The 61,973-nt window shown below is 47.1% G+C and overlaps 25 protein-coding genes across 25 annotated transcripts in view; 12 read left to right on the top strand and 13 right to left on the bottom strand.

Moving 5' to 3' along the window:
• The window catches only part of AGABI2DRAFT_146509 (hypothetical protein), a gene marked incomplete at both ends in the record, with an annotated part of 1,497 nt that extends 1,273 nt beyond the window's left edge, over positions 1-224 (bottom strand). The window contains 2 exons of the mRNA XM_006456720.1: positions 1-75; positions 127-224. The exon at positions 1-75 is cut by the window's left edge and continues 1,273 nt beyond it. Of these exons, the coding sequence (XP_006456783.1) occupies positions 1-75; positions 127-224 (173 nt within the window). The remainder of the gene's footprint in view (positions 76-126) is intronic.
• Positions 225-2,496: 2,272 nt separating this feature from the next.
• Positions 2,497-3,555, top strand: AGABI2DRAFT_122674 (hypothetical protein; the record flags this gene model as incomplete). Its single annotated transcript, XM_006456719.1, has 1 exon — positions 2,497-3,555. One exon carries the CDS (start codon positions 2,497-2,499, stop codon positions 3,553-3,555), a length of 1,059 nt encoding a protein of 352 aa, XP_006456782.1.
• Positions 3,556-3,673: 118 nt separating this feature from the next.
• On the top strand, positions 3,674-5,175 carry AGABI2DRAFT_195784 (hypothetical protein). Its single transcript, XM_006456718.1, has 3 exons — positions 3,674-3,743; positions 3,802-4,145; positions 4,275-5,175. Exons 2-3 carry the CDS (start codon positions 3,930-3,932, stop codon positions 5,106-5,108), a joined length of 1,050 nt encoding a protein of 349 aa, XP_006456781.1. The 5' UTR covers positions 3,674-3,743; positions 3,802-3,929; the 3' UTR covers positions 5,109-5,175.
• Positions 5,158-6,442, bottom strand: AGABI2DRAFT_195783 (hypothetical protein). The gene is made up of 5 exons (XM_006456717.1): positions 6,378-6,442; positions 6,232-6,327; positions 5,850-6,184; positions 5,564-5,793; positions 5,158-5,507 (listed from the first exon to the last, which is right to left on the bottom strand). Exons 1-5 carry the CDS (start codon positions 6,413-6,415, stop codon positions 5,292-5,294), a joined length of 915 nt encoding a protein of 304 aa, XP_006456780.1. The 5' UTR covers positions 6,416-6,442; the 3' UTR covers positions 5,158-5,291.
• Positions 6,443-6,986: 544 nt separating this feature from the next.
• AGABI2DRAFT_78470 (hypothetical protein) lies at positions 6,987-7,840 on the top strand (the record flags this gene model as incomplete). Its single annotated transcript, XM_006456716.1, has 4 exons — positions 6,987-7,206; positions 7,266-7,435; positions 7,489-7,603; positions 7,650-7,840. The coding sequence occupies 4 exons, from the start codon at positions 6,987-6,989 to the stop codon at positions 7,838-7,840; spliced, it is 696 nt and encodes a 231-aa protein (XP_006456779.1).
• A 253-nt stretch (positions 7,841-8,093) lies between these two features.
• On the bottom strand, positions 8,094-9,155 carry AGABI2DRAFT_78680 (hypothetical protein; the record flags this gene model as incomplete). Its single annotated transcript, XM_006456715.1, has 4 exons — positions 8,094-8,333; positions 8,382-8,548; positions 8,597-8,712; positions 8,827-9,155. 4 exons carry the CDS (start codon positions 9,153-9,155, stop codon positions 8,094-8,096), a joined length of 852 nt encoding a protein of 283 aa, XP_006456778.1.
• Positions 9,156-12,547: 3,392 nt separating this feature from the next.
• AGABI2DRAFT_122668 (hypothetical protein) lies at positions 12,548-13,781 on the top strand (the record flags this gene model as incomplete). The annotated part of the gene is made up of 2 exons (XM_006456714.1): positions 12,548-12,678; positions 12,734-13,781. The coding sequence occupies 2 exons, from the start codon at positions 12,548-12,550 to the stop codon at positions 13,779-13,781; spliced, it is 1,179 nt and encodes a 392-aa protein (XP_006456777.1).
• A 1,506-nt stretch (positions 13,782-15,287) lies between these two features.
• Positions 15,288-16,044, top strand: AGABI2DRAFT_122667 (hypothetical protein; the record flags this gene model as incomplete). Its single annotated transcript, XM_006456713.1, has 2 exons — positions 15,288-15,299; positions 15,355-16,044. 2 exons carry the CDS (start codon positions 15,288-15,290, stop codon positions 16,042-16,044), a joined length of 702 nt encoding a protein of 233 aa, XP_006456776.1.
• A 172-nt stretch (positions 16,045-16,216) lies between these two features.
• Positions 16,217-17,285, bottom strand: AGABI2DRAFT_78642 (hypothetical protein; the record flags this gene model as incomplete). The annotated part of the gene is made up of 6 exons (XM_006456712.1): positions 16,217-16,255; positions 16,309-16,448; positions 16,503-16,615; positions 16,674-16,886; positions 16,943-17,035; positions 17,095-17,285. 6 exons carry the CDS (start codon positions 17,283-17,285, stop codon positions 16,217-16,219), a joined length of 789 nt encoding a protein of 262 aa, XP_006456775.1.
• A 511-nt stretch (positions 17,286-17,796) lies between these two features.
• On the bottom strand, positions 17,797-19,234 carry AGABI2DRAFT_122665 (hypothetical protein; the record flags this gene model as incomplete). The annotated part of the gene is made up of 4 exons (XM_006456711.1): positions 17,797-18,879; positions 18,934-19,054; positions 19,114-19,164; positions 19,224-19,234. 4 exons carry the CDS (start codon positions 19,232-19,234, stop codon positions 17,797-17,799), a joined length of 1,266 nt encoding a protein of 421 aa, XP_006456774.1.
• Positions 19,235-19,682: 448 nt separating this feature from the next.
• Positions 19,683-20,320, top strand: AGABI2DRAFT_195778 (hypothetical protein). The gene has a single exon (XM_006456710.1). The coding sequence runs from the start codon at positions 20,033-20,035 to the stop codon at positions 20,225-20,227; it is 195 nt and encodes a 64-aa protein (XP_006456773.1). The 5' UTR covers positions 19,683-20,032; the 3' UTR covers positions 20,228-20,320.
• A 1,370-nt stretch (positions 20,321-21,690) lies between these two features.
• On the bottom strand, positions 21,691-23,707 carry AGABI2DRAFT_228899 (hypothetical protein). The gene is made up of 5 exons (XM_006456709.1): positions 23,402-23,707; positions 23,097-23,342; positions 22,758-23,042; positions 22,339-22,706; positions 21,691-22,286 (listed from the first exon to the last, which is right to left on the bottom strand). The coding sequence occupies exons 1-5, from the start codon at positions 23,655-23,657 to the stop codon at positions 21,765-21,767; spliced, it is 1,677 nt and encodes a 558-aa protein (XP_006456772.1). The 5' UTR covers positions 23,658-23,707; the 3' UTR covers positions 21,691-21,764.
• Positions 23,708-25,118: 1,411 nt separating this feature from the next.
• AGABI2DRAFT_195776 (hypothetical protein) lies at positions 25,119-27,782 on the bottom strand. Its single transcript, XM_006456708.1, has 14 exons — positions 27,372-27,782; positions 27,278-27,322; positions 27,177-27,224; positions 26,901-27,122; positions 26,812-26,839; positions 26,702-26,758; positions 26,468-26,652; positions 26,234-26,416; positions 26,154-26,175; positions 26,012-26,098; positions 25,932-25,956; positions 25,817-25,879; positions 25,637-25,763; positions 25,119-25,577 (listed from the first exon to the last, which is right to left on the bottom strand). The coding sequence occupies exons 1-14, from the start codon at positions 27,637-27,639 to the stop codon at positions 25,252-25,254; spliced, it is 1,686 nt and encodes a 561-aa protein (XP_006456771.1). The 5' UTR covers positions 27,640-27,782; the 3' UTR covers positions 25,119-25,251.
• An 828-nt stretch (positions 27,783-28,610) lies between these two features.
• AGABI2DRAFT_181251 (hypothetical protein) lies at positions 28,611-31,716 on the top strand. Its single transcript, XM_006456707.1, has 2 exons — positions 28,611-29,951; positions 30,000-31,716. Exons 1-2 carry the CDS (start codon positions 28,716-28,718, stop codon positions 31,533-31,535), a joined length of 2,772 nt encoding a protein of 923 aa, XP_006456770.1. The 5' UTR covers positions 28,611-28,715; the 3' UTR covers positions 31,536-31,716.
• A 572-nt stretch (positions 31,717-32,288) lies between these two features.
• AGABI2DRAFT_188596 (hypothetical protein) lies at positions 32,289-33,901 on the bottom strand. Its single transcript, XM_006456706.1, has 8 exons — positions 33,764-33,901; positions 33,522-33,668; positions 33,326-33,464; positions 33,081-33,265; positions 32,857-33,020; positions 32,719-32,805; positions 32,577-32,655; positions 32,289-32,517 (listed from the first exon to the last, which is right to left on the bottom strand). Exons 1-8 carry the CDS (start codon positions 33,848-33,850, stop codon positions 32,347-32,349), a joined length of 1,059 nt encoding a protein of 352 aa, XP_006456769.1. The 5' UTR covers positions 33,851-33,901; the 3' UTR covers positions 32,289-32,346.
• A 93-nt stretch (positions 33,902-33,994) lies between these two features.
• AGABI2DRAFT_78715 (hypothetical protein) lies at positions 33,995-35,363 on the bottom strand (the record flags this gene model as incomplete). Its single annotated transcript, XM_006456705.1, has 8 exons — positions 33,995-34,236; positions 34,292-34,376; positions 34,452-34,574; positions 34,630-34,759; positions 34,813-34,895; positions 34,947-35,121; positions 35,166-35,242; positions 35,292-35,363. 8 exons carry the CDS (start codon positions 35,361-35,363, stop codon positions 33,995-33,997), a joined length of 987 nt encoding a protein of 328 aa, XP_006456768.1.
• Positions 35,364-36,035: 672 nt separating this feature from the next.
• Positions 36,036-37,916, top strand: AGABI2DRAFT_195773 (hypothetical protein; the record flags this gene model as incomplete). Its single annotated transcript, XM_006456704.1, has 1 exon — positions 36,036-37,916. A coding segment is annotated over exon 1 (1,851 nt), but the record flags the coding sequence as incomplete, so codon positions are not given.
• A 1,492-nt stretch (positions 37,917-39,408) lies between these two features.
• Positions 39,409-43,475, bottom strand: AGABI2DRAFT_195772 (hypothetical protein). The gene is made up of 13 exons (XM_006456703.1): positions 41,630-43,475; positions 41,120-41,570; positions 40,916-41,074; positions 40,845-40,858; positions 40,716-40,791; positions 40,612-40,659; positions 40,421-40,556; positions 40,364-40,372; positions 40,239-40,314; positions 40,088-40,173; positions 40,020-40,029; positions 39,716-39,967; positions 39,409-39,664 (listed from the first exon to the last, which is right to left on the bottom strand). The coding sequence occupies exons 1-13, from the start codon at positions 42,056-42,058 to the stop codon at positions 39,584-39,586; spliced, it is 1,827 nt and encodes a 608-aa protein (XP_006456766.1). The 5' UTR covers positions 42,059-43,475; the 3' UTR covers positions 39,409-39,583.
• A 4,448-nt stretch (positions 43,476-47,923) lies between these two features.
• On the top strand, positions 47,924-49,507 carry AGABI2DRAFT_78618 (hypothetical protein; the record flags this gene model as incomplete). The annotated part of the gene is made up of 7 exons (XM_006456702.1): positions 47,924-47,980; positions 48,039-48,231; positions 48,288-48,432; positions 48,494-48,712; positions 48,774-49,036; positions 49,096-49,245; positions 49,299-49,507. 7 exons carry the CDS (start codon positions 47,924-47,926, stop codon positions 49,505-49,507), a joined length of 1,236 nt encoding a protein of 411 aa, XP_006456765.1.
• On the bottom strand, positions 49,431-52,207 carry AGABI2DRAFT_211866 (hypothetical protein). The gene is made up of 6 exons (XM_006456701.1): positions 51,838-52,207; positions 51,389-51,696; positions 50,834-51,331; positions 50,294-50,783; positions 49,728-50,246; positions 49,431-49,667 (listed from the first exon to the last, which is right to left on the bottom strand). The coding sequence occupies exons 1-6, from the start codon at positions 52,040-52,042 to the stop codon at positions 49,639-49,641; spliced, it is 2,049 nt and encodes a 682-aa protein (XP_006456764.1). The 5' UTR covers positions 52,043-52,207; the 3' UTR covers positions 49,431-49,638.
• A 426-nt stretch (positions 52,208-52,633) lies between these two features.
• AGABI2DRAFT_188590 (hypothetical protein) lies at positions 52,634-54,234 on the bottom strand. The gene is made up of 5 exons (XM_006456700.1): positions 54,119-54,234; positions 53,982-54,070; positions 53,770-53,912; positions 53,449-53,716; positions 52,634-53,391 (listed from the first exon to the last, which is right to left on the bottom strand). The coding sequence occupies exons 1-5, from the start codon at positions 54,200-54,202 to the stop codon at positions 52,701-52,703; spliced, it is 1,275 nt and encodes a 424-aa protein (XP_006456763.1). The 5' UTR covers positions 54,203-54,234; the 3' UTR covers positions 52,634-52,700.
• A 78-nt stretch (positions 54,235-54,312) lies between these two features.
• AGABI2DRAFT_188589 (hypothetical protein) lies at positions 54,313-57,369 on the top strand (the record flags this gene model as incomplete). Its single annotated transcript, XM_006456699.1, has 10 exons — positions 54,313-54,545; positions 54,601-54,729; positions 54,779-55,255; positions 55,311-55,468; positions 55,526-55,698; positions 55,746-55,880; positions 55,939-56,406; positions 56,460-56,742; positions 56,794-56,873; positions 56,935-57,369. The coding sequence occupies 10 exons, from the start codon at positions 54,313-54,315 to the stop codon at positions 57,277-57,279; spliced, it is 2,481 nt and encodes an 826-aa protein (XP_006456762.1). The 3' UTR covers positions 57,280-57,369.
• Positions 57,370-57,479: 110 nt separating this feature from the next.
• AGABI2DRAFT_195767 (hypothetical protein) lies at positions 57,480-59,117 on the top strand. The gene is made up of 5 exons (XM_006456698.1): positions 57,480-57,864; positions 58,065-58,189; positions 58,249-58,611; positions 58,673-58,743; positions 58,802-59,117. Exons 1-5 carry the CDS (start codon positions 57,698-57,700, stop codon positions 59,030-59,032), a joined length of 957 nt encoding a protein of 318 aa, XP_006456761.1. The 5' UTR covers positions 57,480-57,697; the 3' UTR covers positions 59,033-59,117.
• Positions 59,118-60,458: 1,341 nt separating this feature from the next.
• The window catches only part of AGABI2DRAFT_188587 (hypothetical protein), a gene marked incomplete at its 5' end in the record, with an annotated part of 1,788 nt that continues 273 nt past the window's right edge, over positions 60,459-61,973 (top strand). The window contains 5 exons of the mRNA XM_006456697.1: positions 60,459-60,896; positions 60,950-60,967; positions 61,022-61,086; positions 61,146-61,370; positions 61,423-61,973. The exon at positions 61,423-61,973 is cut by the window's right edge and continues 127 nt beyond it. Of these exons, the coding sequence (XP_006456760.1) occupies positions 60,459-60,896; positions 60,950-60,967; positions 61,022-61,086; positions 61,146-61,370; positions 61,423-61,819 (1,143 nt within the window). The 3' untranslated portion in view covers positions 61,820-61,973. The remainder of the gene's footprint in view (positions 60,897-60,949; positions 60,968-61,021; positions 61,087-61,145; positions 61,371-61,422) is intronic.
• The window catches only part of AGABI2DRAFT_78399 (hypothetical protein), a gene marked incomplete at both ends in the record, with an annotated part of 883 nt that continues 857 nt past the window's right edge, over positions 61,948-61,973 (bottom strand). The window contains one exon of the mRNA XM_006456696.1: positions 61,948-61,973. This exon is cut by the window's right edge and continues 124 nt beyond it. Coding sequence (XP_006456759.1) covers positions 61,948-61,973 — 26 coding nt within the window.

Below are 61,973 nucleotides of genomic sequence, written 5' to 3'. Positions count from 1 at the left end.
GTATGGATTTCATCCCGAGCGAGGAGAATTAAAATGTCGACATCGACATTGAAAGCAGGAGGGCAGGGAAAATGCCTATTCGACAGAATTAAGACGGACGAATTTCTGAATAGAGGTATAGCTTACAAGTCCTGATGAGTCGAAACGCCGTCTATACTCAAAGGGTCAGGCGCATGCCATATATCCTCCGTGATATAGTCGGTGAAATTATTATCAATGTTCATGACAGATTTTTTAAATCGGCACGAGTAAGAAGAGCGCTCTTGGAAGTGGTGGGTGACTGGAGGCGGAAGTTAATCGTGTCAAGTCTCTACTCCTACTCTTATATTATATGCAATTGTGGGCACATTAAGCGAAGGGTCCCACAGATTCGGTTCCTCGCGACATTTTCCCTCACAATGTTTACTGAGTCATCGGTCCATCAATACCACACCACCTCAAATTCTGCAAAATCCTTGTACGTTTCTCCCATGGTCCGGAAAAACTAGACGCTATATGGATGCGCCTAGTCACTTGGACTTGGTGCATCAAAAGACATTATGTTGTTCTCCCGAGTTCAGATTTACCAACGATCTTATTACCCCCGATTTGGTAGTAACAAGTAGGGACGGACTTCGAAAACAATACAATGGCTTCAGGTCTCAGAATTCCGTGGAAATGTAGGGGTCGATTTACCGTGCACAAAAAACTGTGTGGTGCGTGAGAGCTGCAATTCTTGGGAAGTCGGCGCAATTAAGATAAACCACCGTGTCAAGCATCATTGTTGAACGAACTTGACATTGTGAGTTTGATTGATTGGGACCGCATTCAGCTCAGGCGGTCGGAGAACTATATCATCCCGCGACCCTCGAGCCAGGGCTATTGCAAAGATTATGCTGTGCCCATCGTCTTTGAAATTTGAAATGATCAAAGCCCGAGCGGTGGTAAACCGTGGTCTCTACTCTCTATTGTGACATTTGGGCCCGGGAAAAGTCTTCCCGCGAAGGCAATAATTTTGCCCAGTGGCGAGCATACTATTCAATTGTTGACGAACGATCTGCGATAACAAAATTACTCCAGCCCTTGTAGCCTAACTAGAACGGTACCTGTCAGCGAATAGAGTGGCAGTATATTTTTATATCGCTCTGATGGAATCGCGTGGTTCATAGCGCCTAAGCCTAAAAAAGGTGAATTAGATGTCATTAATACGTTAGACATTACTAAAGCTGGAAACATAAGCAAAAAGAAGCTTTAACAGCAGTGGATCTGGCCTGCCGACAATACAGCTATGAGAGCCGCATCGCCAAAATTTTTTTACGGGCCAAGGTCAAAGGGCAGCTTAATACGTGGCTCTTCATGTCAATAAATATCGCTTTTTTCTTCGCCTCCGCGGCACCGTTGGGGATACTAAGCGGCCAAAGGCCGTGGATACCCGTCTTACTATGTTATTGGGATAAACAGTGAACATCATGTGCCAGACCAATCAACCTGCACGAAATTTTTGGGCCGCCAAGAGTCCAGAAGACACCAAGATGTGTTCGCACGACTTTCAAGATGTCATGGACTTATACGGCTGCAGATTTGCGTCAAAGCTGTAATTGGAATGATAATTGTATTGGCCCTTTTTGTTTCGCTTTGTGAATTTGGACAAAGACCTTCCGGGCGGCCTTATTCAGGAGCCGCTTGTGTCGGTTAAATGTCATATGACGACTACAAAGATTGGATGAAGGGGGCAAAGCGCAGGAAACATTGATCGTCCGCTCGTGGAAGTCGGGCCAGGAGATGATACAGCCTCTGAATTTTACTTCGAGTCTTCGGTATTCAGGCCAGTCTCGATGCCGCGAACATTGACCAGGGCCTGGCATATAATTACTCCGAAAATTCAGTACATTAGTAAGAGTCTGCGCCGCATAGTATTGAAGACACCAAAGCCGAAAACAAGGCAATAAGGTACGTGAATCTAAAAGAAAAGGCTCCGTTGGAGATTTGCCCATTTGGAAAAACCTTTCTGATGTGATTGGATATGGAAAACGAGGGGTGGAATGTCTGTCACCACAATGTTGCCCAGGCAATAGAATGATAGATGGTTTAACCATGGAGGTGGTTTGATTCTCGAGTGCGATCTCCCTTTTGTTCCTCATATATCCGATAAATCTCAGGGAGATCGAAGATGGTTCGGCAGTGGCGTGGAAGCATTGTGACAGCAGTTCAGCTCAACCAAGGAGATGAACCCCCGGGGAGGGCGACTGGGTAAAATGCCATAGTAAACACCAGGGCGAGCCAGAGTGAAATGGTCAAATCGTGTAAACAGGATGTTGAACTTGGCCTGTATCAGACGATGAGTTGATTCCGTTTTCGATTCGTCCCGAAAGCGGAACGATCGTTGAGTAAAGCAAGGCAACCTCGTGGTTGTATCTTCAAATAGGCAAAAGATTTTTATTGTCGTACACAGACTTCCACTCCGCTACTGGTAGAGGATGGCATACCGACTTTCAAGGTATGAAAAAATCGACGACGATGTTCAGTTACAGTATGATGATCCTTGATGCAAGTAGATATCACGCAGCACCTCGACTCGCTACGGCCTATTCCGTTAGCGAATTTGAGACTCCAGTTCCAAGGGTGCAGCCTGAAGTATTTGAAGACAGTTTGGAAATACAGGAGCTATTCATGGCACCGTCACTGCCCCGAGGACGAGACTATCATCGCGACGACGGAAGAAACTACGAGAACCACAGGTCTGTAGCATTAGCACCGCCGACCTTGGACGTTTACCCCGACGAATCTATACGGGAGGACGAGCGACCGCCAATTCCCCTCCACGACGTGTATGACTACGATAGACACCAGCAGCGTGACTGGTACCAACAGCGAGCCGCTTCTCCTCAATCGAGTTGTAGCTCGAGCTGCAGCTCTGAGCTGGATTGTGGAGAATGCGCATACACAGAATCAAAGAGACGTTATGACAACCACTACCACGAGACACGGAATCCTGTACCCTACGACATTATTCCCGGAGACAATGTCGGGCAGAAGGCATCGCCATCGTCAGTGCGCACGAATACTGCGCATTACATCCACGAGGCACCACGTGTGTATCGCCCACACGACTTCCATGGTCCTTCACCACCCGAAGAAGGCTTCTGGAATGACAGAACCACAGGACTGCGTAACCAAATTGTGCTCTATCGGGGTACTGCCCAGAGTAGCAACTCTGAAGGGTGGCTAGCCCTAGATAAAATGCATTCCAATGGGTCTTCTTCGCCTGGGTGGTCTACTAGGGGACAACGGCACCTTTCCGGCTCTGAAACGCAATCGGACATGCGTTCAGAGTCGCCGTTTAGTTCTTCCGATGGCGTGTACGAAGACTCCTATCTTAGATTCGCGCGCCAGACAAGAAGGCCTCAGAGAAGGCCGTTTTCGCACCAGAGACCAGTTATCATTACGCGGTCTAACGATGAAGATGATTCTGAAGAATATAGCAGCTCCAGCAGGAGCAATGGGTCCTATTCCAGCAGTGAAAGGTCTTTGAACAGTGAAGGGTATCACAGGCGAGGCTACACGAGGAGGGATTAGAATAGACGAGCTGGCTTATGTAATGCGGGCATGTCGGAGGTTAACGTGACTCGTATTATGCTTTGTCAGCAGAGAGTTTGTGCGTAAGCGGCGCGGTCCTTGGCTGAGCACAGCCCTTGTCCTCTTACTGTCATCAGCCTCCGAGCCCGACGACCTGCTCTGCGTTGTACACGACTCTTAGACAGTCAGTGAGTGTGCACCGTTTTTATGCCGCTGTGTATCACAATGGCTGTCACACAAATTCAGAATTAGACCCTCCAGGAGCAGTCGAATCTTTGTTGTTCACGCAATCCTCGCCCGACGAGATCCCATTTTTGCGCTACCAAACTTTCTCTCTCCCTACGTGGACTCAATTATACTCAAAGAAAAAAAGGATGGCATATTCGCAACCTTTCCCTCTTGCCCAGGCCAAAGCTGCTCAGCAGCACCAGCCAACTTATGGTCCCGATCTGGCTGTTCGCCTTATCTGCCCTGACTGCAGAGATCCGAATCCCAACATCATCGAGGAGTTTGGTAGCGGGGATCTCGTATGTGGCTCCTGTGGTTTGGTTCTTGGCGATCGAGTTGTCGATACCAGAAGTGAATGGCGCGTAAGTGCTCGCTCCTGCTTCTCTATTTGATCTTGGTGGTTTGCTTTGAAACTCCGCCTTTTTCCCTTTGTTGACCTGCTTGCTTCCATTGCCAAAAACTGTATTAAACTCTTTGGCACACTCTTACAGACGTTCGCCAATGACGAGGGAGATGACCCCTCCCGTGTCGGTGCGGCGTCGGATCCGCTAATGGAAGGTATTGAGCAATTAGACACTGTCATCAGCTTCCGAGACGGTGGCTCCGGGATTGCTCGAGAACTCCAGCGCGCCGCTTCGCGTTCTCAATCCTCACGCTCCGAGCGTAATATTCTCACCGCCTTCCGCGACATATCGAGCTGGTGCGACCAATTCTCGCTTCCTAAAACCATCAGCGATATCGCGAAACAATTATACAAGAGGAGTGACGAGGAAAAACTTCTTCGTGGCAAACCTCTTGATGCAGTCATTGCTGCTTGTATCTTTATCGCTTGCCGTCAAGCACATGTTCCGCGTACATTTCGAGAAATTTGTACCCTAACCCATGTGTCCAAGAAAGTCTTGGGACAATGTTACAAGGCGCTCGAGCAAGCTTTCAATCTCTCACCCGGCGCTACCCATAACAGCAATAGCAGTTCGACGCCCACAGGTCCCGAGAACCTGCTGGTTCGGTATTGCAATCACCTTGACCTTCCTGCCAACGTCCAAACTATCTGCTCTGATATTATTGTGACGGCAAGGAAGTACGGTATTGCAGATGGTCGGAGTCCAGTATCCATTGCAGGTGGAGCGATTTATTTCACTTGTTTACTGTTGGGCAAGTCGAAATCTGTGCGGGATATTAGTGCTGTTGCTGGAGTGAGCGAGGGCACCATTAAATTGGTGTACAGGTTGTACTATGCGGAGAAGGAAAAATTGGTGAATCAGGAATGGATTGATGAGGGCAAAGCGGACATGAATAGACTGCCGTACGATAGCACAAAGTAGGCTCTACGAGTAGCTTACCTCCATGTCAAGCTGTTTATTTGAATTTATATGCATTTTCCCCCCTAATATTTGCGCAGCTTGAACTCGACAAGAGATTAACTAGTCAACATGCGATTTTACAGGTATCTACAGTAGATTGCGAAGATAACAAAAACAAATGCGATCCAAGTGACATGTGCAAATTCACCGTTTTGATTTCCTTTTACCAGAGTCGAGTTTTCTTGCGAGAGCAACACCGCCCTGCCCTTTGCTCGCGGTACGAATAGCCTTTCGGACGTTGATGACGCTGTTATCTCCCGACGTTTCGGGTCGCTTCTTTCTGGAGTCGCTGTTTATGCTTGAGAACAGAGCAAGGGCGTTCTTCTTTTCCTGCTCCGCAGACACTTCTGTCGGCTCGAACTAGAAACACAATGAGTCCGGCACATGGAAAGATGACTGTGCGAGAAAGAAAGTACCTTGCGTTTTATACCACGGGGTTTCTTTTCTCCTTCCAATTGTCGGTCGAATTTGCCGATACTGGCGGTACTGACACGAGTCGTAGCAAGTGTTCGTTCAATTTCTTGTTTACGGTCATTGGACGACTGGCCAGTGGAATGAGAAAGATTTTGGAGTTTTTGTTTTTCGTTCTTTGCCGTGCGAGCCTTGCGTTCGTCTCGAGCAATTTTTCTAGGGTCGTGATCGACATCTGAGAAGATATATATTAGAGATACAGGAAGGTGTTGTCTGATGAAAAATTCATACCAGCGTTAGAAGGAACTTCGTGCAACCACTGTGTTTCTCCTTCTTTGTTTTTACCTTTCCAGCCCCATCTATCAACCCACTCTTGTTTCTCTTCATCCCAGATCTTCTTCTCACGTTTCTTCTTTTGAATGCCTTTAGCAGCAGCAAATCTCTCCCATTTTGTCATTTCTTTGGCTTTGGGTAAAGGTTTTTCACGAGGAAGGGCGAAGGAAGGCGGGGGGAGTAGTGCAAGGCGACCGTCTGCAGAGGCAGTCGAGGGTAGATGAAAGAGTGCCCCGAGAAGTTTTTGGCTGGATTCGCGAGCATTTTGTTCTATACTTTGTTCAATATTTTCACTGAAGAGGTTAGGCGACTACGATATTCCTTAGAAAGAGATACTCACTCGTACAAATCGGCGTCGATCGGTGTTGTGTTGGTCACGGTCAAGTAGCCAGCGTCTAAGATATAATTGCTTTCTTCAGGATCATTGTCGTCTTGGCTGCAAGAAGGAAGTTAGCTCTCGTAAACAGCAGAACACACGGCGCATACGTTGGTCCAAACGAGCCAAGGATACTAGAAACGTCCATCGAGGGTACGAAATGGCAGCAGAACGAGAGAAAAAGTGGTTGTTTGGCTGAGCTCCCCGAACCAAACTCCACATATATCTTTCTCCTTCCCCTCCGCCTAGTTATGGCGGACCAGAACACAGACAATTCAACATCCGCTTCACCTCCTGCACAACCTGCGGCTTCAACATCAACTACACCGCAGGCTAATGCGCAACCTGCAGCTGCAGCGCCAGCTGCTAGTCAAGCCGACATGGTTGCCCTCGTGCAGGCACTGGCTCGAATGCAAAATGGAACACAGATAGACCCCGCTTTCAGTCAAAATCCCGCTGTACAACAACTCGTTCAACTCGTTAAGTCTGGCAAGATAAGTCATCAACAGTTGCTTCAGGTAACAACAGCTTTTGTGCTTTACTTTTTGTCTCTAATAGTATGTGTGTTCCTGTTCCTAGTTCGCAAAATATGGACCAAAGGCACCCACAGCTGGTGCATCTACCAGCGCCGGAACATCGTCCTCAACATCGACACCTACGCCGACTGCAACTCAGGTACCTCTGCTCTGATCTCAGGTTCGAGTATATGTTTATGTAGCATGCAGGCACCAGCCACGCCTACAAGCGCTGCCGTTCAACCTTCCACTGCGTACAAGTCCGCGGAAGCCGCAACATCGGGCCCCACTTTGACAAATTATAACCCAGGCGACCATTATCCTGCTATCAGTCAAACCCTTAACACGACAAACCCTGGAGCTGTACAGTGGCCCGCTACGCGACCTACCTTGTCGGGCGGTCTTGCAAGCGGTCGGATGTCAGGTATGCGCATGGGTGGATTATTCTTCCTTCAAAATTTTCTCAAAGACCCCAAAAACTAGGCACACCTTCGCAGATTGCTCGCTCTCCAGAGGACGTTACTATGATGAGTCTGGACGACAACAGAACGAGGAAGAGGAATACACCTGGAGACCAAAGCATGCGGAGAACGATACAAGATCTCGTCTCCAGTATCGATCCAAACGTCAAAATCGAACCGGAGGTTGAAGATGTACGTGAGATTACTGTTCATATCTTGAATTAATAGTGATTCGTCCTGTGAAGCTGTTGCTCAACATCGCCGACGAATTCATTGACTCCGTCACCAACTTTGCATGCCGTTTGGCAAAGCACCGTGGCGGCGATACACTCGAAGTCAGGGATCTTCAACTCCATCTCGGTGTGTATATTATATTGCTATGCTGCCTCTTCTAATCCTGCTTTAGAACGCAATCACAACATCAGAATCCCAGGCTTCGCCTCAGATGACGCCCGGATGTCACTGTCCCAGTCAACCCTTGCTCCTTCGGCCCCTGCAGCACCAAGCAAGAAAGGTACTCAAGGACCTCATATGACTCTCAGAGCTCAGCGGCTCGCACAAGTTCAACAGGCCAAACGAGAAGCCAAGCTGATGTGAGACTTGTGGTGCTCTGACTGATTCGCGTTCCCGAAAATTCCTTACGTTGATATGCATATCCCCTGTCGTGTAAAATGGACTCATCATCTGTAATTTATTCTTGTTCATTCTGGTGTTGCAGGTTTTTCTAAAACGGCTATCTCGTAACGAGTACCTAAACCTCTCCACCCAGTTTTCGCGCCCTCGTTTTGTGAGACAGAGACCGGAAAATCGGTCAGAACCTTTGCTATCCACGTCGGGTCGGTGAGAGGAGTTAAATCATTGCGTTTCGGAAGGAACTAGACAGCAAAATCAGCATTCGAATTAAGAGGTGGTCAAAGCATACCTTTCGGACACGGTCGTATGGCGCTTCCCAACCACTTGTCTCTCTGACCAACAACGGTGGGTCGGAGGAAAATGAATGATAGATTCTTGTGTCAAACGTTCGGAAAAGTACGCCATCAACTCGGAGCGTAAAACGAGATAGAATGAAAAAACATTTTGGCATTACACGCTATAATATCATTGGAATCATGCTCTGCGGGTTGAAATACAAACTTACTATTCGGACCAGGAGGGCAGAAGATCCGTTATCATGGAGCTCGTCCTCGAACAATGGAATTTCAGCGTAAAATAGTATGGGATCCTGACGCGTAAGTTCGGCCATTGGTATTGTGTGAGCTGAGTTGGCTGGATCGGCTGTTCTCCAATCTACGACATCTGGATTTACTGGAGGAGGTGGAGGCTCGTAGTCCTCATCCGTACTGAGAACCGAACCAGAAGGAGAGGCGGGATCAGTAATCTGGTGACCTGGATATGTGGTCGTGTATGTCCAATCATAGAACTTCGTGGGCACCGTTTCGGGCATTGGATACTCAGAAGCGGGATTTGTTCTATCAGAATTCCCGCAAACAGGTGATTTTTAAATTGCCCAGAACAACGACCTGAGATTAGCTGATTGTGCCAGTAAAGAAAAGATAATATATTCTCGCCTGCTTTGCAGCCACTTTTCTGCATATCCGACTTTTACACCACCATCTCCATCTCCCAATTCGCCTACTTTCACATCCTTGAGAGCATTTTCTGTTATGAATGTAAACCTCCAATCGCTTGGTTTATGTTCCAACTTCAAAAAGTTTCCGCCAAATGTCATTTCAGGGATTGGGATCCCGAGTGTAGCTTGCAATGCATCACAATCCGAGGCGTTGGATATGGGATTGGTCACAGCCGTGATGAGCCATGAGCCAATTTCAATAGCGCGAGAGTTAGGAGACTCGAAGAGTTTGTGAACTGGAATTGAGGGAGTCGATTCAGAGATGTCGGACTCAGCGGCCATGAGGGTGGAGACTTGGTGTAGAAGATCAAGTCAGTTATCATCGTGGGGGAGATGCTAAAAATAGAATCTTCCGATGTTCGCGACTAGCGTCAGTGAATCACATTTCCTTTCTACTGTATCAATCAATCAAGACCTTGTGAGCCCGTACCCGTATCGACAGTCGAATGCCGCCGAACAAGTGGCTTTGTTCAGATTAGAATGATGACGATTGTTCAAAGGTTCAACCCCCACATTAGCACTGCATTTACACTACTCCATTTATGAAAGCACTTCAGTCGCCTACATTTCGTAACATGGGATACTTACATATTACAATTAATTTCTGTTTATATCTCAATTGTGATTGAAAAGAAGAACAAGGACGTGGAAACGCCCAAATGGGGTGGTTCCTTGAATCGAACGCTGAAGATTTCATGTTATGTTAGTTTCCATTTGAGAAAATAAGAAGCGACAAGACACGGCGATATCAAATCTTTTAGCTGATAACAGGGACGGAAATACGGTCCAGTGTCGGACCATCAGGTTGCATTTGGAAAAAAACTGACTGGACCTTCGGGCTTTCTATCTGGGATTCGAGCTGGACTTGAAAAGTCTCTGAGTTTTCCCCAAATCTGTGGTCCGACGTCGGGGTTGGCAATATTTTGCGCGTTTTCATCCATTTTGCGCGTAGATGTGGCCGTTGTCATTTACAATACCGCCGTAATAATGAGAGTAACGCGTGTATTTTGGGAAATAACAACCAGCGCCGTCTGTCCTCGGTGCAAGCTTCAAAAAACTCGGCCAACAGAGACGAAATGTCGAAGCGATGAGCTGTGAACCGAGATTTCAACACGGGATTGATTAAATTTTCACAGTCGACATTGTACTCAAAAGTCGAAGCGACGGTATGGGAAGCCATCTAATAGAGTGTCCATAGATCTGCTGCCTCTACCTGCCTATAAATGCCAAGCACCACGGTAAAATCCAGACTAAAGCAATGGCCATTTTAAGGTGCTGTCACACAGTGGCAATGTGTGGACGCGGGAGAACGATGAATTAGATTAGCACAATAATAAAATAGCCGATGTTTTTGTTGAATATCCATCCGTGGTGACGGTCGAACATTCTGTGAGTTTCGGCGTTGAAATAATGCAGGTCAAGTGGAAAGAGTTGTTTCCATCTTGATACCGGCAGGAATCACTTACTACGGGTCCCAGATTCCGTCCGTGTTCAGTATTGGCTATGTCCCGAAATGCGCAGTGTCCATCTGGAAGGAGAAACGGCATGTGCCGTGAGTTGGTGCCCGCCGCCGCTAAAAGCCCTACATCACATGCACCACCAGAAAGGCAGATTACGATGTGCCATTAGAAACCTCTATCTATGACCCTATCGTGCCGTCCCCACTAGACGCCATGCGATTTCTTCCACAAGAGAGTCGCCCTCTGTTGTCCTTTCAACCACAAGCACGTGAAATTGGCGCTTGTTGAGATCGATCTTGATCATGATACGTGGGAATGGCTCCTAAAAACGGTTGTGGGTCCACTTTCACACGGGCCGAATTTATTCTCTCGTAACCAGCAAGGTATTGATTTGTCTCGCCATGGGGCTCTACAACTATTTGTCTTGAGATTTTCAATCAGCATAGCAATTAACTCATGGGCATATTTCGCGGGGATAAGCAGTCATAGACAAAGACTGCCGGATAATTATCTTTTACACTAAATCCGTAGGGACACCAGTTCGATGCTCCACAAGATTTTTGCAGTTCTACTAACGCATAGCCCCCATAGGTCCATCACCGTACCATGATTTTGGGAACCTCTTGACCTCAATTTGGTAAGCCGCTTTTTTGAGAGCCCTGCACCAATGTCCAATACCCGCGGCTCACTGTGAGAAATTAGAGTCTTGACGAAAATTCGCTTTTTGCTGGGTATGTCTATACACTAAGTCTCTCAATCTTCAGTCTACTACAAATGCCTCAAGGTATGTGAATCATCAGCCGACTCGCGCTCAGAAAATTTCAAATCTGGACGGACCTAGGACTCCCATCATTTCTCAATCAGGCTCATTGGCATGTTCGCCCAATATAATAAGTATCCCCATTCTGTCCGGAATTCCTTACCTCGAACAGCCTCGTTGCTCTTGAGATGCCCCTGTACCAGCCAGATCATCTTCCTCTGGACATCCTCGTGTTCTGAACAAATTGGCAAAGGCCTGTATCACCCAGAATTGGCTTACCACGAGCGAATACCCAGATTATAAGTTAGTGCGTTATTGTCGGACATGCAAGGGCGCCAAGATGTAACTATGAGATTGGCTTCCAATAAGCTCTAGAAAGTCGAACGCCCGCCCTAAGTCATCGACGCCGGGCGAGGTTGGGGAGGGCATTGACTTCGAGGCTACCGAAAATGGCGACAAAGATGATTCGTTCATCATCATCCGCTCTGGCTCGAGACACGCACGACTCCAAACCCGAAACAAAGGACACAAACCTTCGTCCATTCGTGCTACCGTAGAGTCGTCTTCGTACAGATTCTCTGTCGCCTTGCAACAGACCACCATTGTCTCCGACGAAGACGAGCTTCGGGACTCATCGCCCCGAGTATTCTCTTGACTCAGACGATTCGATCGCAGATCTCAAGTGTCCGGACAATGGGAAACCTCGATCGTCACGCGGCTCCCTCCCTGGCGCCATGCCTGTAATGGATGAATCTCGGAAACAGTCCCGGAAAACCTAGTGCCAGGAGTCAATTCTACAAAGAAAGATTGTCCAATGTGTTCCAGTGCACCCGTTCTGGATGTATCAAAATTCAAAAACATGCACTCGCATCCGAGGGGCGGGGACACGCGTATTTGTGACAAATGCAGTGGGAAGCTCGCAGCGAAGATGCATTATGTCGCGACCCAAGATATTGTTGCGGATTGCCATGGATAGCGCTCATTATTTGACGCTACAGATTGGACAAATCCATGCTTTGTGCCCGTGCTTTCTTTTGTTTTTGCCTAATGTAGGGTTCTGTCATGCCATAGAGTAGTATTGCTCTTATCATGTAATTGTGATGATGCCCTGATATGACTGGATTCGGTACTGGATCGGAAAGCGCTTGGGAATAAAACTGGTAAAAGACAAGGCTGTGAGCTCAAGATCAATAAGATATGGGCAAGGGGAAGTGCTCTAAGCGTGGACACTTTGATTGTTATTCCACAGCTTCTTATAGAACAATAACAGTGTTGTAAGGTGCACTCCAAAGAAGGAAATTCCAGAAGAACTGGACACGAATCAATCCTCAGGGTCGGGTCCACCACAGCACTAAATACTATAAAAGGCTTCAGGACGGGTAGTTCTCATAGACCTTTAATCTTCTTCCATCTTCGCACTACCTTTACCCACACCTACACTCAGACAGCGTCTTATGGGTATCTTCACGCCTCCTGCTGAACAAGACCTATGCTCCATATACCTCAATTTGGAGGCATGCGATCCAAGCGATGACCAAGTGCCAGAGGAGACGACTCCCCAATTTCTACCACCGCTAGAGTTTCCGTGAGCCACGTTGACCCTGTGTTCGAACCGCAGTACGACTGACCAACGCTTCAAGTTTTCTGATACCAGGGCATGATGCGCCCATAACTCTACCATCTTTGGGCCAGGAAGGAAGTCGGGAAGGAAGTTGGAATATGGACCTGCTGCTGGAACCCTTCTCCTCAATACCCATGAACAATTTCACACTGTTATCGACGATCGAGCCATCACACATCTATTCCCCATCAACAAATTGGCATTCAGCTGATGATCAAGGACATATGGCCTCAGACGACACGAATTCGCCTCTCGTCCAATCCAGAAGTCTCTCGCCAAATCCGCTCGAGTCGTATCTGACACTAGGCTCGCGTTTTGATTTCAGCGGTGCCGAAGAGTGCAGTCCTCTAGTTCCATCATCAAGTCCTTCTTCGAGCTCGGTTTCTCTTTCGACAACGGATTCAGATTATTCTAGTTTGTTCTCGCCTGGGACATCAGCTTTGAGCTCCCCTGCTTCTTCCGTGTTATCCCTTGACGACAGTCGACGATCGTGTTCCGTGTTCCTAGAGATATCCGAGTCTGCTTCTCGCTTTTCATCTCCGAGCATGCATTCAAGAACGGCCAAGGAGGAATCAGGTGAAAATGACACGGATATCGTTACGAGAGATTCCAGAAGAGCCAGCTTGAAGGGTCGAAGGAGATGGAGACGGCACGATCCCATTTCATCAGGACGGCAGCGTCAGGTCCCAAGCGGGGACCCACAAGATCGAGATCTACTACAGCCGGATCAAGAACTATATACGGTTGCAGTGGATGAGAACGGCCCACGCCGGCCACGGCCAACATGTTTATGTGGCAAGTCCTTTACAAGGCTTTCGGATCTGAAGAGGCACAATTTGGAGTCCACAAGCTGTCCTTTGGCGACGAACAGAACGGATGGGAAAAAGACGAAAGCAGATCCACGTTTTGTCTGTAACAGGTGCGGGGGAGCTTTCTCACGATATGATTCTCTGGATCGTCACCGGAAGAATCGAGGTGCATGCCTGCGGGCAGCACGAGCCCAAAAGAAGAGTCTGGGACACGGGGAATCTGATAGTGATACTGATGATGACGACCAATGGCGATAATTTGTTGACTTACGTGGTTTATTGTGCTTGTGTATCCACGCGGTGGGCCTCTCTATTCGTGATGTAGCTTTTAGTTATTGTTATTCTAGGCATGTGTTTCTGGTTCATCATATTTCATTTGGAGTAACTTATATTGTATCAGCCACGGTAATAAGACTTGTAGAAACATTAATACTCACTTTATACCCTCTCATAGAATGTTTTGAGGCGAGGGAGTCGGCCATGCATGTCCGAAATCGCACAAAGCAACACGTTGCCGTAGCGTTGGTTCATCGTTTTCGTCTTGATGCTTGATAGACCATCAGAATAGGCCTTAGTAAGCAGTCGCGTGAGTGTACGCGACCGTTTTCGGTGCGTTTCATGCTGTGTTGGACTCGGAAAAACGATACATCTCTTGTCAAGCTTTTCGATCAAACGCGTCGGATTACAAGTTACTTTTGGTCGCAATCGCCTTCTATCCCTGAGGGCTATTGTTTTTTTCGAGAGCCTGACCGACATGCAAATCTCGCAGAGCTACAAGCATGAAAAACTCCCGGTTACAATCTGATGCCTTTATATCGTACATGATTGCGTGCGATCCCGTCCACAATCAAAGTTCGATCTTGTCAATCAGTACCGGAAGATTAGACTCGAGTCACTCGGAACACGAGAGTTGGTCGCCTATCAAAGACTTGGGCTGTGATGAAAAGCTTGATTATACATAGCTTATCATGTTTTTAGATAAAATAGGACAGCATCCTATCGCTTATCCCTCGAAGTGGAGGGTCGTTCAAGAGCCCCATATCATTTGAAGTATCATTTCCCGCTATACCCCTGCATTAGTAGGTCACAGTGCTATAATCAGAACGCGACGAGTACCGCTCCGTCCCCTGTCTTACTTGAGTAAAAGCAGGAGGCAAGAATATCAAGATCGATTCAAGCGTGGCGCCACCAGGTAACCCGGGATACAGAAGCACACCAGTTGAATCCAGCATAATCATGGCCGCCTGGCCAGACAACATAATGAATACCAAAGAGGACACAAAGACTTGTTTTCGATTTCTGCCGCACGAGTTACTATCGAGCGACCAGCGATCCTGAGTGTGGCGGGAGGAGGAGCCAATCAGGTTTGCGAAGGGTTTTCGGTGTGGCGCTGTGACATCAAAAGACATAAAGGGGCTGTTGTTTATTGCAACAAGAGTATTGTTTCCGCATGTAACTTGTTCATCTACTTCTTAACGAACCCAGGGTTATAACTACAAGAACCTCAGCGGTCGTCGTGCGCAGGCTGACACAGTGGCAATAATACAAAGTTTCTAAAATAGGGCATAATAGGGTCACCTGTGCAGGTAAAGTGGCGTACCTAGTATATATTCCGCGAGCAAACACAAAGAACAGGTTATTCTTCAAACACTCAGGCCAACGTGCCAGCAGAAAGCGCACTGAACTCTCGCACTATCCACGCGCGTCTCCGAAATATTTCCTCATCGCCCGTGTCGTGACTTGGCATTCGCATTAACAGCACCAATGTGGCGTATGGTACGTCTCGCAATCTTGTTTCTTCTCTGCCTCTTTCTAAGCTTCTCCTTTCTAGACCTACAGTCCAGCTCCCGAATCCGGCATTCGAAGCACTCTCCAACCTTCTTCTCGCGTCTACCAACAACCTGACAGTGACTCCGAAGACGATTACGACTCCCCCGACTTTTCGCTACCTTACTACTATTCCACGAGAGCTACTACACCAATCGATTTTTACTATCCCACATGCTCATCAACACCCCCACCAGAACCAGCTTTTTCAAGGTTAGCCATTGGGTCAAATCACACGACGAGGCTTCCTTGTGCGGAACCAGACCTGCGTGGCAACGCCACTAAGTTACCTCTTCCAAGGAAGCCCTCCATCCCTGTCGCATTTTCTCCATCTCCATCTAAATCTCCACCCGCTTCTTCCCGCTCAAGTTCACACAATCCCGACCCAACCGATTCTGCAAGTGATTCACAAGGATACGTATTAGACGCAAAGGGGCACAAGAAGTATCCATGTCCACACTGCGACAAAATGTTTGGACGTATTCACGACCGAAAAAGGCATATGGACGAGTCCACAAGTTGTCGAGGCTCACAAACCAGGCAAGACGGAGAGGGGGCTCGGATGTGGGTGTGCGAGAAATGTGGAGATTCCTTCTCCCGACGCGACTCCCTGAACAGGCATCTGCGGAATCCAGATGCATGTAAAATACACAAGCGCCGCCTCAAGGCAACTAAACGTTCTTCTCCGAGCTAAATGGGTTATAGTTTTTCATCGGAAATGCAATGTTGATAACATTGCAGTGATATCCTTGTATATATAGTAGGAAATAGGTTATGTCTCTTAGTATATCTATCCCCCAATATGTCGTGCATTTCAAGTCTCCCCATGAGATTGACTGCGCCTTAATAAAGCAACAGAGTACCACTCAGCCCATACGCACATGTTTCTTGAATCTCTCCATCACCTATTCAAGTATTAGCAAACTAAAATGAGATAGGAAAAACATTGACCACGCACAATCTCATCAGTCGCCATTTGGTTTCTTTCATGGTTTGAACGGCGGGGTGACTCCTCCTTTGGTGGTAAACCCATAGCCTCCAATTTCGCATCCCGTAAAATATCCGCATCTGACTTGGCCTTATAACCTGGCCTGTAGACTGACGTACCGTAGTGTTAGAGATATGAGGAAGTAAAGGAAGTAGCAAACATACATCGCTGGGCAATTAGATGCTCTTCATCTGTCTTGGCCTTCTTCCTCTGCTGTCGATGTTCATCAACACTTCTTTTCGCTTTCTCCGTTTCTTCGATGTTCTTCAATCGATTACTGGAACAGATACCCATTAAGCGAACCCCCCTTCATTTAAAAATACAAAGAAACTCACTCCATGCCCAAATCAACTTCAGGAATCGCAGTTAACATCGTCAAGCTGTTGGTAACACTTCCTTCTTCCCCTTTTGTTTGACCCTCCTTGTTAACCTTGAATTTATCTACAATTCGATAAAGAGCTTCTTGAGGATCTAGTGGCTTTCTGTCTTTGGCTTCATCATCCCGTGGACGACCTCGTATTTTTAGGTTCTCCTCGATATACGCCATCCTATCACATACGCAATGAGTTTAACTCATTGCAACAACGCCAAAATGAATACTCACATATGTTTATCAACATCCATGACATTCGTTTGTTGCGTGAAATTATTCGTTCGTACCACCCTCCTGGCCTTGGCTTCCTTGTTTGCTTCCTCGCTTCCATTGTCAGTAAAAGGTATCATATATCACAAGCTACCCATAAAACCAAAACTCACTCATCTTCTTCCACCGGAGCCCCTTTCCTCAATCCACCCTGTTCTCCTTCTTCTTCTCCCTCTTCTTCCCTTTCTCGCTTTCTTCTCCGCTTTACATCACCCTTATTCAGTCTGGCGACATCAATACCTCGTCGTGCTCGTCTTAGCCTTCTGAGCTCAATGAGATCAGCTATTCTAACAATGGTTTCCATCATTTTACAAGGTGAGTGACTTCAACTTGGAACAAGAGTTCGAAACGAGGTACTTACGGGAGGCCGGCTTCTTCCTCGTTTTCCGGTGTTAGTTCTGGCTCTGGACTTGAATCGGGTGACACTCGTCGTGCGCGTGCATGAGGCCGCGAGCGCTTCTTGATAGTAGGAGCAAAATCAGCCATAGGAAATACAAGGACAATCAGAAATAAGGCTGCGGAGTGAAGCTAGTGAAGGGCGAGAGCAGAACTGTATTGTGGCTGTGCATCGAGTATATCAGGCTATTGAAAGCAAGAATGAATACAAATAGAATTGTAAGCCCTAATCCAATTCTCTCCTTTGTGATAACAAGAAACAGCGGAAAGAGGCAGTATACATGGGTTCGCGAACTGTACTCAAACATACATCACAAATACAAAGTTCAATGATACATTGTGGCAGGGTCGGGACACGGATAGTGCATAGCGAATAATCAAGAAACAGAAGGCGAGAACCGGCAGGTACAACAACAATTCTACGTGGAAGATGGTTCGGTGTCGATGGAACTGGGCGTGGGGTATCCGGCGGGGTCAGCGGATGCAAATACTACGTCTTCTCTTCCAGGGGACATGGGAGGGACAGAATCAACTGACGTTGGTGAAGGCGACACAATGGTTGATGTGCCACGAGTAGCCTGGTCGGTGGCTCCTGAACCCGATCGGGGACCAGGACCAGAATACCGTTGTGTCAAGAGTACCTCGGGAGGACGGACTCCCCCGCGACGAAGCCGGGGTAAGGGACGGTCCTCACCTTCAGTGGTATCCGGAAGCGAATCTGAAGTCGATGAAGCTGCCTGCAGTGCAGCTTGTGTTGATGTCCACTGATGATCCACTGATATGCCGAGAGGGTACGATCTTTCCTCTTCGCCCCAATCTCGCTCTTCGGATGGAATCGGCGGCCGACGTGCCAGACGACGGGTCCCAAAGAATCGGCGGACAGTAAGACCGGAGTCGCCATCATTACCTAGCGATAGAGATGATGAACCATCCACTGCTGCGTTTTGGTTGCCGATAGCGTCTCGTATTGTCGATCGACGGCGAGATGTCCAGTCATTGAAATCCAAGAAGCGCGACCTTGTAGGGCGGCGAATTGAAGGATGTCTGGTGAGTGAGGTGGCTGGCGCATTACTTGAAGAAGGAGCGGGTGCCCATGGGGAAGTGCGCTCGGTATTTTGAACGCGCCAAGTAGGAGGTTCGTCTTCAAGGGGTGGTGAAGGCGAATTACCCATTCTCCGGGGAAATGGTGACCACGGATGGGAGCCATACGCCTCGAACAGGTCAGTGTTGAACCTCGCACCCTCGGCTGCACCAACCGTGCCATCAATTACACTCCCAAAATCATCATCGTCTTCTCCAGCAATATCCATATCATTGGCCGGAAAACTCATGATTTCTGAGAGGTTCAACGTCCGGCGACCGAAATGGTTACGGCCTCTAGGTCGATCCCCTCGGTAGACCGACCGTGCGTGAACGAGAGAGTTGAGCCGCTCGACGGTACGAGGAGCAATGAGTCGGCGCTCGCCATTTTGGTAGGGACGGGTATGACGTTCTGCAAGCTCCTGCGAAGTTTATTTTCATACCCACTCAGGGTAGATCCATTATATGATACAGACCTTGACCAATATGTCGACCAGCGACGTTGTAAAGGCGTCACCAGTATCCAATTCCTTCACGAAGTCCTCAAACGTGATGGTTGGTTCCTTTTCCACAGCTGCGCGATTAATGGCGCCAGTTCTGCCGGATTTGCGTGAGCGTTGAACGTGACCCGCTCATAGTTGTAGTTGGGGACAAACATTAGAGCAGATAATTTGACGTTTAGTACATTGTCGGTGTAGTTGGGAGTCCTGGTTGTTATCGTGAGAACGTCAGGAGCGCATTTGAGATAAACGAAGTCCAGACCCACCATTTGCCCATTTTTCGGAGTCGAAAGCAAAATAAATAGAGTGACGAATATTCCGTATGCCACAGAGGACGCAGAAAGTGAGTGGGCGATATCTCTTGTGCGGTTCGTGGTGGACACCGGAAAGATTTGCGGGCGCACCAAACAGACGCAAACACGGGTATGTGCGAACGGACGATCCGTCAAATGCGCTAAGACTCATATGCTGTGCCTCAATTATGCGTCTAGTATGGTACAAGTAGGGCTATTATCACTATAGTGCCTTGCTAGAGAAGTGGAGAATGTTCCTCCGCCATCTAGAAAAGTCCTACATATTTTCGGCATTAGCAAGCCTTAAAGTTAACCGGAGAATTATCGGTGTCTATGGATATTATTGATATCTTTCCGAGAATAAACTTCAATAGTGTTCAATCCAAAAGCAAAAACTGTGCTTCAGACGTCCACAATGTCCACATCTTTGGCACAACAGTTTTCAAGCATAAATTCCAAATTCCATGTCTCGAAGTGAGATAAGATTAAGGTTGTTAAGCGCGAGTTTCATCCCTTTTTTTCCCGCGTGATTTCGGTCAACGGGCACCAGATCAATAGCCAACCGACCCTAAATTTCTCTTGATATTCATCGATCGTACCTCCTCCTACCAAGTCGGCCCCGTCCGCAGAGCTCGCTTTGGAGCAACCTCGACCTCCCACATTTATTGGCAATCCTAGGTTGCATCTCCTCCCACAAACGAAGCCCACCCTTCAAGGGGTTTGATACATAGCAATGGAAATAGCGTGACCGTTGTGCCAAGATTGAAAAATATGTTGCAGTGATGGTCAAGAAGCCTGGAGTATTTGACCCTCAAATATGCGTGGTGGATGTGCCTCTAAGTAGGATGGAAACGGCCACGCAACGTCGTACGAGACGCGAGCGGAGCTCGACGGATCCTGTGATCGAAGCCAAGCAGGTCAAAAAGTTCCACTTGTCTTCTCTATTGGCCTGTTTAATCAATTCGAGTGATGAGTAAGGGCTTCATGATGATTGATCTCCTCATCTACTCCCCATTATTGGGAATTAAATCTCGCGCAGGAATTCACCGCAACCGACACCAACAACTTTATGCTTTCCTGTCAGCCAATCAATCAGTACTTATACAATGGGGGGCGCAGCAGTCGTCTCACCTGGATTACGGTGTTGGTGAAGCGTCCTGACACGGAAGAGGTCTTACCTGCCGGGGATGAGAAGAGCTTTCTGCACAAGGTGACCATCATGTGTATTGATCCCAAGCGTTGAGTAACCAATGAGCGGGATGCTAGTTTTCATCAAGATAGGTTCACAGCGCTTGACAGAGTTCTTCTATCGTCCGCAAGTGTTTCAACAGACCAGGCAATGTCCGAAATGGTACTTGACAAATCTGTTTATGCTGTGAAATTTCCGTCAATCGCGCCTGTTCTCGAACATCAATCACGGGCGCTACCTACCATATTTGATCGTTCAAATCAGGTACAACGCCTTTGACATCCTTCTCATCACCCATCCTGCCTGAAGTATGGCCCACAAATGAAAGGAACCGATGCCTTCCAAAGCTCATCGTTCGTCCCACTTATATCCTCCTCCTCATTCTGCCTCTTCAACGCCACATACTTAAACCACGGCAGATAAGATCCTACCCAATCAACAATCCAAACACAACCATTTTCACCTACAACAGTATTACGAGGATTAAGATCCTGGTGTGTCAGCACGAGCGGTTGGAAATCGTCGAATATCTCGTTTATCAAGAGGTCATGTCTGAGCACATTCTTAGCATCCAGGGAAATGTGATGTTGTTGGTTGGATAATGCTGAAATCTGGGAATACGAGGCAAATAGGGGTAGTGTCGTGGTAGATGCTTTCAAACGACGAAGCTAGCAGATGTAGCGACACAATGCAATGTATCGACAGAGTAGGCCAAAGTTGGGCAAGTGTGGAACTTTTGATATAGGCCATGACGAGCAGAAAGTCTCATTCTCGCTGGAGGAGACGGCGAATGCGCGGGACAGGGATAATTGTCGCTGTAGCGTCTTCATCTATGTCTTGGGAAGCCTGCGCAACAGTGGTGGGCGTGAGTTTGACGACACCATAGTCTGGATGTATTTTTGGCTATTTCGTCCTGAGCTTGAGAATATGCTGGTCACTCAATTGGTCGATGTCAGAGGACTGAAAACAATACACGGCGTCTACGTGAGCACTCAAGAATACGATGGAATGAAATACACTTACGAGAACGCTCCTGCGTGGTCTCTTAGCCGGTACCAGAAATGTCAGCACAGTATCAAGCCCATTTGGTATAATCCTTAGGATAGCATTAGAGAAGCATTTTTCGCGTTCCTGTGGTTGTTTCCATAGTATAGTGCGCGTTGGGTGCGTTGCTTACCGACAAAGCTTGTCTTTGTTGAACAAATCGTTGCTTATTTGTTAAGACACTGCATTTCCCCACGGTAGTTTAGAGAATCAGTCCTGGTGTCTTGCTACTGAATAAGTGTAGAAATTATCACAAAATATCATAAAATCACGACATTTATCTATTCTTCTGTCTGCCCATTGGTCTTCGCTGGCGGCGACGTATTGGCCGCGTTGGGATCTTTTCCTCCAGCACGGTCTTTGGAGTTCAGTAGGCTCCAGAAGAAATGCTGCAAAACTTCATGTTGACTTGGTTGTCCACCAGTAGGACTCGTCGTGGGAGGCGATGTGGGAGTACGAGCAGATGGTGTCGCGTTGGTGGATGCATTGAGCCCCGCAATCCCACCCGGCCTTCCCGTGGGCCGATTAGGGAATTTGCGCGCTTCGGCAGCCTGATTGGCTGAATTCGAAGCCGCAATCGTCGAGTTCTCCATATCATTGAGTACACGTTCGACATTGGGCATGCTGAAGCTGCTGCTTCCAAGAGGGCCAACGATACCCACAGGAGCACCAGTGGTTAGATCCGTCGGATTCCTGAACGAAGCGCGAGGGTCTCTATCGGCTTTCTTAGAGTTTTCGTCGTAGTGCTTCATAAGGAACGTTTGTTCTGGCATTGGATTGTTGATGGGTGGAAGAATGCGAGGCTACACAGAGGCATCGTTTAGCAATAGTAAAGAAACAATTCTTAAAATGTACCTTTTCGCCTTGGTCCGGGACTAAAACTGTGAAGAGCTTCTTGGCACCTGTTTCCCCACTACTTTGTCCCTCTACTTCCTCAAGATCATTTTCCCAAGCCTCGCCCCAGAACTTGGCATCAAAGCCCTCTCTCAAGACGGATATTTTACCCCAGCTGTCCCATCCGACAGGCACTACAATGCGGTCTCGATCAAGCGTGTTTGGTTTATGCTGGAAAGGGAAGGGATTTCGGACTGGAGCTGGAGCATCCGATCCACCGCCCATTGCAGGTGAAGGTGGTGGTGGCACAAAGAGTAAGTGTAAAGCATGCTGTCGCAGAACCTGGAGAGTGGTGGGTTGAGGGGTCGTGTAGAATAGTGATGCACCATCTGTAAACATAAAGTCAGTAGCCGTTCGGGTGCGAAAGAGGGGCTGCTTACACTTAAGGCAGATCGTCCGTAGAACCTGCATGATTCCGTCCGTTCGCTCCTCCCACTCACCACCCTTCCCTTTAACCATGCCACCCATACCTGCAGCACTAGCAACCACGTCATTTTCTTCGTCTATCAAATCTGCCTTGCTACACACAACAATTATTGGCACGCCCGCAGTATTGTGTGTCAATGTACCTGGGCCAAGGGGTAAGACGGTGTTACTCAATGCAGAGGTAGATGCAGGCAGCAGATCAGTAGACGGCTCAGAATAATGTTGCAGATATGACTGTACTGTGGCCTCATTAATCTTTCTCGGTAACAGGACACCTTTACGTTTGTACTTACATCGCTCACGGCACTCTTCGCGCACCATCTCAAGCTCTCTGGAACCATCTCCTTTGACCCATCGTTCAATCCATAGTAACCAAGTCTGTAGTTCCTCCACAAACGACCATGGTCTCGTCCAATCTAGTACGATCATCACCAACGAGTGTGTTAGTGCCGTTCTTGGATGCAGAAAGTGTGGCAACAATGTTGTATATGATGAATTTGACGACGGCACGGTATAGACCGATAACCGCGCTATAGTATCTGTACTGATGTTTGAGCTGCAAAATCCCGTCTGACCCAATCGTGCAGCCGCGACGCACCTTCATCACCGTCGTCCCTAACGTCAGCAAACTCATAACCAACGGCAAAGTCCACCCTCTTATCATCCTGACTTTCTTCAGAAGATACAGGTCTCTGTAGCAGTGCAGATGCGATTGTCGACTTTCCGGTTGAGGGTTGTCCAAGAAGCAGGATTTGTTTTGAGGGAAGAGAGCGGGATGTCGACACAGAATCTAAGATAGATGACCAGAGATTTTCGGGTAGTGCTTCCGGCGTTGTTGAACGCGAATTATCCATGCCCTATCGAAAAAATTTCGCGCCAGAGAAACCAAAGGGGTATGCGAGGGTATTCAACGTTCCAAGAATGGTTGTGACAAGGTTGTGAAGATGAAGCAACTTGGAATGGCAATGTTTTCCCACACGTCGGCAGCCTCAACATGCCTAACTTGTCGTGCAGTAACAGTATAGCAACACGATCAGTGTCAATTTGAACAAGATGCGGAGTCCGTGTGTGCGTAACGTCCAACTTCTAAACCCAATGTCCAGGTTCCCTGTCGACGGAACAACCTGAGCGAGCTGATAAACGCTGTTCAAAACTTCCAGACTCCGTGCTTAAACGATACCGTGGATTTTTCAAATAATTGACCTAGAAGTCTTTTTCGAATCTCGACTAACAAATACAGCAAGCGCCCCTAGCTGGACCGATATTGCACAGCTATCGAAGGCTGCTCAGCCCCACAAAATAGTGTCTAATTAGCAGAGCTTGTACTCCAGTTATTGAACGATCCCGGGATTATTACAATGCCCCCCAAAACAAATACACGAATTTCATATGCAATTAAGAACTGATATATAGTGTCTAGACCACCACCCCGAGCTCATGTTCTATGTGGCAGCCCAATTTGGATATTCAGTTGCCTAATTCAGTCGACATTCAGCCTTGTTGAGTGGCCTAACCAGCTCTAGAGTCAGAGGGAAGCCTTAGCAATTGGTAATGCGCAAACTTCCGCTACAAATACTGTATAAGCACTACTTAAATTGATATGTTTTTCTGCAGAAAAGAAGATTACGGAATTTTCCGTTTCAGAATGCAGTGATCTTTTCAATTTGGGGAGATACTTTCGTCCAATAAGAGAGTCAGTTTTATGATTCTAATGACATTTAGTAACACCCTCAGTTATCCGGTATATCACCTTACCACAAAAGCGTCTCAGTCATGGTGAAATGAGCCTGTCTGGCAAACATATTCCGACAATGAACAGCCCTCACAGACCGCGCGGTATGATTAGAAAGAGTCCATCATCGCAAGAAATATTGGGCGCCAGACATGCAATTTTTTCTCGTAGCGGAACTGGGACAGAACTTTATAAGAAGGGGACGATATAATAAGAAAATAGTATTCAGAGTACATTTACTAGTGCCCCTTATTTGGCCCTAGACTTAAACTTAGACCGGCTCGCAAATTGTATATTGTAATATTAATAGACCAAGCGCTCATGTCGTATTGATGGTCGGCCGTGCCACGATGTATTCACCTGGCGAGGGTATGAGCGGGTATGTCAGCAATGACCGGTTGACCTGGCACCCTAGCATCCTTGAGGAACTAAAATTAGAACCATCAAATGACCTGTTCAGCGCGTGCTTTGCTAGAGGTTCCGTGATCTTATGACCTCTGCCTCACACATTTCATGAGAAACAGCACAACTGTCGAAATTGCAGCCGATTCATTCACAGGACTATATCGATAAGCCATTTTCATCCATTGTGCACACGCGGGCTCTCATTATTGTCGGAATCATTCGGCTAACTATATTTCAACAAGATAGTTTAACCACAAGCACGGCATGATAATAGTTCCGAGACCGAAATCATCGAGTTTACCAAATCAGCTTCATGCAACGCCAGCACCTTTGCTCCAAGCACTCAGAGGCTTACGAGGCGCTGGCTTGGTCCTGCCTTCGGGCTTTCGACCTGAACCACTTGCAGGAGCAGGCACTCTTGCACCGTCATGAGCGGCGCTTGGTTTCCAATCGGCGAGCCATATCTTCATGGAAGCAAGAGCGGCTTGCTGAACTGCAAGGATAGTGGGATCTGCTAACCCGGATGCAGTAGAGAGATCAGAACAATGGAAACCGTCACCGAGGCCAATGGGTTGTTCGGGAGTACTCTTAACATCAAGGCCCTCTGCAGACATTGTGGCCTCTCTCCATGGGTCACCTATACAAACACCGCGTCTGTATTAACATTAAGAAAAGAAGCAAGCTAAAGTTACTTACGCATGCCGTTAGCAAAGAATATGTTCTCGATTCGAACGTCCCAGCCCTTGTAAGCTTTATTTGTTCCTTTGATGTCAACTTTAGGCGGCTTCTCAAAGGCCTCAGGGAACATGAGTTGGCATTGACGCTGGTAAGTGATAAGTGACCCCATAGCCTGAAGACATAAACCATTTTGCGTACTAAATCATAGGGCGGCTGAACCAGGCGAGTGACAAGTGATGAGTGGCCTTTAGGGGCTCCCTCCTGTTGGACAGGCTGTCAGTAATGACGTCGGAATGGCTGAGCAAAATCTTACCTGGAGGTATCCGACCTCATTACAACTGTTACGTGACATCTAATTAGCCGCATAGTTCGCTTAATATTTCGGAAACTTACACAATCCACATCCACGAGCGAAGATTGTTATCGATTGATGTATCCGTGTAGAAAGGTTGGTTCGGATCGTATGTGCCAAGACACGCCCTATTAACATTATTATTTGTTAGCAAGTAGTTTTCCATGTTCAGGGTAAGCATACTCTGGTGAATTGTTGCGGCAAACTGATACGAATCATCAATCTGGAATTCCAACACCACAAGGACACAACGTGAAACTCACGCCTCTGCAAGTAGCCTCCTTCCGTCCAAAAGTTTCCCCACGCCTGAAGGGCGTGCTCCAGACCCCAACCTTCCGCTGAAGCGCTGACGCCGTCCTTGACCTCTAGTGCATCACAGAACTCATAAAACAGGCTATTTTGTGAAGTGGGCTGCAACGATTGCCAGTCCCAAAGATTGTTCCTCACTGGATTGAATCAGGGTCATTCTAACTTTACTCGAGTTTTCGACCACTCACATGCACCGGCAACATCGTCAAGGTGTGTCATTTCGCCCAAACCGAATAGATCTTTCATCTCCTGGATCGCGGTCTTGTTATCCCCCGAGAAAACCTCATCTACGTGCGAAATGGCGACCTGAACGTCCGCGGAACAGTTCGCTGGCATGTGCTCCCTGATAGGCTCGAAGTATCGCCAGAAATTACTGCCATAATTGAGAAGGTTGGCTGATGACATGTGTTGGGAATACCCACAGAATGGCTTCAACCACGGCAGACGAGGCATAACCTGCAGCGAAGAGGTCGGGCTTACTGCGCGAAACAGATAAACCAGCATATCCTTAAGCAAACGAGGCAGTACTTACTTCACCATTGTCCAGCTTGTCAGAGCACCTGTTGATACCGCCAATTGCAACATGTATTAGATATCTGACAGCAGCAACTGATCACTTACCGGAATAGCTGCCGCCAAAAAGAACCCATGGGGCTTTGTCAGGCGTCAGTTTGTCACCGTCTGGCTGGGGTAGTATGACGTTCTTTATAAAGTATTCTAGATCCTCAATGGCTTGCTGGATTGTATGATATTTCAAGCTTTCCGCTTTCAGGTCGTTGATGGGGTTACTGAGACCGTAGAATCGGTGCTCAATGATGACCACACTGCCATTTTGCTGTTGGGCTATATTTGAGAGGGTATGAGAAAGAGAAGGGTAATGGGGGAAGAGTGGTTTACCAATTTGACCACTGATAGCTTTGGTCGATAGGTAACTGTCCGCATACCCTGGATGGACAATGTCAACACAGGAAGAGGATACAAACCCGCATAACACCAACCATCCGCATTGACTTCTCCCGGAGTCATGAGGAGAACGGGCCCGCCTGAATGCAATTCAGCAACCCAATACGAGTTCATGAAAACATGACGTACCAGGCTCGTAAAACTGCCATGTGTGCCAGAATCTTTGCTTGAAAGTGCCGCGGCTTGGATTATTGTGATCAATGAGCTGATCGAACCAATAGGTCTGATTAAAGGGAGGAAGTACGGTCCCATTGCGGCTAGTGACGGGACCAAGCGGCTGGCTGTCGCTCATTAGAGGCATACCTGGCGGGCGGATCATGTTTAGGTGGGGTCGTCCATCCGCTTGAGCGACGTCTATGGCCAGGAAACTGGCAACCAAGAGCACAAACCCGAGCATGATGAAAACAGAAGGCTATCGAGGAATCCTTACAAGCCTGTTACATGCCCTTCAGATGTTCCTTGCTTTATAGTCAACCAAGCTGCCACATGGCTAGCATATCAATGTCGGCATCGAGCATGCGAAGTGCAGCTTCTATCACAAGAGGACATTTTTAGAAGATAGTGAATCGCAGACCACATGCTGGAGTTTCTCCTTGCATTCGAAATTAATCTTGTCGCGTGTGACCCTTCTATGAGAAAAAAACCCACTTATAGATGGTATGTTTCATGAGGCGTGGCTAGCTCTGTGATGCGGCAACGAGGGCGAGATTATCTATCCAGTCTATCTCTGCTGATATTACTGGCGGGGGCATAACCTTATTTAGTTTCTGATCTTGTTCGTGTATCTAGATGTCCGCCGCGTATATGATAGGAGTGAAGAGCTTCTGAGGGTAATCCGAGAATCGTATAATAAGGACGCTCAATCGGGGTGGCTCCCAGGGAAGGTCGAATTCGGCGTGGAGCTTGCTTGGCATTTATTTATATCAGCGAGTTCGGCCCTATCGGATCCCTGAACATCAAGACCGCTTGTGGGTCCAGTGGACCTCCAGCTCGAATCAAGTTGGCAAGAGCAGAGGGGTTGACTAGCAGCTGCGGATACATATATCACTTGGCGCTCCATCATAGGCATCAACGAAGGAAACAACGAAGTATGCGGCTTATGATGACGGGAGATTCCAGTAGAGGACGTGGTTTATGAAGGAAGCAGGAGGTTGGATTCGCTAACGCGATTCCTTTACTCGATTTATCGAACCGTGGGCAAGTTCGAAAGTCTACGAGATCGCATGTTTCTCGTTCTCTTCCCAGCCTTCGTTCTTTTCGTTCTGTTCAGCTCCCCCGTTCATTTTCTCTGTTGAAGCTATCACGCCCTTTACGCCCTTACGCACTGGACGCTCTCTCCAAAACGATCTCACGATATAAATATGTTTCCCCTTGTCCTTGCTATCGCCTTCGCATTTTTTTCATTCATTGCCTCGGCCTTTATCATCCTTCACATAATTATTCCTATCCTTCCTCCACATCCCTTGAGCAGGCATGTCTCTCCAGTCAGTGTTCACTGTCTTTGAAGTTTGGTTGTCTTCCAATAACTCAGAGGGACAGGTTGAGTTTGGATTGTCCACCTTTCGAACGCTATCGCCAGCAAACCAGATCCATGTTTGGTTAGCAAGTCTAGACCTCATAGCCCTTGCATTCTTTCTCTGGGAAACAGTGGTGGAGGCCACCGGTGGTGCCTCCGGTTTCGCAAGTGCGGCAGATCCCGTTTCATCAACCAAGTACTCGGTCTTTCTTACCATTCGACAAATATTTCTTCTCGTGGTGACCGGTATCACCTTGCTTCACATTCGTCTCGGCTGTCCCGTCTCTTTTGGGAAAAGCCATTGGACCGTCTGGGCGCCTAGCCTTGCTTTTATCTTGACTTCGGCTACGCTTTCGGGCGTCGTATCAGGTGCTGGCATCAACACCCTCTTTTATGGACTCATTGCATACAATTCAGCGATTGTGATAGCATCTGTGGCTGTTTTTTCGTGTCTCGTAAGCACATCGTTAGTGATCAACCGGAAACTCAACGCAATTGATTCGAAAATAAATACTTGCTCACCGGTACGCGAGGAGAAGCCTCGTCCTTCCTTTGCAATTCACGACATTGAAGCATTGCGTGGGGGTGGGTCTTGGATTTCTTCCAATTCCAGTGCAAGCTCTCGTCATTCTCCTCTTTCCGCCTGGTCCTTCTCTACTCACCAAACGACATCCGGTTCTTCTCCTCACCATGGACGGCCTACGCTTGGCGGCCGACACATTGTTCCTGCTAAAGTATCGTACCAGGTCGGCAATTTTTGTGAGGGTATCCCCCCTGTTCCACCCCTGTCATCGACGTACTGTCGAATCTCGCGTACTGCTGGCACAATGGCTTTGGGAGAACGAGACCCTTTCCGTAGGGACATCCCTTCGTTTGCTTCTGTTCATCCTCGCGTCCGTTTAGGCTCTCAAACTTCTTGGCTGACTTCCGCTAGTGGATCTTGCGCGCCAATGTCTGCCTGGTCTTTCTCTACTCATGCACCCTCATTCTACTCTGCAAGTATGCGCGACGTCCGTATCCCATCTGGCACGGTTTCTCGATCTAATAAAGCGGTGTCGGGAAACGCACAGGACCTCGGCGGGTATAGTTATGCGTCCAGTGAAGTTGAAAAAGGATCCACCGTTCCTGATATGGATTTCGATGTCTCTATCAATCGTTATGTAGGTTGGTACTTCCTCATCTTGGTTCCGTATGTGAGTTTATTCCCTCATAATTGCGTGTAGATCTAATACTCTAATTAGGCTTTCTCATTACCCTATCTTATCATTGCTTCTCAGGAGCATTCTCCGCCTTTCATTGTCAGCACTCTCTTCATGCTTTCGATCACACTGTCTTCTCCCATCTTGGCTTTTAATGTCCTCTTCAAATGTCCCTTCCCCACCCCTACTGGCCCATCTGATGTTTCCACGCACCTTCCTCCTGATCTTCGCGAACCCAAGGACAATATCACCTTACCACACCGGTCATATGAATACAAGCACAGTATGCGTACCGGCCTCACGGTCGTAGAAGATCGTCGTAGTGGCGATGTCTGGATTGCCAAAGGTGATGCTGTGGATGGTAAGGGCAAGTTGGGTCGTGCTCTCGAAGTCCTTAATCCTCGTCCCAAATTGTCCGTCATTCCTCCCCAGGAAGCCCCTCAGCTGCCTCCTCTTTCTCCACCCCTGCCCATTCAGGACAAAGATTCTCTGCCAATGAGTGACTACAACTCGTCGGAAACAGGTGCACAATTAAGCCACAGGAGGAGCGAACCGTCTCGTTCTTCCAGTCGAGAGGAGGACTCCATCGTCGCCAGTAGGATAATGACTGCCCATCGGCATTACTCTGCTCTCGCCCGCACGATAGTGATACCTGGCACATCTCATGGAAAAGAAGAAGGGAAATCTAGTGACATGATCACCACTCATTTGGGGCACCCGCGAGCTAGGTCTATGTCCTTGGTTTGCGGACCTGTCGTGCCCACACCAAGTAATAGCACGTTCAAACTAATCCCTACTCCTCCGCCTCGAACGCACCATAGTTTGGGTCTTGAAAAGGATGGTGGTGACCATAGTCCTACTTCAATGAATGCGGATTTCCGTATGGCCATTGAACGTAAGGCCACGCAAATTTGGTACTCTGATGCTCCAAACAACGTTCGACTTAGCTGGAGAAATATAGTTTTTGGTGCCAGTTTAATCCCTGATGCGTTTCCCCACCACATACCTTTAAAGATAGAGCCCGAAAAAGTTAGGCTTGTCCGCTCTGCGACACTGAAGCTTCATCTCAACATACCGCAAGTCAACTCTATCCGTGCCTCGCTCCTAGGCAAGAAAAGCTTCGTGTCAGTGGCGTCTAGCGCCACCCTCGTTGATGTCACCGAAGACAACTCTGGGTGTGGACCTCTTGCTGAAAGCACACCACACCACACCTTCACGGAAAAAAACGCTAGGACACTGCCTCCTCCTTTGCGTCTCGAGGAACCCATTAGAACTCGCTTAAGCATTGTATGTATCAAATCTGAAGATACGGATAAAGCAAATGTCATGCCTCCTGGCACTGAGTCTACCACCACTTCTGCGATGGCTCCTATTGCACAGTGTTCCAGCCAGGCGCTTGAACCACAGATATCAAAGGCCAGCAAACTTCGAAGCATGATTTCGAATGTATGTTTACTCGTCTCCGGCGATAAATCTGACCCACCAGAGGCTGGCGTACGTCCTCTCATGCTTGTACGTGACACGACCCCCAACGCGACGTCCTTGATTTTTGACACAAGCGGAAGTCGCACCCAGTAGCTGAAGCAGCTCGTGATGATAATACACCTACGACATCCTCTCACTTTCGTACTAGAAAGAACTTGAAACCGTTGAAACTCATGGGATCCGGGACTAGCAAGATGCCCCGTACCGGAAGTCGTTATCCGACCTTCGGGGAGTTACCATCCTATCTGAAACGAGAAAATCTTCAATCTATACGTCGCTCTGCTGAGCCACTCTCGCACCCACCCAAAATTATGGTTATGAATACACTTATGCACGATCCTCTCTTCTAACTATACCCTGCATGATACTCTATTGCGATTCGTTCTCCTCTGTCTTCGCACACTCATACTTAATATCTTGTGAACAGTGCGCCACCTTTTCTTTTTTGCTGCCCTTCTTTGTTTTCACGCGATGACTCTGACTCCTTGTGATTTATGTTTTCTGCTTTTAATTTCTGCTTTTGTATTTTTGAAACTCATGCTTTGAACGTCATGCTTTTTTCATGCTATCTTGGGTCTAATTTGCATCTCGTTAGAATATTGTTCTATGTTTCTGTATTTTTGAAACTCATGCTTTGAACGTCATGTTTTTTTAATGCTATCTTGGGTCTGATTTGCCCCCCGTTAGAATATGCTCTTATACCTCCTTTCTCTTGCTTGACACATTATATGAATAGATAAATGACTGCTTAACTTAGCATGTTATCGTCATTGCTCCTCCAACGCTGCTACTTGGTGGCTGAAATTATTTGCTCATGCAGATAGATATTCGTCCCAAGGATAGGTATATGTGTTTACTTCTTTAAATTCATGCTCTCGAAAAATGTGATAGAAATCAAAGAACTTTATTCTATGAGTCCGAACATGCTTATAACAGCAGCAGGAGGTGGACCGCCTTCACGAGCTTTGATTTGACCACAATATGCGAGGGCATATTTTGATGGATGCCAGGATACAGTCGGAGAAGGTGCCAACGCTGAAATGCGGTGCATAGACAAACCAGTCTCAACAGCACACTGATTTTTTTTTCGTAAGACCGAAGATTCAAAGATGCGAGAAGAAAGGGGTTACTCACGATATCGATGTAGGATCCTGTGCTAGCGATAGCTAGAAATTCACCATCGTGAGAGAAGCTCAGATCGTTAACGTTGTTCCTGTCGATAACAAATATATAAATCTCCAGTCAAACAACCGAGAGAGGGGGAAAAACACTCAACTCGCAGGCTGTGATTGTCCTGGAAACTATCCAATCTCTCACGTCAAACAAGTTCACGATAGAGTCTAAGCCCCCAGAAGCGAGATAACTTGAACTGTTGTCAGACGACAACCATAGAATGTACATCCCAAGAACTCACCGACCCCTTGGATCTAAAGCTAATGCCATACATCCACCGACATGAGCTGCTGGAGAATCTCTTACATCCAAACTCGGATAATCCAGCACTCGAAGTGTATGTTCAGAGTGAAATGCCACAACTACTCCGTCTCCTGTGTGATTGAAGATAGCCTTGGATCCAACCTATTGAGACGCTATTTTAGAGACTGCGGATATTGTTACAGATTGTTCAAGTGGACATACAGATTCTTTTTGATTAGGTAGTATTTTTGGGTGCCATTGTTCTTTGGCCTCTTCTGTCTCTTTACCGTAGGACAAAAACATGAGTTGTTGACCCGCAGTGACATACAAAATAGAACGTCCGTCTGGAGCATATTGAGTATAGGACGGCGCTACTTTCAGAACACATTGTTGGGTAAAACGACTTTCTGACAACAAACCATTCAAAAACTCAATGATATACAAAAACAACTTCCTAGAAAACTCACGTCTTGCATCCCAGAATACGATACGGCGGTCTCTTTGACCTGACGTGCAAAACAGTTCCGGATGAGTTGGATTCCACGATACATAGTCAACGTCGTCAGAGTGTCCGCCTGAATAGGCCTGAGCAGATCTATACTCGAGCTAGTCAAATGATAGTATGAGCCACAGTTGCGCGCAATAATCACCAATCCGACTCACAGATTTATCCGGGTTCCAAACCCTTGCCGTTTTATCAACTCCAACACCAGCGAGTTTGCGTCCATCGCAATTCCAAGCTACATGTGTGATCGGTTGTGTCGTCGGGTGGCGGTAATCTTTTGGCTTGAAAGCAGAGAAATTCGGAGGCTAGCATGGACCGAGGAAGTTTGAGATGCGAAGCAGAATAGGATATAAATATAAGCCTCATTGGCGGTATGTCATGGTAAGGGATTCGGTCATACATGAATACCACGGGCGGCGAATGTTGTATGAGGTGGAGGGGATGGCTGCCTTTGCGGAATGGGCTCGTCGTCCTGGGCAGAAGCCATGTTGAGCGTGAGTTCAAGTTCAAGGCAGGAAGTACTTGTAGAAGGAGAAATGTAAAGCTTGGGTGTAACACTGACAAATAGAAAGCCGCGATATATATAAACTGCTATCGGCTATGGACAAACATATGCTTAAATACACCGCCGCTAGAGTTTTCCTCGAATGTTCTGGTAACCCAGGCCCTTTAGCCATTCAGCAATATGAGCAGTTACTTCATATTTGGCTTCCGCCATAATCCAATGCCCTTTGTTCTCTATAGCAATATCCTGTAGCCGAGTAATAAACTTCGAGGACTTTCTGATCAATGCGGGTGTAGCAGTACGGTCTTTAGTGCCCCATAGAAACAGTACAGGTAGATCTGCACGCAAATTGGAGGGAAGGCCGTCAGCTAATATTAAATATTAGTAATTTGGTAAGGTGGTAGAGAAGTTTGATGTTTGCACCTTTTTCTTCATCATGCCTGAATTTCGAAGTTCGATAATAGTTCAAAGGCTCATTCATCCCTTTACTCAAGACTTGGTGGTAGTACTCAAACTCCTAGTTAGTTGGTGTCAGGCATTATACAACTATAGAAGTTGCCGGACGCACCCTCGGGTCTAGAACGGAACCGGAGGATCTGACATGTGAATTATTAAGTAGTGCATCCATGGCTCCTTTCCTCGTAAAATCAGCAGCAACACCTTTTGAGTCGGTTTGCTGGAAGATGACGTCCATGAAACCACGGAGCTAGCGAAAGATTGTTAGTTTAAATACGACGGGGAAGACAAGTGTACAAATTTACATTAACTTCGATTATCTTCGTTGATTGCTGGCTACCGAAAAAGAGTTGATATCCTAAATTCGGGCTCTTTCTTGCAACCTCCTCGAGGGGCAAATAGACGGGTGAAGGCGGGATATAAGGTACACTCAACCTAATCAAGAGATATGAGTGAAAGACATGACAACCTCAAGTTAATTTACTGACATAGCGAGAGCCAACACACGATTTGGATAGTAAAGGGCGAATCTTCCGACCATATGAGAGCCCCAGTCATGTCCAACTATAATCTTTCGGCCTGTTGTCAGTGTAAGGTGAAAGAGAGGTGGCCAGAGACGAACGGCTTTTTCCAGACCAGCCTTGTCCAGTAAAGCGGCTATATCGGCGCAAAGGCTCTTCATTGAGTATTCTTCTGCAGACGAGGGCTTGTCTGTATCGCCATAGCCAAGTGTATCTGGCACAATGACGCGATAGCCCTGTCGAACCCAGGGCCCAATCTGGTAACGCCAACCGTACCTACACAATTAATACGGATAATACTACCACACTTTTATTCTTACCAGCAATCAGGAAAGCCATGAATGCAGACGATGGCCTGATTTAGGCTAGTGTCATGATTGCTTGGAAGTTGGTCAACCTGAGAGGTGGTCAGATTCGATGCAGTACACAAAGGCTGAGATGAGCACAAAGTGATATGTGCGGCCAGTCGAGAGTTTCTCGAACCGATGATTAAAGCTTTCTGGCCGGGTAGGATCCATATGGTGGGAAGAGAGGCGGGCTTCGGCTTTATGGTGTCGCCGGCAGACCTAAGTAAGATGCGACCAGAGCCAGATAGCCCCGACTCGCTTCATCGTCGCTGTGCGAGTGCAGGTGCGCTTCAAAAACGGTATTTTAAGAATCTTCAGAGATTCCTGCCCGGATCGGGGCAGTGCCGCTGTACGCGTCCTTTGGGCACCGCCCAATGATGCTTAATGTGACCGATTAAAGAGAAAAAATAGCCGGTCCATCCCGAGGGCAGCATCCGAAGATGCCCTCCCTCGTATGTCCTCAGCTTCGCCATGTTATATTACACCGAAAAAACGACACTGGAATGAATCTGATTAGATGGAGCGGAGTCTGAAATGCTCTGCGCGGGGTTTGAATCTCGCGGCCGTCGGTGAATACTTCCTGCTGTTATGACTTGGCCGTGAACTCGACTACATCCACATCTCCCTCGTATTTTCCCTTCTCTTTTGCGCATAAACGCACTCTTGGATCACTTTTAAGACATATCTTCCCCCTTTTTGTTCTCCAACCTTCTTTTGTTTTCTCTTTTTTCCTTTTTTGTTTATCTCAAGTAAGGTTGGCTTCCAACCAATCAACTCCCCCGTCAAGTTGCTCACAAGTTCCCCTTTATTGTAGTCGCCTCAATGCCTGCTCCTTTGACCTCATCTCCGCCGCGCTCAGCCAGTCCGAAGGCCATGCACAAGTCTCGTACTCGTATGCCCAGGTCAAGACTCATCAGACGCCGAGGCCGTGCTAGAGATGGAATCGAGAGCGACGATGAGATAGAGCGAGTGCTTTCGACCGACTCAGAGTCAGATTCGGATCTACCACTATCGCCTGACTCAGAGACCGATTCAGACCAGGAATCCGCATCCGAGGACGGGATCTTAAACAAACAGGCCAATGACCACACGCCTGACACCAGTCATAGCTCCGGCGCTCCGAAGGCGGAAGCTGTTTCCAATGGAAAGACGGATGGTGCTTTGTTCTCGACTTCTGGTGACTGGTCAGAAATGGTGGCTGACGAGGGTTTAAATGGTTCTGCGGACTTGCCTGTCATCGAATTCTCGGATTTCAAGGAGACCAATGTACATCCAACGAAGGTTCCACAACGGAGGGAGAAGAGGACGAACAAGAAAAAGATCCAAACACCGCTTCCAATCCCTGCTACTCAACCCAAAGAGCCTGCATCCGAATCTGTTGGGACTGATGCCGTAGAGAAGGTAGATGAGCAACCTCAGGATACCAACCACCCTCAACCCTCTCACCTCAGGCGTCCATTTGGTCAGAGCGCTCGTCAAGCATACCAACGGAGATTGGAGAGTGACCCCTCTTTCGTCCCCAAAGTAGGAGGTTTCTGGGGCCACGACGATCGGCTGATGGATAGGGAATTACGCAGTCTGAGTGGATGGTGGAGAGGCAAGTGGCAAGGCAGGGCCAGAGGAAGGGCAGGCTTTCCAGTTGGAAACGGTAGGCCTGTGTTACACCAGAGCGAGGCTCCCAAAGAAGAGAACGCAAATCTGCCTCCGATCGAACGAGCTTGGACACATGATGGTTTCGAGGAAATGAGGCGGAAGGAGGACCAGCGTACTGAACTTCGAGCTCAACATCCCGCTACCGGCTCACCGTTGCGTGGTGCTCCTCGTGGCAGGGGCAATTTGATCGCTGGCCGTGCTGGCCGTGGCGGTTTGCCTCGTGGCGGATTTGTCAACTCAGAAAGTCGGGCTGCGGCTGCGGCCAAAGCAGGTCGCGTCTGGTATGCTATGAAGCCTGAGCTCATGTGGACCAAGCAAAGCGAAAACTTCCTCTTCTTCGAGTCCTCCAAGCATCGAACAGGAACCGCCTTTCGCATCCAACTTCCTGGTTCACGTTCTCAAGTCATCAAAGCTCCTCCAGCTCCAGTAGTGGTGCCTAAACATGTAACAGTGACCACTGCAAGTGTAGCAGGTTCAGATGTTGGCGATATGGCCTTCGTTGTCAATCTTCCTAGTAAAGAGGACATCACTGTCGACGAGACTCCACTCGACGACGTCTTCACAGTGAGGCCGCGCCTTGTCAACGTTGAACCCATACCGCTCCCGGCTCCCTCCAACACCAAATCCACCAAATCGAGTTCTCCTGCCGACAAGCCTACCCAGTCCTCCGAGCCATCTACCTCAGCTACAAGCCGAGACGCAGCCATTAGAACACAGCTCGAGCAACTCTCTCTCGAACCCGCCTCGACGGACCCCACCCAATGGGCCCAGACGGAAGAGGCTGTGCTTCGTAAACCGGCAGGTGGAGATCCCGCAGGAGAGGCGACAGAGGCTCCCTCTTCCGAAGGTGCTCCCCGACGTCCTTCTCTTCCTCCTATCCAAACTGTCTATAGCCCCCCTCCCGCGCAACCTTCCCCCGCCTACCCATCCACCTACAGTTATCCTACACTACCGCCCGGGATTGCGCTTAATCTCCATGGTGTTCCCTATGAAGTGGCGACTGGTCGTCCTGTGTATATACCTCCACCTGTCTACAACTCGCGGCCTATCATGCACTCACACATGCCGCAACAGAGCATATCTTACATGTCGACGCCACACATGCATCCTTCTCCTGCCATCGCCTCTGATTTCGCTCATCACCCACCTTCACATCCCCATACTCCTTCAGGTCCTGCCAATGGCTTCCTTGATCCGGCGACCGGTGCTCCGGTGTTCTCTTTCCCTAGGGCAGCACGTGTGGAGATACGTGCGCCAGGAGACGATGGTAGCGAATCCCTCCAGAACGGCAACGTCAAGTCGTCGTCAGTGACGTCCCCTCTTGCTCATAATTCATCTCACCTACACGTACCCTCTGTCCCGTACAGCAACTCTCCATCTCACTCAGGAGTTGAGTATGGCTATCATTCATATGGTTCATCTTCAGATGCCGGCACACTGCCTTCATACGCACCATTACCAGATGCGAATGCCCCATCGGACGCAACATCAAATGCACCACCACCACAAGCAATGATGCAGTATCCAGCGTATCAACAATACTATTATCCAGAAGCCCCATATGGATATACGCAATATGTGGGCGTGTCGCAAACCGGGCAGTATGAAATGTATGTGCCTATGGAGGTACATGGCACAACCTATTATTAAGTTCCTTGGGATTTTGTTTTTCTTCTTTCACTGCTTCACCCGATGTTCTTTAACGAACTTGAATCTTGTTTCTTGCTTTTCTTTGTTTCTTTTGATGATAATGATCCGACACGATGCCTCGCTGCTTCTCGTTCCTGCTTTGTCGCGACCCAACCTCTTACATTAGTACATTACTTGTTAGCTCGTCAACTCGCTCTTGCTTTCTTTTTTCACCTTTTGGTCTCTGCATCATCATTTTCTCCATACAACATCCTTTTTCTCCCCTTTTGGTGTCGATTACAGTAACTTTTTTCGTACATACGCGGTTTCATAGGTAAAATGACATTACATTTTGTAGTATTCTTTTCTTTTCTTTTCATTACCGTGATTTTCCGGTGTTGGTTTTGGTTTCATTTCCTATCCTCTCTTGGTTCATTCTTGTTTTTAGAGGCTATTCTGAACTCAGGTTCCTCGGTACTATTTTTGACTGCAGTTTGATTTTATCTCTACGCACCCCCCCCGTTTTTTGTTGATCCTTTCTAGTACCAATAACTCGTTTTGCAATCCACCTCCTTGACGGTTGATTATTTGAGTTTAAGTGTAAACATCCTCCAAAGTTTCAAAGTTTTAGGCATATTGATTGGCCTCTTGCTACTTAGTTCAAAAGAATGTGATAATGCCTCAGTTAATCTATCAAGATCTTGCCGAAGGAGATCGTTTCAAAATCAGTTACTCAGGTCCAGGACTACGACTGAAGAGGGGATAAATCCCTCATATCGAAGCTCACCTGGGTCCTCAGAGATATCAAGAAAAGAGGAATGATTAGCTGTGATAGTCTATGATTTTTAATCATGTGTGAACGATAGGCAATAAGCCAGCGCATTACAAACGAGGAGAAACCCTTATCTCATCCGGATTCCGGTTAGGTGGCTCACCATATCGCCATGATACAGATTGCTGAACCCTATAATATTCTCGTTCGAAAGTTGCACAACTCGACGGAGGTAAACTAATTTTTAACTCGATGCAAGTATATGCCGCGTACAATACTTGAGGCATTTACGAAATGCCACAACGGATGTTCTTGAGATCCACCCAAGTTCAATATATCAGTTTGTAGGCAACAACTTCCGCATCTTTTCAAAATCGGGAGTTCCCAGTCCAGTGATAGGATCCCATCCAACAGTAGCCTTCGAAAAGGGTCAGGACAATTATATTCCGGATGAAATTCAGACGCTCACGTTAAAACCTGGAGTACCACATCCAGGGTTGTTTCCGATCGTGATGTCGTTGAGACCAGGAAAACCAGTGGCATAAAGCCAGGGATTCAAAAATCCAAGAGGCTTTTTGTTCTGACTGAGAAGGACATCATTCAGCAAGGCAACAACCGCAGCGAATGTAGGAGCAGATGCAGAAGTTCCTCCGATCGACATAGGCTTGCCCCTCCACCAAATGCGGAATCGCCTTCCGAGCGCTGCAACGTCAGGGAATGCCTGTAAATACACTTAGATGATATCAAAATAGCTTTGTGAACGGAATAGTTACCCTGCCTGATCTGCAAAATAGAATTTTATGAATAGATTGTGGATAAAGGTTTATTGAAAAGACCATACTTATTGAACTTTCCCTCGTAGATACCATAAGGAAGATTATCAAGGTAATTTTCAACTGCATGAGCTTGATAACGAGGACGTTGGAACTGCCAAAAGAGCAAAGGTATGAGGTTTACTCAAGGAAGGATACGAAGACAGGAAAAAGACGGACATAGTCACTGAAACCTCCACCGGAGAAGAAAACGGCTACTTCTGGAATGTCATTGGTTCCTCCAACGGCGGTAGCACTGATCATTGTTCGAGTTAGTCGCATGATCATGAAAACTCCTAACTCACAAAGGGCAACTAGATATAATTAAGTTCGAGTTAGAATGCAGTAAAGTTTAAACATACCTTGCGGGGAAAGTAGGCATGAATCGAGTGATGTTACGGTCATCATTCGTAAAGCAAGTGTGGCTGTCGGGATCTTCTATTCCATCACCAACGCCAAAATCTCCCGAAGAAAACAAAACGGATACACCGCGGGCACCTAAAATACCACTGAGTATTCAAGCTCACGCTTGGCTCAACAAACTAATGTTCACCGAGCTGAGCGATGCCGGCGCAAACGCGGCGAGCATAATCTTCAGGAACTTAAACTTTGATAAATATCGAGCAACTTAACCTGAGACGGGAATATGTGGCGTACCAGTTTGCTCAGATTCACCATAGCTGGTCGAGATTGTCAGCGGTGGATTTTCGTGGGATAGTACGTAGTCAAGCCACTAAAACCAACTTTCAGTAAATGAAACTCATTAGCCTGATTGCGTTGGCTTACGTCGGCATACGGTTCTGTAGACGCGGATCAGGATTGACCCTTCAAAAAGAAAAAGAACCGTAGCAACTCACCGTTGGTATTGAGCGGAGTGAGTATGTCAGGATTGAAAGGCGGGCGGCCAGCAGTTGAATACGCGATTGCCGGAGTGGGAAATGACAGACCGAAAGCAAACTGGGCATCGAGATTCGCTTCCATACCGGCTTCATCAAGAGTTTGGTTGTTTAGGCCATCTAGGCTTTTCAGATTCGTATCCCGATACTTGAGATGCTCCTCACCGTTAACGGAGATAAAGGTGAAGGTGGAGTTGACAGCATCTGGTCTCTGTTCGAGATAGAAAGTCTTCAGGTCTTGCTCGTTTACAAACTCCTCGAGGTAAGACGATATGCCAATAGAATTCTTCTCAGATGCTCGAGGCTTGTATTTCCCGGTTTTGTATAGCTGTTGTAAGCAGCGTATGGTAACAGTTGCATTGCAGGATGGGTCAACCGCCGTAACACCGTCAGCCAACCCAAGGTCTTGAGAGGTGCTTGAGACGAACTTGGCTATCGGGATTTCCTCAAAAATATCCTTGTCAAGGTGAAAAGTAGCCTTCATTTTACTCCAACGAGCGAAGATGGTGGTGGGTTGGATAAGCTCAACATGTTCATTCAAATGATCTGGGAGGCTGTAATCAGTAGTCCGGATGAGATGATCATCCGTCTCCCCATATTTCCAGACGTGGTATTTCTGATTTTGAGAATCAAGCTTCATTACTCGAAGACAATCTATAAAAAGAAATAGCTTACCGTGTTGAGCATCTTCTCAGCGACACTGATCGGAACTCTGATGGTAACCCAGTCCTTGGCTGAGGAACGATAGAAATCCTGCTCTCCCAAACCAAAGGATGCCAGCCACTCGTCCACGAGGTCAAGACTTTGTTTCTTGGGCGCGACCAGGGCGTCTACCTCTGCCTTAGAAAGATGCTGACCGTAGCGATGGTGAAAGGGGTCGGATACTTCATAAAGATGTTTCTCTAACTCGTCAAACCTGGACTGGGGGAGGCCAATGCGCAAGTGGATGATATGGTCCGCAGGAGCAGCAGAGAGTCGCTGCCAACCACGAGGAGGAGTAATACTTTCCTTGAGTTGAAAATTATAAGCGCCGTCCGTACGAGGGAGAGCGATGGAGCGAGAAGCCAGTGTGACGGCTAAAAGACAGGAAGTGAAGAACTTCATAGTGTAAGGAGGAGAGCAGCGACACGGGTCTCGCTGTAGGACACGGCTCTGAATGAGGGATGGTTGTTATAAAGGCTTAGCTGTGTTGCGAACAGCCCGTAATTTAGCAGGTTGGAGTCTCGTTGTGGCCGGATAGGGTTGTATTGTTCCGAGTGAGAGGGTAAGGCAGTAGAGATTGGGAAATGGGAGATCGAAGGCTCTAAGAGCCTCCGGATCCCAGGCGGTGAGATCAGAACAAGGGGAGCGATCGGGTCACCCAAGCAAACGGGAGGAACCCGCCAGCCGACGCATTCCCCGATGTGACGAGCTCACCCCCAAAGACGGGGACGAATGTTTGATACTAGGCCGGTATTGAAGAGTCGGGATGTTCTTGGCGTATAGTGGTGCAATGTACTCCGACATCCTCCAATAGCGAAGAAATGCATCAGATGACCAGCGGCCCATGGTTTTGACTACGTCGGGGGGGATTCCTGACAGAAGGAGGTGGGTAGTGCCGCCTATGCGAAATGAGTGACCTGTGAGGCGAGGGAGGTTGAAGCGAGACCAGATGTCATTACAGCGGTCTAGGAAAAGTTTCTTCGTCAAAATGACGCGCTCTCCTCTGGATAAGAAAGTGAAAAGTGGCATGTGTGGAGGATTCTTGTTCATTTGTAGATGGTTGTGAAGCACTCGTAAAGGGTTTGTTGGTCCGGTTTGTCTGATAAGGGGCACGTCCTGGCCACGTCGACTGGTCTTGGTGGATGGAAGGTTGAGAACCCATGTATCATGATTCCCTGGCGAGTAGCGGATGGATTTTCGACTCGGTAGTGATGTAAGAATGAAACTTTTCCCTGATACCGGGAGTAGCTCCCCCAACCTGCATTGTCCCCAAAAGGCTGTAGAAGCGCATGCAAGCACGGCCACGTCGCAAGAGTCTTGGAGGTTCAGGTGCCGTGTTAAAAGTTCTAGGGCGTAAATGGTTACTGGGGGTCTTTTTGGTCGCTTGCTTGATAAAGGGGAGGAGTTCTGTATACCGCTGAGAATTCTACTGAGCCGCTCGCTTCCACTCCACGGCCAGTTATTGGCTGAATGCCAGGCTTTGAGTGCCGCTAGTCTATTCCTCGTGGTGCTACCAGATACTTGGTCAATTCCGTCTGCTGCAAAAGCGCATAGGAGTAACTTGGAGGCTGGTGTGCGCCGCCTTGGTGGGATTCCTTCCCTCTCGCAGAAGCCTAAGTAAAGTCGGATCGCAGACTGATATGAACGGAGGGTAGCTGGAGCCAAGCTACGTCTAATGGCCGTCTGTATCTTCTCTCTTGTGGTTGGTGTTAGACTATGCTGATAGCTGGTCATGATGTTCTGACGTTGCGCGAGAAACGTGAGAGACAGGCAGGTGAAAAGAGAGAAATGAAATGGGGGAAACGAATTATTAGAATGATATGGTTAATGGAAAGAGAGGACACTGAGACGCGTGTACGTAGACTATATTAGGAAGGTTGCTTAGGTAATATCGGTCTAGGTAAAAGAAAGGAAAGTAAACTGTCCGGTAAAGTGAATGTATCTGCACATCGTGTTAGGCCAGAGGGAGGTATACCGCGTGATGGAGGGTCTGCGAGATTGCAGGCTGATGGTGTGTAAACGGTGGATAACCACAGAGAGTGTGTACGGAGTAGAGTGGTGATCCTCTGAAGAACTAGGTTCTGTTCTGGGTTCCGTGACTTTCCTCCCTCGAGTGCTCCAATAACTCCCATGTTGTCTGACTTGACGAGCAGATGTTGGTTATTAAAACCTTGGTGGATCGCAAAAATGATACTGCACTCCAAGGCTATGGCTTCTGCCCAGCCGATTTTCCTATGTGGGTGTGAATCCCAACCTGGTTTCAACTCCCAAGCTTCCCATTCTTGTTCGAAAACCATACCGATACCAAAAGACGTCGAGGCATCTACCCAGATATCTGTACTCGAAGGTCTTGGTGGTGGTTTTATAGTAGATCCGGGTATTGGTACTTGTAGGTTGTCATACCACCATTCCACGTCTCGGCTAGTTGACGCATTAGGTTTTCTACGGCTGAATGGTGATTTGCCGTTGAAGGAGGATACAAAAGATGATATAGCTGGGAGCCGGGAACGGCCATCTGGCATTGCTAAGGAGCAATGTACGAGCGTGCCTAGCAGAGATTCCGCCTCCTTCTGTGAGTGTGTGGTATCGTTCATCCATAGATTGATCTTCTGGATATATTTGGTCTTCTTGTCGTCTGGAATGTAGACGAACTTGTTTTCCAAATCCCACATAAAGCCGAGGTAGCGGAAAGAGGATGCGAAAGGGCGTGTCTTAGATGGTTTCCAGGGCCAGCCTAGATTATCTGCGATCCCTTGTATTAGGGAAAGGTCGTATGAATATAAATTTGAGGTGTTGGAGGTAGGTGATGAAACAATAGGAGAGCGGAAAAGAACAAAGTCGTCTACCCAATTCCGGCACTCGCTTGATGTATGATGACGGATGATGGTTGACATAGCGTCTGCTAGGCGCCCGAAGACGCCTCCTGAGCTTGTTGCTCCGAAAGGTGCACTGTGATCGACATAAAATTGCTTGTCCCACTGTACGACGAAATGTGGTTGTTGGTCTGGCCTGATAGGGCAACATCGAAAGGCTGAGTCTACGTCCATCGTTGCGGCTTGTGTACCAGGTGCTGCGTTTCGGACTATTTCGGATATTTGGGTGAAGGTTCCCCAGTCGCACGGAAAGAGTGTTGAGTCGATTCCCGAATTAACAGAGGGTTGGTTGGGGTCATTACGAGGAAAGGAGAGATCTTGTATGATACGAAATTGATTGGGTTCTGATTTTGATACTGTGCCGAGAGGAGACGATCTGAATGGTCCAATAAGATGTTCGAGGCGTGATTGTGAGAAGGGGCCAGTATATCGGCCATGTGAGAGTTCTTTATGAATGTGATTGACAATGACATCGGGGTGATCAGTTGATGATCTGTGATTAGGCGGGGTATATGTGGAGTTAATCGTTGAAGAAACTCCCATGTCAAAACCGTGTCTGATGCTTAAGGGAATGTCCGCAAATAGATGATATATATTACAGTTCCGAAGGACCAACTCCCAAGAGGTAGCCCTTAAGGGAGTTGTGACGGTGAGAATATCAGACAGATGAGCACGACTGTGCGCCGTGTTCGAAAGCCCTACAAAGGGTGCAGCGGTGTATTCCTTTCGAGCAACTATACATTGTGCATCCAGTCGAGCCATTGAATGCGAAGCAATATCGCTGTCCATCCGAGTCTGCGAAGCTTTTTCCTTCATCCGGAGTGGTAAGATTGAGTGGGCGTCCATTGACTTGGACTGTGGCTTTACAACCACGTGGCGGGTGCGGGCCTGCACATAGGAGGCATCGGGCAGGAGATCTCCACCTCGTCTGAAAGGAACGTGGTCTGTTGTCTTGATACGGGTTGAAACGATCTGTATTGCGAGAATGGTTGGGATATGATGGAAAGCGATGTTGTTGTTGTTGGTAACGGTTATTTTGATGAGATGAGGCGGTCTGTAACATCGACAGCCTGGTTACGTCTAGGCTACACTGTGCCCACACTTCCGAATGGAACATGGAAGGGTCGATGGCTATGTGCAAGGCCTGCTTTCTGATCAAAATGTCGTATGCCAGCCAAGTCGGCCAATCCGACAAATGACTGGGGGCTGCGTAAATACAATCGAAATGGGCTTTCCAGATACCATAGATCTTGGGGATATATTGTTGTATCAACTCTAAGAAACGCATCCAAGCTTGGTGCCAGTCCTGGAAAGTGAGCTTGTTTTCATTCGTGTCATTCAAGGATTGTTCTGTAGAAACCATAACACCATAACGCTGGTTCATCTCGAAATCTTTGTTCTTTGGTTCATTTCCCGGGGTACAGAACTTGTCTGTGAGATAAGTTAAGGATATGTGGTCCTGCCAGCCTCTCGCCATCTTCTTGTGAACCGACTCTGGTATAGTAAATGGTGTATATGTTGCGCGCATTCCTCGAATAGCATCAGGACGTCCTTTGTTAACACGGCCTGCCGCGGGAGTATTAATCTCGAAGGGATCACCTGCGCGAGAAGCTGGAATTATAAGTAAAAGATATATAAGAAAGGTCGAAGAAGCGATCACGAGAGAAAAGAGAGTATGTGTACGAAGGCACATCATCAGCATAAAGATAGCTGGAAAGCAAAACACGATGGCATAATGGCCTTTCATCAGCGTACATGCTGGAAGAAGAAATTTGGCATATAACAATATAACACCGTTCGTTGTGTAGAAGCTGGAAGAAGTCAAAGAGCAAAGGAGAATATGGCGTATAACACCTTTCGTCATGTAACAGTCAGAAGAGAAAAATATCAGGCGGATATAGCCAACATCGGTATACACGCCGGAAGGAAAAAGAGGGAATGCTTTGGAGAGACCCACTTCGACATATATCGTCGGAACGGAGAAGGAGAGAAATAAAATGTATAATGCGAGAGAGAGAAACAACAATATTGAAGGTACTTACTGTTTCTAGGGGGTTGGAAGGGATTCTCGTTTCTGGGGGTACTTGGTAACATTTGGTGAGAGGTTCTCCTTGGGGTAGAAACTAGCGGGAGAAAGGGGGTACCACGCAGAGATCCTTGAAAAGCTGGTGGTGGAGTCCGCTCCCTTGGCCTGACGGACCGTACAGGGGATACCGGTGGAATGGAGACCAATGAGCTAGATGACACTGAGGGGCGGCGCACGCCATTCCAACGGGGCGCAGCGACTTCTGCTTCATCTCCACTGTCACTCTGAGCTCTTCTTCCCAGTCCAGGAAGTTGAACCGGTTGAATTGGTTGATTCAGTTGTGGTAGGTCTAGATGTGGTCGACGATGCGGTGTCCGATTCGGGATGAGACGAGCGATGTCTCCATCGTCAAGGAGCTGAGGATTGTTGTCGAGGTGCGTTCTAATTCTCGCTCGAAGCGCAATGACTGTCCCTTCGGTGCTGATGTTGAATTGCAGGGCCAAGCCGACTAAGGCTGTCTTGTTCAGCTGAGAAAGGGGGCGGTCCGGGATGTTCTGAACAGGGGGCATAGAGGATAGCAACGTTGTCGAGTAAAAAAGAAGATAAATTGAAGTCTAGTCGATGTATGAAACACCATAGGAGAGGAAGAATAGTGGTAGTAGTAATAGTAAAGAGTTAGTTTAGACGTGTTCGTAGTGTTCGTATTACTAAGCAGGAATTGGGACACAGGACACACGGACGCACGACCGAGAAATCACGCCGCGCTCGTTCCTCGCGCGGTGTTCCACTTAAATTTGGATTTACATATCCATTTACGGTTAGTAGGAAAGCGGGTGAGAAGATCGGATGATCTGTCCAAAGCCGCCGCCGCCGCCGCCGTGCATTTGCTACCATCTTGAATCCACGTTGAGTAAAAGGTCTAAGAACTATCATTTTTTCCGGGACACCCGATCTGAAAATTTTAGGGGTCAGCGCCTGTCAGCACCTCCATTTCCACAATGCAGCATGCAGTTTCTGATCGTTGCCTCGGAATTTGAGAGCTATATTAGAAGGGAATCGATCATTCAGAAAGAGAATAGCTGCTTAGAAGATCCACATGAGGCCTTTTACTCTGATGCTTTGAATCCGGACGTCGTGATTTCCATGATTTTGGCAGACACAACCGTACAAACAGAGTTTAGCGGGCTGCGGGGTTAAAGCTGCGGATCCGAACAGGGCGTTGCACTGGGAGAGAAAAGTACAGTAATAGTGACCCATCCTAACTTGGTTCGGAATTAGGTTTGGACAAGGCAATTGTTTGTTTTTGTTGTGCGGCAGCCTCGCCAACACGGAAAATTGGATGCGCTAATGTAAAAATCCAGTAAAACGATGGTCAACGACACTGATTCCGTCGCAATCTTTAGCGAGGGAACCTTCGAGGAACAGGTGTCACCAGCTCTGTTTATATTCATGTGTTCTCGTAAACTCATGCTCATTCGTCTAGATCCTTGAGCTTGTGGAATTTATTGCAAGGAGTTTACCAGAAGATGACCGTCCCGCATATATCACGTCGTTCAAGGATGACCTAAAAACTGAGGAGAGCCAAACTCCCCTGGAGGAAGATGAGAACAGGAAAAAAGCTATGCTCGTGAGAGTGTTGGACGAGATAAAACTGTTAGGGGAGGGTAATGATAAAGGTGCGTGCCGGCTATGTTGTGATAAAAAGATTAGAAGTCACCTCCCAAATCTCTAGAGATCGAGGGCTTTTTCAACCTCGTTTTTTCGCATATACTCGTTCTTTGGTCCGTAGAGTCACCGGAAACTAAAGAGCACATATCAAAGCTGCTGCAGGCCATCGCATCCGCACCAACAGAAAGGACATCAATAAGATACCGCCTGTACGATATCGGTTTTCCTGATCCTGGTATTTCTAAGAGAATCCTAATTTCTTTCTTGTAGCCTTTCCAACCTTTTCAATGCCATTCCTCAAACATCTCCTCTCCGCCATTCCGTGTATACTGTGATTCTGGAGCTAGCCACAAAAAACGACCAACTTGATATCCTGCAACTACAGCGCGCAACTGTCGAAAAATGGCTTTCGGAGTGGAAAATCAGCCAGGACGAGAAAGCACAGTTCCTGAAATCCTTAGCAGACGCCTTCGCGAAAGCTGGTCAATCGTACGTCGTTTACTTCACCCAATATATTGACCAAGCTAAATAAATAAATCAATTCGCGCAGATCAACAGCATATGAATATTCTCTTTCATATGTTCGCACATTACCACCAAACTCACCCTTAGCTCAATCTGCCGCTATTGACCTTGTCGCAACTGCTCTTCGGCTACCCAATCTATTCGATTTTGACTCTCTTTTCAAATTGGATCCCGTTATCGCTCTCAAAGATCACGAGATCTTCTCTCTTCTACAAGTCTTCCTTAGTGGTGGTCTTGCAGAGCTCGACCAATGGCAAGCTAGCCATGCCGGTGCAGCTGAAAAATATAGTAATGCCGTCGATTTATTTCCAGCCCCACCTGCTGAAAGCCGCATTTTATTTATCTAGATCTCAGCGATTCCGCGCTAGAGAACAAAATTCGTCTAATTGTACTCGCAACGCTGGGATTCAACAACATTGGTCAAAATCTTTCATATGCCAAAATTGCCGAAGCTCTTCGCGTCGAAAATTCCAAAGTAGAAAAATGGGTAATTGACGGTACGTAGCTTTCCGTTTCTTCTGGCATCTTCTTTAACTCATTTCTTTAATAGTTATCCGTGCCGGTCTTCTCTCGGGAAAACTTTCTCAGACGACGCAGAGCCTTTACGTCGTTCGTTCTTCTGTACGTAAATTCGAGAAAGAAGAGTGGGAAACCCTCGAGAAGCGTATCTTGGCTTGGAAATCTGGTCTTTCGGGTGTATTGGAAGTTGTCAATAATGCAAAGAGAATGGCTCATGTACCACAAGTTCCTGTTGCCTAGGCTACAAATTTCTGCTTACACTGGAGGTCTCTACAAGCCTGATATACTTTTTAAGTCTATCCAAGTAACGAAAAGCCGAAAAAGATATTAATCTATGTCTAATTACCAAAGGTATGTTTGGCGTAAGGCGATTACCACTCTCCATCGAAACCCACAAAGCCTATTCAAAGAAAAAAACATTAATCAATGGTCTCTTCAACTGGTAAATAGCAAAACGTACCAGTCAAGAGAAACACGTGGAAATACCTCTTTTTCTCTAACGACGAACACCAATTCCACGCACTCGTAAGCCGTCCATCTATACAACTACCCGCATCAAAGAAATTATCCGCCCCAGACCCATCGAACCCATGTCTAAAGAAATCCCCAAGTATATCTCTAACCAAATTATCCACGGACCCAAATTCATCATCTATATAACTCCTCAAAGCAGGCTTTTCAGCCAATAAAGGAATTTGTCGTAAAGTATTGCATATGGGTAAGAGGATGCGATAAATTTGGGTGTATTTGTCGATGAACATGAGAGCGTTTGGGACGTTATGATCGCCCATATGGATGACGGATGATCCGATCCATGTGCCAACCGATGTTTGGGCTTTATGTAGAATGTTATGCATCATGCGTGACGTTTTCGGTGCGGCTTGGACTCGATTGAGACCTTGACCAGTATCGCGAAGGCGGTAGGGTACATTTTCGGAGAGAAGGTCTTGTTCGGCAAGAGACCATAGATGGAACATGTCTACGCAGGACGTTAGCTAACCTCTCAATAGAACAGAATGAACATACCGTGTAAAATTTCTCTCCAGAGGGTCAAACTCTGCAACACATACGCGTATTGCTTACTATGATCATGCGACAACCTCGCACCATTTCTACCACTTCTAATAGCCAAGCTACTCTTCTGATCCTTCGCCTGCGTTGGATGGAAGTGCTGCTTCAATAATACGATCATTTGATCACACGGATCACGATTGACTCTTAAAAACGCGTGATTATCTCCGATGGAGTACAAACATTGGCGGACTTTTTCTTGTGTCAACCCATTCCTTGCATATTTCGATGAAAGAGTTTCTATAGCACGTTCTTTGGCTTTGATGTCCTTTTGAACTTCGCGTCGCGAACGGCCTTCGGAATAGATTTCTTTGGTGGCAACGGTCACAAGGTCATCGCGGAGTAGGTCAACAGCATCGTGTTCCTCGAGGACGAGATGTACAGTTTTGATAGGGCGGACACAGGAGAAGTTGAGGAGGTCTTTCACATCTGATGATTGACTATCCTATAACGCCGTTAATAAGTTCATAACCAGAACGACGCAAAGAATTTTACCTGGAGGAGGTAAATCAGCTTGCCGTACGTCGTTCGCATCTTCTCCGGGTTCATAATCTTATGCCTCCTCCCCAACTCAAATATTTGTTGATAAAATTCGGAATTGGATTCAAAATCCTTATCCTGGAATAACTCTTGTCCCTGTTTATAATCCGCTGCCAGCACCAATCCAGACATAATCGCACACAACTCCCGAATCTGATGCACGATACGTTTCGCCTTCGACAACCCAAAGCCAATCGTGTCAATTTTGTCAGTGTACTCAGATACAGATAACGCAGCTTCGAGTAACCGAAGATACTTGCGTTCTCCGAGTGTAAGTCGTAAAGGAATGAATTTTGCGCGGTCGACAAACCATTCACCGATTTTTGCACCAACCGCTGGTTGTCCATTCGTCGTGTGTTTGCCAACGATTCTTTGCCAGCCTTCGCTGAGCGAGTCTAGTTCGCCTTCCGCATCCTCATCTCCACTGCCCTCCGCCTGCTCGTCTACTTTCATCTTATGAGAGATATATTGAGTTATCCTTTTTAGAAAAGAACTAGCCGCAGTAAATACCAAGTTGTCGTCCACATCTGGACCAACACTGGTCGCAGGTGTACTGGTTCCTGATACTGTAGTACTGGTATTGGTGGTGGTACCATTGGATTTATTGGTTCCAAGGAGGAATTGAGTGGCGGATACGGCGGAAGAGCTAGAACGGGGAACAGCAGTCCCATTGTTGGCTTTCGCTTTTTTATTCTGTTTTTCCTGCCCAAGCGGCCGTGCAGCGTGTCGCTTTCGTGTACCTTTGCGGTGTTGGGCTGCAAAACAGACTTCGCAGTAGGCATCTGTACAGTTCTCGCAGAGGACCTGGGCAGGTTGGTCTGAAAATATCACCGGAATTTGGATTTGAGAGCGGTTATATATTTTCGAAGGTGTGCCAAGACGGAAAAGAAAGGGAAATCATCCAGAATTTGTGTCAGACGAGGTATTCGACTTCGCAAAATGGAAGACACATGACGCACCTTCACACTCAATACAATACCCTTCAACGGGAGGTTTGTCTACATCCTCCTCGTCCCATCCTTCTGCAGGCCCAGTTGCCACATCACCCATTGCTGTAGGATGCTCAATGGTGTCATGCTTGTCATTGAGGATGTTTTCCAGAGAGAAATTCGCTAGACCATTGGTCGTATGTTCGGGTGCTACGTCGGGTTGGGGTTCTGCCATGACGGTTCCTTGCTATTCGAACGCCGTGACAGATTCTAAGTGTGACACAAAGAGTAGCCGTACGTACTTGGGGTGGTATGTTATGCTGATTTATAAGGCAAGTTCCCGTTTCGCCTCTTTCAGAAAGGATGTGTTTACTCTTTCCTGAAAACCAGAATGATCTAGAATGATAGCTCAGGAAGAATCGATGATGTTGGTGATGTTTTTAGAAGCTTGAGCTTGCTCGATCATTATGCTTGCGTAAGCCCTAAGATTAACAACCGGTGCTGGGCTTGCAGAGTATTAGTGGAATGCTTGAGGTTTGTACCTTTTCTCTTGTCGGCGCTCGAGCGTCAGAGGATGCCAAAAGTATAAAAAACGAGTGGTGAAACGAGAAAGCGTCAGATAATCCTTGACGACCAACTTAATCCCTTGTAAGACCAAAGTAGGGTGGTATATTAAGCAGCTGAGTTGTAAATGAAAGTGTAAACTGGGCGTAAAACACAAACTTAAACTGGTATCCTAAAAGACAAGACATGAAGTACTGTACAGATAGTTGCAGAATAGTATGCGAAAGTGCAAGGCGCCTGAAAGTACCCAAAAATTAAAAATGCGAGATATGTAGCATGCACACGACAATTAAAGATCAAAATCCTGGCCTTGCATCGTAAGATGTCAATTAATGGTCCTCCCAAACCCCATCAATCGTCGGTTTCTGACCCTCCGTATTATTCCCTTTTGCCCATTCATCTTCATCATCCTCCCATGAATCCGTCCATTCAGCGACTTTAGGTGTCGTACTTTGCTGTCGCGTAATAGCTGGTGGCTTCATTTCAACCATTGGCGTCTTTGGCATTGAAGTCGCCACTGGGGGCGCCGATACTTGTGGGGAGTTGATGACCGGTTGACTAACGCGTTCAATATGTAGGGGAGCTGGTGGACCACGACGCTTCTTTTTCAACAGGTTTGCAGCCGCTTTTGCCGCTTTAGACTGATCGCTTCCAGAAGAAGACAGGCTACTAGACAGACTTGGTGGATATGAGTGTTGATCGCGAGGTCCAGAACTACTCGAAGCTGTACGGGATTTGATGTCATCCGAAGCATCAGAAAACGATTTGTCACGAGACATTCGATACGAGTCTGTGGAACAGTGGGATCCCCTATCCAGACGTTGGTTTTCGACATCTCCAGGCTTTCTGTCATCTTCATCTTCATCGTCCGAAGGGGCATTAAAAAGTGGTTCACGGTGTTCACTGTCATCTATGTCCGGGGAGTCCGCATCAAGAGAAACAGCAGCAGATGCCTTGACTATGGAATCAATCAGCCAGAATTGGACAATATTCATGATAATGGGGAATATGCCCATAGTGCTGATAATAAGATGAATCAGAACCATCAGAAAATACTTGGGCAGGAGGGTAACGTACAAGATGACCTGGACAGTATCACCATCCTCGGTCCATGTCCAGCTGAGGATCCATTCGCCAATTTTGAAGATGCCGGGGAAAAGGGCTAGAAGCGCGACTACCATTAATTTCATGGTTGTCAGGGACAGGACATAAATAGCAGCCTGGCGCGCCCAGTAGTTGACTGACGGGGGGGTACCATAGATACCTGATTCGAAGCCTTGTAGCCCGAACCGTTGTGAGAATATATGAGTGAAAAAGTGTAGGATTAGGTAGATAAGAGCAACGCCTGAACGAGAGTCAGTTTTGAGGAGATACAAGACAAGGGTAGTAGTGACATACCAAGAGTGGTATCAATCAAAATATTCAGAAAATAAAAGACGCAGGCATTGCTTTCTGTATGGTCCGAGCCTAGGTCGGAAACAAAGAGGTTAACGGCGTGCACGAACAGCTGGCCAACGACCTGTTTCGAAACGTCGAAAAGCCTAGAAGTGCCCCGCACAAAAGTCCGATGAGTCGGTGCAAGAAAAAGGTGGAGACAATATACAACAGACCATATCCTCCATGGACGCTTTGGTGATTCTCTATGGCGCTTGTACACTAGAGAGAGGATGACAAGGACGCCCATGAGTGCTTGGACGATCTACATGGGAGTGAGTCTTGGAATTCCGAAGGGAAACGCGAGCTTCACAAGGGCTGTGGGGCCAAGCAGCTGGCAGGAACGGTTGTCTACATCGGGAATGTCGAGCAGCCCGCCAACGGGTGTGGCTGCCATTGGAAAAAGGAGACGGGGTTGGAACTTGGCAGGGGCACAAAGACGTGGCTTATGTAATCTGATCAACTCATTAACTTCAATCAGCCCGAGATGCACAGCACACGCACACCATGAGTTTCTTCGGCCGGGGTAGCAGCAACGCCCCCTCGCCAGGCGCATACAACCGCCTCCAGCCCAACGACAACCCGGCAAATACTCCCCCGCCGCGCAGCCCATACCGCCCTGGGGCTGCCCAACTCAACCCCCCCTCTTACGGCTACAATGACGCCCCTAATGCCGCCTTTGAGAAACGGAGATCACCCGCACCCCTTCAACACCACCAGCAGCGACCGAGTGGCCAATCGTGCGTCTATCTCTACTGAAAGAAATGCACCCTCTCAATGATTTCGTTTGAACAGCGCCATCTTTGACGTGGTTCCCCAGCCCTCCGAGGCTCTTGCCCTGACCAATTGTCTGATCTGCTGTCCTGTGGACTTTGCTCACGGACAGCACGTCCTGGTAAAAGACACCTACGCTGCAACCGTAAAGTTCGTTTTTTCTCTGCACGCCGTCTGCTAGCTGACGCGTCAACAATAGGCATGATGATACCGGGAAAGTGATGCCAGGTCAGATAGCTACTTCTAATCTACATCGTCAATGGATTGGTCTCTCAAGAACCGGCGACTCCGTGCCCATTTCTGTCATGCCATCTCCACCTAACCCTGCTGCACCTCTGTTCCTCCAGTCCATCGACATCGAAGTAGGTTTCTTCAGACCTAATCAGGCTCGAACGGAAGAATTTTCCGTCGATGACATGTCAAAGATATTCTTGAAGGCATTTTCTGGCATCATCATGGCAGTCAACGAAGGCATCGCGTTCGAGTATCGTGGTGTGCCGCTCAAGGGAGCAATTGTGTCCCTGTCGGTGCTGGAACTCGCGGATGAACAGCGCGCCGGCCTACGTGGAAGAGGCGGTGCTAGTCGTAGGGATAGTGGTATCCTTATGGAGAAGACCGATGTCAATTTCCTGAAAGCTGCAGACAGCCCAATTAGGCTAAAGTCCAGTGCCAAAAAGTTTGTTTTTAATATCTGCGTCATGTTTGTCTCTTTAACAAAGTTAATTATTCAGGGCACCTCCCAATGCGATCATAGCGCCAAACTTCAAGTTTGAAGATATGGGCATAGGAGGTTTAGATACCGAGTTTTCTGAGATTTTCCGTCGTGCCTTTGCTTCCCGTGTTTTCCCTCCTGCTCTTGTTGAGAAACTTGGTATTCAACACGTCAAAGGTGATTAACACTTCCATAGGTTCATACAATTCATGACCAAACCTCCTCTTAACATAGGTATCATCCTTCACGGCCCCCCTGGAACTGGAAAGACTTTGATCGCACGGCAAATTGGCAAAATGCTCAATGCTCGAGAGCCAAAGATTGTTAATGGTCCAGAAATTTTAAACAAATATGTCGGCGCATCGGAAGAAAACATCCGAAAGCTCTTTGGTGATGCCGAGAAAGAGGCATGTCTTGCCATCAAAGTTAGAACTCATTCTAACCCGTATCATAGTATAAAGAAAAGGGAGATGAGAGCGGTCTGCATATCATCATCTTCGACGAGTTGGATGCCATTTTCAAGCAGCGTGGAAGTACCAACAGTGGAACCGGCGTTGGAGATACTGTTGTCAATCAACTGCTCGCCAAAGTGAGTACCCCCGTTTTCATTAATTTTCATTACCGTCGTAGTCTAATGCTCCTCTCAGATGGATGGTGTCGATCAACTTAATAACATCCTCATCATCGGTATGACCAACCGTATCGATATGATCGATGAGGCCCTCCTTCGTCCCGGGCGCCTTGAAGTTCACATGGAAATTTCGCTTCCAGACGAACACGGCCGACTCCAAATTCTCAACATACATACCCATAAAATGCGGACTAACAGAGTTATGGACGATGATGTGGACTTGAACCTGCTCGCAGGGCTCACCAAGAACTTTTCAGGAGCAGAAATTGGTGGATTGATCAAGAGTGCGACGAGTTTTGCGTTTAATAGACATGTGAAGGTTGGAACGATGGCTGGGCTTTCTGATGATGTGGAAAACTTGAAAGTCAATATGCAAGACTTCATGAGTGCGCTAAGTGAAGTGCACCCAGCGTTTGGTGTATCGGAAGATGAACTCGACCAGGTTGTGCAAAATGGAATCATTCACTTTGATAAAGTTGTTGATGTAAGTATTGGCCCAAATTTTTGGAAGGTTTACTCAACTTCTGTGCTTATCAGGATTTGTTGCGTTCTGGAAGACTTCTTGTAGAGCAAGTTCGGGTATCCCAGCGAACACCACTCGTCAGTGTTCTCTTACATGGCCCTCCTGGGTCAGGGAAGACGGCTCTAGCGGCTTCGGTTGCTCAAGCATCAGAATATCCGTTTATCAAGCTTATCTCGCCGGATAGAATGGTTGGATATACAGAGACACAAAAGGTTCAAGCGATCACCAAAACTTTCTCAGATAGTTATAAGAGTCCTCTGAGTCTAGTCGTAGTCGACAATATAGAACGACTGATTGGTGAGTATTCTGTCTACTTGACTTATGGATGATCCTAATTTCTGTTCCTAGACTGGACGCCTATGGGGGCGAGGTTCTCAAACCCTGTTCTACAAACGTTACTTGTACTATTTGCCCGTCGACCCCCCAAGGTTAGTGATTCATTTTCTCCTGTCAAACAATATCAGGTCTCTCAAAAACCGATAATTCTAGGGTCGTCGACTATTAATTATAGCCACATCTTCTCTCCGTCCTGAAATGAACGATCTTGGTCTTGCAAATATTTTTGACTCAGAATTACGTGTACCCCCCATCACCACTATTGCAGCCCTTGACCATGTTCTACGTGAAGTAGAATTGTTTTCACAGGAGAACGAATATCGCGAAACAATCCGTACGCTCACTGAAGCTGGGTTTGGTGCTGGTGATGATATGAATATGAATTCGAGGATGCAGATCGGCATCAAGAGGCTGTTGAGTATGATCGAGATGGCGAGACAGGAACCGGAATACGTTGCAGAGCGATTGTTGAACGCTTTGATGGGTTTAGGAATGTGATAGGAGAAGTTGTGTACTTTAGACGGACCAATCTTGTATAGAATAATCTCTAGGTTTAGCACTCCTTGGATATATTGGATTTATTCGGGAAGCTGTGGCGATGTACTGTTCTCGGACAAAAGGCTTATCCGTGGGCGGCACTGCACAAGTAGAGAACATATAAGTATAAACAAGTATGACTGAGGTATGTAATCCGGTCATCTGGGTTCAACCTCTTTCGTCACTTCCACCTCTCCTTGGAAACACGCCTCACCATCCTACGCTTGACGAATCTTGGTTCTGATTCTGACTACTTCATCCTCCTCTCTCAGCTCTCATTCATCGGCGCATCGTTGAAACCCATTCCGTCTACTCTGATTATCTACGTTTGGAACTTGTCGATTGATTTTGGGACAGTGCTTGAGATTTGGTAGTCGTAATGTCATCCATGGAAGTAGCTACCGGCAATCAACAGGCGCAAGAGCAACACCAGGCAAACAATCCTTCACGACAACCCTCGAGGTCGTTATCACAAACGAAACCCAAGGGAATTCTCAAGAATGCACCTCATCACGCCTATAACAACAATAACAACAATACTGCACAGTATGTTGTATTTCTTTTGGTTTTCTTATATGATTATCTGATGAATTAACTATCGATCTTGTTTTTGCTTCGCCACCCGTTGCGCTGTAACAATATACGTGCCTACGACTCATCCTCGCTCGTTATCTTCAACATAAATCATGTGGCGCTTCTTTCGTTGTCGACTGATGTTATTTTGGTTATTCTCCGGGGAATCATAGCAGTTTACAATGGGACGAAGAGAATCTTGCATTGACAGAGATTCAGAAGGATAGTTTGATGAAGATTACAGAACCAAAGACTCCTTATGTGAGATACAATGCTGAAACTGATACCATCGAAGGTGGTAAGTGAAACACCCTTAATCCAAAATCTCCTTTTGCTCAAAACCTCCCTTTTAATAAGATATCCCGGATTTGCACTTGGGAGGACAATACTATTCGGAATCGCCACCGCCACAATCGCCTACACAGACATTGTCATCTACGGGTGCAGATACTTCTGGACCTTCATCGAGACGTACATCTATCTCAAGTGTTGGATTTTCTAATATTGTCTCTGTTGAAGGTGGAAGAGCTGAACCTGTCATTGGTGTAGTAGCAGGAACTTCTGGATCGATTTCTGGAGGAAGTCATAGGTCTACCGGGAGTAATGCTTCCAGTAGGAGTACCAGTTTCAATCTGCCTGACGAAGCCAAGGGAGGGGTTAGAGAGGTTGGTGGGGATAGAGGAGAAGAAGTTGAAGAAGATGAGGAGATGGACGAGGAAGGTACGCGTTGTTTCCTTTAAGATCGTTTCTTCGAAATTTCTTATCGTATACCTCTCAACAGCTGCTGCGAAACATGCGGCCTTCGTTCGAGCCAGAGGCAGGCATTACTCAAACGAAGCCGAAGCTATGAAGGTACAGTGCACGATTTTGATTCAATGAGCGTTATTGACTCGGTATCTGTCTACCCCAGCGTGCAGCACAACTTATGGATGAAGATGACGAAGATGAAGGTGCTCAAGGTGACGCCAGGAATGTCGGTGATAACGGTAACGACGATGATGAGGCATCGGGTGAATATAACGCTGTTGGTCAAGGAAGATCTTCTATTCCCCCTGTTCCGTCGCTTCCTGGCGGGGAGGACGCAGCGATGACAACGACGCCAAAGGTTAATGGAATTGGACACTCGGATCGTCGTACTTAGGCTTTTCAGTACATTGGTCTCATAGAGGTGAAGATGCGTGATGGAAACTTGTGATTTTTTTTTGTTCTTTTTGGTACTATCTTTCTCTTTCTTTCTTTCTCCTTTCTGGTATAATACTATTATGCGTCTGGTACCAAGTGTTCATTTTGCTGTAGCTGTGATCTTCTCTTTCTCTCTCTCTCTTTCTCTCTTTTGAAAGTAAGTACATTGGCTCTTTGGAAATATGATTCCTCGATAGTATTGGAATCATGAATTGGGTGCGACTAGTTCAGTTGGAACTTAGAGCTTGATTGAGATTGTTGTTCGGCTGTATGACCCTGGAGAAGAGTGCACAGGAACAATGGATGGAAACGCATAGCATAATGAATTGGAGATATAAACCGGACGAAGAACAAGTCCTAAAAGATCTCGTAAAAAGAAATCAATGCTCCCCGATTTGCCTCTCCGCAGACCTAGTCGCAAGACGACGTGATGAAGGAAGACACACAGCTTCGAAACAGCGACGGAAAGCCAGGTATTATGACCTTTTTGTTTTTAGTATTGATTGAGTTGTATCAAGCACTGGAGATATACTCACAAGAATCCCGTGAGTCTCAACGTGAAATCCGTTTGCGACTTTGATGTTTGCGCCGACTCGGATGCACAGGAATATTATAATAACGAGTCAAGATAAGAAGCCAAGCACATTCTTGTCACCAAGAAAGGCCAAGTAACACTAGCGCTTCCGCCCAAGAACTTGAAGAACCTCGGACCATAGAGAGCAATAGTGTTCCCTATATTTTCGAATGATAAAGCTATACTCCGGTTCTTGAGTGTACAGTTAACGGCATTGACCCGGGCCCAGAGAGAGAGTTCACGTAAAGCGATTTATGAGAAGGGCGTTTGTGGAAATGTTCATGTTTGTCGTGTCAAGAGGAAGTGAGGGAAGGACTCTGGATTTGCTGGGTGTTATAGAAGGTTTATGATACCAACCTAGTACTTGTTAGTGTAGAGCAAAAGGTAAGAGTTAGACTGAGAATTCTTGGCGGTTTTTTTGGCGTATGTCATACTTGTGACATTGACCTAAGAGCAAAGAAAAAGAGACTGAGAATCATTGAGTTGCGTTCTAATGTCTTCAGATTTCGAGTCCAGAAGTTTGGAAGTTTAGAAGCGAATTCTGATGATAGTTCCCAAGATTTTGCCTGAAGTGAAAATGAATAGAGCAAGTAAAAAAGCTTGTCATGCATTCCGATAAAAACACTGGGGCGTCGTTGGCGTAAAGTTCAAACACGGGGTGACGAGAACGTAGAACATACTCAACGGAATGTCATCAACAAAGCATTGTGATATTATTACATAATTGTATAACGAGATAAGATAAGATAAATGAGTGATTAAATTAAGTTTCTTCGCTCTCAAAATTTTTTTTTTGCTCTTCATTATTCTTATGGCTTCATCAACAACAAATGCCACTCCTCCAGCCCAAACACCCTCGACGACTCTCAACACCAACACCGGCAAAGGTCTCTTACTCAAAGCAGATCTCATAGCTCAACAATACCGCACAGAAGTACAATTACACTCTCCTCAACCTCAATCTCAAAATGAAATTCGGAAACCGAAATTAGTAGGGATTCTAGGAACATCATCGATTCCTAGTATGAATTACGCAGAATTTACAAAGAGGCAGTGTATTGAACTAGGGTTCGAGTTTGTTTTGAAAAAGACTGGGGCGGCTTTGAATAGTAATGGTGAGAATGGTGAGAATGGTGAGGGTGGTAATAATGGGGAGGGAGAGGGAGTTGAAGAAGCGATTATTGAAGCTAATGAAGATGAGAGTGTAGATGGAATCATGGTTTATTATCCGATTTTCGGTGGACGACAAGTTGAGTTTGTTTCATTTTCATAACTTGGAACTGTAATTGACTTTCTTTGTAGGATCATTATCTGCAACAAGCGCGTTTTGTCTTATTATCGAGTATAGATGAGATTACTGATTTTATTTCATAGATTGTTTCACCTCTCAAAGACGTCGAAGGTCTCCATTCCAAATTCCATTACAACCTCTATCACAAGTTGCGTATTCTGCCTCCTCAGCCAGCCCAGCTCATATTCCTCACACCAACCCCCACAGCATTCGTTTCCTCGATCCCAAAACTCTACTTTCCGCCACCACCTCCACTACTCAAAATGAGATAACCTCCAAAGACAACGACACCCCACCTCCAGGCATGGTCAAATCAATCATTCCATGTACCCCATTGGCCATAGTCAAGTGTTTGGAATATGTTGGTGTGTATAATAAAATATTACCTTATGGTGATAGAGCATACGGCAAGACCGTTACTGTCATCAATCGGTAAGGTTTGAGTCCATACATTCTTTGAACACGCCTTTTTATCTTTTTATAGATCAGAAGTGGTTGGAAGACCGTTAGCAGCGTTATTGGCTAATGACGGAGCAAGAGTTTTCTCAGTTGATATTGATTCCACTCAGGAATATACCAAACGTCCACAAATGACACCAGAACAGAAAGCACGGTATCACCCTCGTTATGTGGTTCATGCCAGTCTTCTATCGGTCGAAGCATGCTTGGCCATATCAGATGTGGTGATCTCAGCGGTCCCGAGTGCAGCTTACAAGGTCAAGACGTCTTGGCTGAAGGATGGATGTATCTGTTTGAACGTGGCGGCGGATAAGAATTTCGAAGCGGATGTGAGGGATAAAGCGTCGATTTATATTCCTGCTGTCGGAAAGGTCACGATTTTGATGTTGTTGAGGAATTTGTTGAGGCTGAGGGAGTATTAGGTTATGTAATAGATGGTACTCGGAGGAGCGGGGAATTTTGATTGTTCGTACAATGCAGATTTGAATTAGCGAAGACAGCGATTAAGAAGAGAAGAGCAAAGTATAACAGAAAGAGTCTATGGTAAGGATTACTGAGGGAAATGAGAATCTGTAA

Source organism: Agaricus bisporus (genome assembly GCF_000300575.1).
Source record: "Agaricus bisporus var. bisporus H97 unplaced genomic scaffold AGABI2scaffold_14, whole genome shotgun sequence".
Classification (NCBI taxonomy): Eukaryota; Fungi; Basidiomycota; class Agaricomycetes; order Agaricales; family Agaricaceae; genus Agaricus; species Agaricus bisporus.
The sequence above is the reverse complement of the archived record's forward strand: the minus strand, read 5'-3'. Positions and strand labels throughout refer to the sequence as shown.

Bases quoted from the DNA above. Each gene is read 5' to 3' on its own strand.
- AGABI2DRAFT_181251 (XM_006456707.1), top strand. From the start codon at position 28,716: ATGTCTCTCCAGTCAGTGTTCACTGTCTTTGAAGTTTGGTTGTCTTCC. The intron at 29,952-29,999 runs GTGAGTTTATTC...TACTCTAATTAG, and splicing joins TCCTCATCTTGGTTCCGTAT to GCTTTCTCATTACCCTATCT.
- AGABI2DRAFT_195784 (XM_006456718.1), top strand. From the start codon at position 3,930: ATGGCATATTCGCAACCTTTCCCTCTTGCCCAGGCCAAAGCTGCTCAG. The intron at 4,146-4,274 runs GTAAGTGCTCGC...ACACTCTTACAG, and splicing joins ATACCAGAAGTGAATGGCGC to ACGTTCGCCAATGACGAGGG.
- AGABI2DRAFT_188590 (XM_006456700.1), bottom strand. From the start codon at position 54,202: ATGGCAGCCACACCCGTTGGCGGGCTGCTCGACATTCCCGATGTAGAC. The intron at 54,071-54,118 runs GTGAAGCTCGCG...ACTCCCATGTAG, and splicing joins TGCTTGGCCCCACAGCCCTT to ATCGTCCAAGCACTCATGGG. The intron at 53,913-53,981 runs GTCTGTTGTATA...GGGCACTTCTAG, and splicing joins AAGCGTCCATGGAGGATATG to GCTTTTCGACGTTTCGAAAC.
- AGABI2DRAFT_195767 (XM_006456698.1), top strand. From the start codon at position 57,698: ATGTCATCCATGGAAGTAGCTACCGGCAATCAACAGGCGCAAGAGCAA. The intron at 58,190-58,248 runs GTAAGTGAAACA...CCTTTTAATAAG, and splicing joins AACTGATACCATCGAAGGTG to ATATCCCGGATTTGCACTTG. The intron at 58,612-58,672 runs GTACGCGTTGTT...ACCTCTCAACAG, and splicing joins TGAGGAGATGGACGAGGAAG to CTGCTGCGAAACATGCGGCC.
- AGABI2DRAFT_195776 (XM_006456708.1), bottom strand. From the start codon at position 27,639: ATGCTCGGGTTTGTGCTCTTGGTTGCCAGTTTCCTGGCCATAGACGTC. The intron at 27,323-27,371 runs GTACGTCATGTT...AATTGCATTCAG, and splicing joins ATGGCAGTTTTACGAGCCTG to GCGGGCCCGTTCTCCTCATG. The intron at 25,880-25,931 runs GTAAGATTTTGC...CCTGTCCAACAG, and splicing joins ATGAGGTCGGATACCTCCAG to GAGGGAGCCCCTAAAGGCCA.
- AGABI2DRAFT_195772 (XM_006456703.1), bottom strand. From the start codon at position 42,058: ATGAAGTTCTTCACTTCCTGTCTTTTAGCCGTCACACTGGCTTCTCGC. The intron at 40,557-40,611 runs GTGAACATTAGT...GTGGTATTTTAG, and splicing joins CGCCGGCATCGCTCAGCTCG to GTGCCCGCGGTGTATCCGTT. The intron at 39,665-39,715 runs GTGAGCGTCTGA...CCCTTTTCGAAG, and splicing joins GTGGTACTCCAGGTTTTAAC to GCTACTGTTGGATGGGATCC.
- AGABI2DRAFT_188596 (XM_006456706.1), bottom strand. From the start codon at position 33,850: ATGGCTTCTGCCCAGGACGACGAGCCCATTCCGCAAAGGCAGCCATCC. The intron at 33,669-33,763 runs GTATGACCGAAT...GGTCCATGCTAG, and splicing joins TCGCCGCCCGTGGTATTCAT to CCTCCGAATTTCTCTGCTTT. The intron at 32,518-32,576 runs GTGAGTAACCCC...AAAAAAAATCAG, and splicing joins CAGGATCCTACATCGATATC to TGTGCTGTTGAGACTGGTTT.
- AGABI2DRAFT_195783 (XM_006456717.1), bottom strand. From the start codon at position 6,415: ATGGACGTTTCTAGTATCCTTGGCTCGTTTGGACCAAC. The intron at 6,185-6,231 runs GTGAGTATCTCT...TAACCTCTTCAG, and splicing joins ATCGACGCCGATTTGTACGA to TGAAAATATTGAACAAAGTA. The intron at 5,794-5,849 runs GTATGAATTTTT...ATATCTTCTCAG, and splicing joins CGAAGTTCCTTCTAACGCTG to ATGTCGATCACGACCCTAGA.
- AGABI2DRAFT_195778 (XM_006456710.1), top strand. From the start codon at position 20,033: ATGGTCAAGAAGCCTGGAGTATTTGACCCTCAAATATGCGTGGTGGAT.
- AGABI2DRAFT_211866 (XM_006456701.1), bottom strand. From the start codon at position 52,042: ATGGCAGAACCCCAACCCGACGTAGCACCCGAACATACGACCAATGGT. The intron at 51,697-51,837 runs GTGCGTCATGTG...TGATATTTTCAG, and splicing joins GTATTGTATTGAGTGTGAAG to ACCAACCTGCCCAGGTCCTC. The intron at 50,247-50,293 runs GTATGTTCATTC...CGTCCTGCGTAG, and splicing joins CTGGAGAGAAATTTTACACG to ACATGTTCCATCTATGGTCT.
- AGABI2DRAFT_228899 (XM_006456709.1), bottom strand. From the start codon at position 23,657: ATGGATAATTCGCGTTCAACAACGCCGGAAGCACTACCCGAAAATCTC. The intron at 23,043-23,096 runs GTAAGTACAAAC...ATGAGGCCACAG, and splicing joins CGAAGAGTGCCGTGAGCGAT to TACAGTCATATCTGCAACAT. The intron at 22,287-22,338 runs GTACATTTTAAG...GCCTCTGTGTAG, and splicing joins TCCCGGACCAAGGCGAAAAG to CCTCGCATTCTTCCACCCAT.